Source organism: Rhinolophus sinicus, chromosome 15 (genome assembly GCF_057876585.1).
Source record: "Rhinolophus sinicus isolate RSI-liver-muscle chromosome 15, RSI-T2T, whole genome shotgun sequence".
Classification (NCBI taxonomy): Eukaryota; Metazoa; Chordata; class Mammalia; order Chiroptera; family Rhinolophidae; genus Rhinolophus; species Rhinolophus sinicus.
The window spans coordinates 108,384,233-108,445,670 of NC_142515.1; the positions used below are offsets into that span (position 1 = coordinate 108,384,233).

The 61,438-nt window shown below is 36.8% G+C and overlaps 1 protein-coding gene across 2 annotated transcripts; it reads right to left on the reverse strand.

Moving 5' to 3' along the window:
• Positions 1 to 14,877: 14,877 nt before the first annotated feature.
• Positions 14,878 to 57,604, reverse strand: GUCY1B1 (guanylate cyclase 1 soluble subunit beta 1). 2 transcript variants are annotated; one of them, XM_019733181.3, is made up of 14 exons: positions 57,447 to 57,604; positions 56,738 to 56,811; positions 40,188 to 40,288; positions 38,409 to 38,527; positions 30,716 to 30,913; positions 27,459 to 27,689; positions 26,088 to 26,204; positions 25,014 to 25,147; positions 22,341 to 22,538; positions 19,473 to 19,710; positions 18,330 to 18,470; positions 17,656 to 17,810; positions 17,193 to 17,319; positions 14,878 to 16,101 (listed from the first exon to the last, which is right to left on the reverse strand). In XM_019733181.3, the coding sequence occupies exons 1-14, from the start codon at positions 57,447 to 57,449 to the stop codon at positions 16,078 to 16,080; spliced, it is 1,860 nt and encodes a 619-aa protein (XP_019588740.1). In that variant the 5' UTR covers positions 57,450 to 57,604; the 3' UTR covers positions 14,878 to 16,077. The 2 variants fall into 2 exon arrangements, with proteins under 2 accessions (XP_019588740.1, XP_074194501.1); XM_074338400.2 differs by lacking the exon at positions 57,447 to 57,604 and adding an exon at positions 57,055 to 57,195.
• Positions 57,605 to 61,438: the final 3,834 nt, after the last annotated feature.

Sequence of the window (61,438 nt, forward strand, 5' to 3'; positions counted from 1 at the left end):
TATATTCTCGCTGGCGGCTGGGTTGGAGACACAAGCAGCAGGAGCCACACTATCCGCAATCTGCCATGCTAACTGCAATCCACTCTTGCTAGCTCAGCCACCATCTTCTTGCTAGCCCCCCATTTTCCTGCTAGCGTAGCCATGGCAGTTATATTAGTGGCCAATGGCTCACTGGTTACAGCTGATGACCAACTAGCCACAGCTGATGGCCATCCAATCACAGTTGATGGCCATTTACTACCCGAGTGAGCACCTTTCCACAGGAGGGCGAGAGCCTGGAAACTGCACTCCTGGCTCTGGCCCCCACACGCCATCCCTACAGGGTTTCGCCTCACAATCTATGTGACAAGCGTCTTCCGCGAGGGACCCTGTGCAAGGAGTCTGGAAGTGAATGCAGTATCCTGGACACAGCCAGGGTCTCTGGGCACAGCTAGGGTTTCTCAGGGCACCACCAGTCCTTCTGGGCACAGCCAGACTTCCTGGGCTTCTTAGGGTACCGCCTGTCTCCCCGGGCACAGCCAGGGCCTCTCAGGACACTGCCACTCTCTCTGGGCACAGCCAGACTTCCTGGACTCAGTTAGAGCTCTCAGGGCATTGCCACTCTCTCTGGGACTCTCAGGGTACTGTGCGGGAACAATAGCGACTCACAGTCAAGGTGCTTACACATTCTCGATGGCAGCCGGGTCAAGACACAGGAAGCAAACATCCACCGGTTCCACTATATGGTGGTACGTTCCCAAGCAGTCAAGTGGTCCATCAAATCAGGGATGGATGGCAATTCCCCATAGTCCACAGTCATTCACGAGGGCTGTGAGCCTCACAATCTGTGCCCCTTCCACAGGGCGAGGGCTCTAAGTCCTCCCCAAACTGAGGGTGAGGGCCTCAGCAAGCACTTCCCAACCCACAGGGTTGCAACGACCTTCGCTTTCTCCAGCCTATGCTGGTTGGGGAACAGTCCATATCTTCCCACCCCTCCACGGGGGTCCAGCTCTCCGGCAGCTGCTGCTCCTCCTGGTCTTCCTGAGAATGAGTGTTCATACGCACAAACTGCTCCACTGCACTTTGGAGAGCTTTGTCCGGCACTGTACCCTGCTCTCTGCGCCATGTGTCATGCAGAGTGTCATGCGGGGTCTCTGGTCCCACTCCCCACATAAGAACGCAGGACATGGTGAGGCCATAAAAGTACACCCACAGAGCCATAAATAGGGGAGTCATACCATTATATTCTCACTGGAGGATGGGTTGGAGACACAGGAAGCAGGAGCCACATTATCCGCAATCTGCCATCCACTTCTCTCTGCCAATCAACCTCACTTGCTAGCTGCAATCCGTCGTGCTAACTGTAATCCGCTCTTGCTAGCTCAGCCACTGTCTTCTTGCTAGCCCCCATCTTCTGCTAGAATAGCCATGGCAGTTATATTAGTGGCCAATGGCTCACTGGTTACAGCTGATGACCAACTAGCCACAGCTGATGGCCATCCAATCACAGTTGATGGCCATTTACTACCCGAGTGAGCACCTTTCCACAGGAGGGCGAGAGCCTGGAAACTGCACTCCTGGCTCTGTCCCCACAACATTATTTATTGCTAAATATATAAATTAGACCTGATAAATAAACTGTATATGAAGAGACAAGATATGTTTTTTATTCAAGAAATAGTGTATATAATTTGTGCATTATGAAGTTTCTGAGATTTTCATTTTCACTAAAATTCAACATAATTTTATTTACTTATTTTGGTCTGGAGAGTTCTATTATATAACTGACTTTTGGAGGTTCAGTGACTATACCTATTTCTTACCTAGATGGGTACTTAAATCTATTTGAAAATAAAGTTAAATCTGTAGTATATTGGGAGCATATAGCGTTTGTCATTTTATCCAAGTACCGCCATGTGCTTATTTAATAGACAGAGGAAATTCAAGAGTTGCACTGTTTTCATTACTCCTCAATCAACCTATTTTCAGCCTCTGAGCATATCCAATCAATGGTGAACTGTCCAGAGGTCTGCTCAAACACATTTAATAAATAATCAAGTCATAGAATTCTAATCCTACATTAATTCTGTCAATTATTGCTGGGTCTTATTTCCTTTCTGGTCACGTGAGAATAACTTTTAAAACTCTTATGTTGTTATTTTTTAATTATTAAATTTACTGGAGTGACAATGGTTGGTAAAATTACGTAGGTTTCAAGTGCACAATTCTGTAATACATCATTTATATATCACATTGTATGCTCACCACCCAGAGTCAGTTCTCCTTCCATCACCATATATATGATCCCCCTTTTCCTCTTCTACGCCCTTACCTTCTGGTAATCCCTAAACCGTTGTCTGTATCTATGAGTTTGTTTGTTTGTTTGTCTTATTACTTTGTTGCTTTCAGTTTTATATCCCACATACAAGTGAAGTTACGTGGTTCTCGACTTTTTCTGTCTGAATTATTTCACTTAATGATGTTATTTTTAAGTTTGATTGTAAGCAAGTGCTAGTGCTATAGGAAGGAGGCCAGTGTAATCTGATAGTACTCAGTCAAATTAGGAATATTTATATCTCATGACCCTGAAATGCCAATAATGGATAAATACCCTAATCCATGCCTTCATGCCTGGAATTTGACAACTGCCTCCTGGAACTCTACAATCTTCTTTTAACAATTATCTACATGATCATATTGGCAGAATGATTTCTTAAGTATTTTTTTATCATGAAATAATTTTATCCCAAATCATTTCATAGTTTCTAATTTCTTATAACCTTCTAAAAGCTAACCATCTTATATATTCGGCATTTTTTAATTTCTTTCCGAACATGCTTATGCTGGGCAGTTCTTTCTCTGTCCCACCCATTGACCATGATGATTTGTTCCTCAGTATCTCTCCTTATCTTCTCTTTTATAGCAATATCCTCATTTATGAAAATTCTGAAATATTTTCCATTCTTTAAGGTTATGCCTTCTCTATTTAGTTTGCCCCACATTCTTCAATCTTTATTTAGTTTTTTTTCTGTCTAAATATAGTGAGACATTTAATCAGTACAGTATTTTTTCTTAGAATTTCTTAAACATTGTAGTAAATCAGTAGTTAAATAAGATAATTGAACACTTTACATAGAAATTAACATTAGAAAATTAGATATATGCAATGGCTACTTTTCTTTTTTTCTTGACTATTAAATATAATCAAAAATTGGAAAATTAAAGATAAGAATAAACCAAAGAACCATGTATGTAGCATTCAGATTTAGCCAATGTTGTATTTTGCCATATTTCCCTCAGATTTACACATAGAGTCATGCTATATATATTAGTCAGAAACCTGCTTTTTCATTTCACATGTTTACTGTGTATTCATGCTAACACATGAAGATCTAGTTTATTTGACTGATATACAAAATAATGTGTATATTATGATTTATTTATTCATTCCCCTCCAACTAATGCATATTTGCATTGTTTCAATATTTTATCTATATCAAAGAAATGAATCACAATGAAACTCTGCGCACATTTTCTTTTGGTTATGTCCCTAGAAATGAAATTGCTGGAACTTTTTGGTATATGCATCTTCACCTTGACTATATATTGCCAAATTGCTCTGTGCCATAAATGTATGATTTATACAGTCAACAGTAGCATATGAGAATTTGTATTTCCCCGTTATATTACATTCCCCTTTAGATTATAATGTGAGTCTTTTAAGTATTGGGTGTTTTGTTTTGTTTTCCCCAATCTGGTGTGTATGCGTAGGTACCTTATTTTTGCTGTAAGAATTCAGTGGATACTAAGGGGCAGGATGGAAGTTGAGATGCTCTAGAGAACAAGAAATTATGGAAAAGGAAGAAGAAACTGCATCAAATATATGACCAGATATCTTTGTAGCTTTGCTTGGACTGGCAAAATAGTAAAGCTGTGAGGAGATTGTGATACCAAGAGAGTCAATAGGGTGGGCCAGAAGTCCTAGTACTTAAACTCCTCTCTTCTAACATAACAGAGCTTGTATTGTCTGGTTCTATGATAGACTGAAGTAAGCAGAGGTATTGGCCAACTTCTTGGGTGGTTTTACTGTGGTGTGAGAGGAGTCAAAGTGAATGTGATACTTAATGGGGGAAAGAGTGTTCTAAGTGAGAATCTACTCCAGAAAAAGTGTCGGTCAATGTACTATGTTCTGACCATTCTTCTGTGGGTAGCCATCCTGAAAGATTTATTGCACTTTTTCTTGTCATGAAGAAAGAAGAATGAGAAACTATGATCAGAAAAAAACAAAACAAAACAAAAACAAAACAAAAACCCAACAACAGTTATTTAACATCATTTAGAAAACTAATAAATTCATTTATTCAGCAAGAAGTGAAGGGGAAGACATCTAATGTAAGAACTGTTCCATTTTCTTTGCTATTTATTTTACTAAGTCATCTCATTACTAAAATTCTGAAACCTCACTGGAGCTTCACTCTTCATCTGCTAACAAAGCACAGTACACCATTCAATTAAATATTACTATATAGTGAAAATCAGCACGTAATTACTTTTAGATTTAAAGTGATGGAAAGTTTTCTTCTAAAACGTAACAATAGTAGTAATGATCTCATTGGAAAGCCTAGATTCAAAATAAAAATAAAAATTGAGAAATGGCAGAAACACAAGTCAGATGAAAAGGGATTTAAATCTCCTAGTCCAATTAGATTAAATTGAGACAGGTTTTTCCAGAGTTATGGGCTATGAGCAAATAAGAAGACCAAGCACTGAAAAAGTTGTTCAACAATTTCCGCAATAGCATCAGGCAGCTCCACAACAGTATCTGGCAACTTTTGTGCAAATCCATATTTCCATCAGCTCTTGCACATCAGCATTATGTAAACACCTATAGATAGAAGACTGTAAGTAAACAGAGGATTAGCTCAGATGACTCAAATGTAACTTTAAATAACCTTTAAAATTTTCTTATGCTAACAAAGCACAGTACACCATTCAATTAAATATTACTTCCATCAGTGACCTTCAAATGTCCTGAATATATTAGTACAACTTTTTAATGCACTGGCAAAGTTTCTGTACTGTTAAGAACAAATCAAAATCCCCTTTAGACTATTCTCGTCTTCTGGAGCACAAAGGGAGATTTTTGACAACAAAATGCACTATTTCATTCTCATTTATAGATAGATAAGAGAGAGAGAGAGGGAGAGAGACAGAGAGACAGACAGAGAGAGAGAGAGAGAGAGAGAGAGAGAGAGAGAGAGAGAGAAGAAAACCAATATGTGATTACGTTTCAAAATTCTTATTTTAAAAAAATACAAGTTCAGAGAAGGTGAGGAAAAATCACTCTTCACACTACTGGGTATATCAAACCAAAGTTGAATCTTGCAGACCAGATTGGGAGAACTTGGATAAAGTTCTGAGATTGTGGTTGGATATAGAAGGAAAAACAGGCTGTATAGTGCCAACTCTAGGCACAGGATGTGGGCATGATCCTGCACTGGTGATGCTCACCTTGACAGGTACAACTATTCTGGAGATCAACATGTAAGTACTTAGGCAAATTAAATAATTAGCACCTAGTAATTTTACCCCTGGAGATATAAGTATATATGATATATATACATATAATTCATATTTGATATTATGCAGTATATTATATATTTCTATTATGCATATATAACATAACAATATATATAAAATCTCCAAATATATATATATATATATTTATTTGAATTCGAAAGTAGTTATTTGTGCTTTACAAGTTCAATTCTTATTTCTTATCATATACCATCATAAACTCAATATGAATTAAGACAAATATAAGAGCACTAACCATAAAATGTATTATAAAAGACAATATAAGGAAATATGTATACAGCCTCTATATAGTTAAAAGCTTTCTACATATAAAGGCAAAGAAAAATTGCAGAGCTCAAAATGGTATGTTTACCATCATAAAAATTCTGTATGTCAAAATATGAGAAAGAGCATTCAGTAATAACAAAGAAACTGGGAAAATATTTGCCTCAAATATGATAGAGGCCAATAATTTATGAGCAAAGAGGCCATTGTAACATTATTTACAATAATGGAAAATTAGAATTAATCCAAATATCGATGAGCAGTATTATGAGTAAGTTGTGAATCAGCTATATAATGAAATAATCATTAGTCATTAAAAACCATGACCAAGAGATAGGCAACAAGCAGTGGCAAAAAGCAAAGTTTTCATGCTTGAGGGTAGCAATGCATGTTGAGTATTTTAAATATCTGTCTATTACATGGAGTTAAGGGATTCCTGTGAATTGTTTCAGATTCCCCGAGACGTACATTGTTTTGTTTTCATAGCTAAGGAAACTAGACAGTGCTACAAGGCCTAGTTGCTCCCAGGCCACTACACTTTTGGTTTCCGAAATGCGTGTCACTTGAACCTGCCATAGATCTAAGCATGGTCAGTGCCCTCCCTGGCTGTTCTTCTTTCAAATATTTGCACAATTTCCTGTCACCATTCAAATACTATTTGCTTACGTTCCTCTCTTTGAGGCCAACATCGACTTTCATTTTCAAATGGCAAGTAACCTCTCTCCCATTCTTGCCCTCCTGATCACCCTTATTCTGTTCTTTGTCTTTATCTCATAGAGTGCATCACCCTCTGTCATTTAATTTACTTTTTTTTATTAAAGTTATGGTTTATTGCCTGTCTCCCTCTGCTCCTAAAATGTAGGCTCCCAGGGGAAAAGGAACTCTATCCATTTGTCATTGATTGAACTCATGCTCTCAGACCAGAATCTAGCAAATCATGTGAGCTCAATTAATATGTGTTGAATGAACAGGTAGGTCCCACTTCATCATAGTAACTGACATACACGAGAAAAATGAACTGGATCTTGCTACTCAGTCCGTCCAGCTTCTAACTGAGTGCTGATGCCTGGCTATGCTAATCTGGTTAAGAAAATCATGGTCCATCCACAAGATGAAATTTTAAACAAACAGTATATATCCACTCTACGAAAAAATTTAAAGATGCGGAAAAATGCTTACATATGATATTGAACAAAAAGGGAAGGATACAAAACTGTGTTATTTTTAAACAAACATATATATATATATATATATATATATATATATATATATATATATATATATATATATATGGAAAAATACTAAAAACACATATACAGTGTTGTTCCCTAAGCATATTTTGAGAAAAAGAAAATTTTCTATTACACTAAGTGAAGAGTAACACAGTGAGTTATTTTTAAGTACTCAAACACTATTTTATAGCGAAGGGAATCTCCTAACTGAAATTATAGGATAGTTTAATTCCAGGTATCTGTTGAGCTGTGGGGACTAATGAGTAAATATGAGTACATATAAGTCAATTTGACAAGAAGACAAGTCATCAGAGTTAGAGTAGATAGAACAATGGCAATTGGTTATGCCCAGGTACTATGGAAACACAGACCTAATTTAGGATGAAAAATCAGGGACATTTCTTCTATATTTCTGGGAGACCTTGTTAGAAACCTTAGAAAGAAACATTTTTTAAAAACTTCCCTTGGTGAGCCACCCTCATAAATAAAATGAAAATGCTAGTCGATGGAGGCAGGGTGAAGGAGAGTGAGGTTAACCAGCTTTACAGAGGATTTCCTCCTATCCACGGAGCCAGCACTTTCAGCTGATGCCTTACGGGAAGGATACAGTCAATGACATTCTTTCCTTACTTCTATAACCCATTGGAGCTCACTATTGGAATTAATCAGTCCTGCAACCTGAAAACTCAAGAGCCAATCTGGTTTTCAGGCAGCATATCAGCCTTCTATACTTACCGTGTTTCCCCGAAAATAAGACCTAGCTGGACCATCAGCTCTAATGCATCTTTTGGAGCAAAAATCAATATAAGACCCGGTCTTATTTTACTATAATATAAGATCGGGTCATAATATAATATAATTGTAATATAATATAATAAATTAATATAATATAATATAATATAATATAATATAATATAATATAATATAATATAATATAATAGAGGGTCTTGTATTAATTTTTGCTCCAAAAGACACCTTAGAGCTGATGGTCCGGCTAGGTCTTATTTTCGGGGAAACACGGTAGATTACCAGTTTACCCAATTACTATCATGACACTTTTCCTACTCCATAGCATATGGGTTGTCTTCTTCTTGCCTTATGACTGCTGCCTGTGACCCACGTCAAGTTTTATCATGTTCCCCTTCTCTACACCTGTTTTTGCCCCTTTCCTGCACCCCAGGCCTCCAAATCCTGCTCTTCAGTGTTTGTGGCAAGATTTAGGGGCAAAACCGTATCATCTTTATACTCCTTGACCTTTTGTCCAACTTGAACTTTATTACTTCACACACAGTCATCTAATAAAACACTCACAAAAACTCACCACTTGCCAGCTACTTTGCTCTCCTAGAATCTGAGAGCTCAGACAATGCTGGTGTTGAAAGCATAGGCTCTGACATTTGTTGCGTGTATAGTTATGGGCTCTTCCACTCACACTCTGTTTGACTTTTGGCAACTTACCCAAAGTTTATGTGCTGCAGTTTACCGTTTATGTAAAATGGAGGTTATAATAAGAGTATTTACTCAAAGGGTTGCTACAAGGATTAGGCATATGCAAAATGTTTGAAAGAATGTTGGGCGTGTGGGGGCACTAGTTTATTTCGGTGATGTTCCCCTATTGCCATCTGGTGCCATAGGTTTTGCTGTGAGTTTGAGAGGCAACAGGGATTCTGATCACCCCTTATCTCAAGATTTTCATGTCCACTAAATTCCATTAGCAGTTACAATGCAGTACAACATTTAAGGAAATGCACATTTTTAAAAAGGAGTTTTGTAACTTTTATTATAGTGTTAACACTATTTTTAAAGTAAGTCCTTTTTTGAAAGGTCTTTACATGTCAACAAAGGCAATTAAAGAGTATGAAAGCATTTCAAATCTCAGAAGTTGATAAATTAAAAACAACATTTGGAAAACTCACAGAGAAGGGCATGTACTCAGTATGGTAGGAACATTTCCTCCCAGTAAAATCTGAAGAGTTCATACAGTTCTAGGACATTTTGTTAACAATAAATCAAGTAAAAATTGTTCATTTGTACACAAGTGCGCAAAACTTCTAGCAGCCATCTTTTGCATAATTCTTTTTTAGTTAATACTTTGATAATATTCCTGTCAAGTGCAAAAATAGTAGGTTGGGTCTACAAGGAAAGAACAACTTTTAGCAAGAATACAAATAAAGGAGAAATGGAATGTGGGTGGTAACTGAATGATGAGTTAGAGCTTTATAAATAGTCTTAGCTTTGTCAAAGATAATAGGTGCTGCCTAAAGCTTTATAATTACTTCTTGTGAAAAAATGCAAAAGAATAGTCAGGTGAAAATGTAAGGTCCTTTATCATCTCACAACATGAAGTTGCTAATGTTAGGAACTTATAAAAAATAGGTCTAATTCTTTTTTTCTTAAATATTTTTTCTAAAAATCCCTGAGGACTCATTTTCCTTTGTTACTCTTCTTATCACCATCTACATTATGTTTTAGTACATAGTGTTTAAGTGTAAAAGAAATGTTCTATTCAAAACTAGACATTATAAATTAAAATGAATAAACACTTTTGTTTACCCAATGGCCACTGTCACCTTCAACTATTCAGATATGTTTTTGTTTGTTTGTTTGTTTTTGGTTTGTTTGTTTTCTTTTTAGGAACAAAAAGATATGACTCAATGTGCTGACAAGGAGGAAACAAAACAATCAAAAATGTAAATGACTATTCATTATTTACGTACGATCTAATCCATTTCCTGTATATCTAACATTGAACACTGGAAAAGTGGATGATGTTAAATTAATTAAACAAGAGGGCTACTAGACTGATATGGCTCTGATGCTGTGGCAGTGTAGATAAACAACCCCAAATCTGACTGAAAATGCTTCAATGTTATGATATTGAAACCTAAGGATAAACAATCACAAACAGCCAACTAGGCTTTAAACTATAGCTAATCAATACTTTTCTTACTCTATAGAAGTCTCCTCTCCCAGCTCCTGTTGGCGGAGCTATTTCTAGTACGGTGCTGCCCGATTGGAATGGATTTCTGCTCAAATAAACTCTTAAGTGGATTTTTTTATTCAAATCAACTCTTAGTTTATCTGTTAACACTAGTCTGAATTGAGATGTACTGCAAGTATAAAATATGTACTGGGTTTCAAAGTCTTAGGATGAAATAAAGAATGCAAAATGATTTATTAATAATTTTTATATGGATTACATGTTGAAATCACAGCATTTTAGGCATATTGGGTTAAATAAAATATATTTTAAAAATCAATTTCACCTGTTTCTATGTTTTTAACTATGTCTACTAGACATTTTTAAATTTAAAATTTCACGTGTCATATGTGACTCATTTTTATGTCTGACATTATATTTCTATTCAACCATGCTAAATTTCTAAAAAGACAAAAAATAAATAAAATACTGTGCTTTAGAGGAAAACATAGTTATTCTAATACATCAAGGAATTACGACCACCTCATTATGTAATACCCTGTTGTAAAGTTAAAATTGAGGATATAAAATCATTGAAAAAATATGTACCAAAAACATCACTGCACACATAAACTGACACCCTGCAAAAGGCTTTGGACTCCAGACATACTAAACTCCCAAATCTTTCCTGCCTCTAACTCTCTGAGTTACTGGCTTCTTTTGACAGACCACGAGGCTTTCTTGTCAGATCCTAAATTTTAATTCTACTTACTTCCTGAGACTGATAACTTTCTTCAGGCCATGCCTTCACCTTGTCTCAGATTCCAGGATACAAACTCCTCACTCCTCCAGGACCACTGCCTGGTCCCACGCAGAGTCCCAGTTGCCCAGGAGAAGAGGAATCAATCGCTGGTTCAGCTTAGGCCTTACACTGCAATGATGTTTACACAAAAACAACTGAAATCCTCTTGATTATGTTATTTGTACTAATATATTCAAAACTGTGTGCTGTTACAATGTCAGGTCTTGGTGTTGCGGTTGGCCAGAACTTTATGATTGCATGGATATATATCAATTATATTCAAGTTTCTTCATGTGATGCAAAAAAAAAAACACAAATTCATTTACATATTTCTTTAAATTTATTTTTGTTATTAAAATAATTTTCCTCAGCTTTACTGTGATATAAATGACAAATAAAAATTGCACATATTTAAGAGGTGCAATATGATGTTTTGACATATATATACAATGTGAAGTGACTGCCACAATGAATCTAATTAACCTAGTTATCACTTCACACATTTTACCTTTTTGTGTGTGTGGTAAGAACATTTAAGTTCTACCCTTTTAGCAAATTTCAAGTGTATCATTATGATTAACTATCGTCATCTCGCTGTACATTAGGACTCCAGAACTCATTCATTTTATAACTGAAAGGTTGTACCCTTTAACCAACATCTCCCCATTTCCTCCAACCCTTGCCCCCTAGTAACCATGCTTCTACTCTTTATGAGTTCAACTGTCTTAGATTCTATGACTTCAACTGTCTTAGATTCTACACATAAGTGAGATCATGCAATATTTGTCTATCTGTGTCTGACTTATTTCACTTAACGTAATGCCCTCAAAGTCCATCCAGGTTGTCACAAATAGCAGCATTTCCTTCTTTTTAAAGGCCGAATAATACTCCATTATGTGTGTGTGTGTGTGTGTGTGTGTGTGTGTGTGTGTGTACCACATTTTTATCCATTCAGCCATTGATGGACACTTAGATTGTTCCCATATCTTGGCTATGGATTTCTCTTTTTAAAGGGCAGTGGTTTGTTATTACAAAATGGGCAATAAATGTCATTAGCAATAATTTTAAAAATTCTCTATGTAACACTCACTGATACTTCCTGTCTTTAATTTTTTAAGACATTATTTTCTATTCAAAAGGATGACTGTTTAAAATAGAGTTACATTTTCTCCCCTTATTATTAGAGAATCAAAAACACAACTCTTTTATTAAGGACTTTGAACTTAGGAGACATAATTAGATAAATATTATGGGGCCAATTTTTAATAGAAACACATACTTTAATACTCTTATACACTGGATTATAATCTTGATTAGTCATTCTGATTTTAGCTTGGAGTCAAAAGTCCTGACCAGGTGTTTGCCTCAGATTTGTTTATTTCTTAGAGATTAGCTTTAAAATCCCTCAGTTGATCTATGAGTATTTCAGTGTTTCTAGATTATTAAAGAGAGCACTATTAAGAGTTTAGATTGTCTTTCTAAGTATTCCCAAAAAGGACAGGCCAAAGTCATAGCATCACTATGGAATTTTTACCAAAGAAATGATGGAATTTTGGAGCAAGGATTAACTTTAGCTATCATTTTGTCTAGCTCCTTTTTTTTACAGAGTAAGAAACTGAATCCTAAGAAGGTAAATGTCAAAGCTGCAGGGCTGGCCTTGCCGGAACTGGACTCAGGTCCTTGACTCTGTCCAGTATGTTCTGTGCTGTTTTATTTTTTGTTTGTTTGTTTGTTTTTTAATCTACCCTATATTTCCTCTCTCTAATACAGGAGAAGTAGCAAGGAAGAATCATTTAAACACATGTTTTATTGATGTAAAGTAGAAGGTTCTCCAATTTTCTCCTTGTAAATAACAGTACTTTCTTATTTGTATTTGATAGCTTTTAACATGAACTAGACACAATTTAGTTTGCCTATAATAATTCTATGCAAATAGCTTCTATTACAAGTTGCCTATTTTAACAAATTTACACAACTTCCTACAGAAGTTGCAGGAAATATTTGGGTGAAATTCGGAACAAGATATGTGTAAAGAAATTCTATGTTACATAAATGGTCATAGTGAGGTACAAATAATTATTTTTATGACATACCTTTGAACCTAAGGGCTGGTGGGAGAGATGAATTCAAGGTTGAACACAGGTTGACAGTCATTTGGGAACCAAGATGGTGAAATGAACTTCTCTGAGAGACCCTGTGTTCTTCTCGGTTCTTTTCCAGACTTCGATTCTAAACAGCATTCTCTGCCACCCTCCAGAGGTTCCAAAAGCCATTAGTAAGGGCAGCAAAAAGAAAAACATACTTAGAGGTAGGCAGATAAGTAATTTTTTTCCCCTTTAAGAATTCTGCACCCACTTCAGAGGCCAATTGCAAATCCAGGTTGTCACCTGTGCTTCTGACCAAATGGTTATAGATTCAAGGTTCCCACAACCCCCTCTTTGCATTCCATTAATTTGCTAGAGGCACACAAACTCAGAGAAACATTGCACTTACTAGATTACTGTTTTATTATAAGAAAAATATAGCTCAGGAACAGCCAGATGGAAGAGATGCATAGAGCAAGGTACGGAGAAAAGATACAGAGCTTCAATGCCCTTTCCAAGAACACCACTCTCCTTGCAGCTCCACAAATTCACCAATCTGGATGCTCTCCAACCGGTCCTTTCGGGATTTTATAGAGCCTTCCTTACATTAGTATGAGTGATTAAATCACTGGCCAGTGCTAAGGAATTCCATCTCTAGCCCCTCTTCCCTCCCAGGAAGTCTGAGGCGGAGGTGGGGGGAACTGAAAGTTCCAACCCTCTGATCACACCGGAAACCAGCCCCCATCCTTAGGTGCAATCCAAAAGCCATCCATTAACATAAGAAAAGAAACCTTTGTTGTTCTCATCACTTAGGAAATTCCAGAGGTCTAAGAAGCTTATGCCAGAAACTAGGACAGAGAGAAAAATCAAATACATATTTCTTATTATAAATTATAACATCACAATATGAAATGCTCAGAATAGGCAAATCCTTAGAGACAGAAAGTAGATTAATGGTTGGTATGAGCTGAGAGAAAAGGTTAATTGGGAGTGACTGCTAATGGTTACAGATGTGTTATTGAAGTAATGAAAAATATTCTGCAATTAGATGGTTATACAACCTTTGAATATACTAAAACTACTGAATTGCACATCTTAAAAGAGTGAATTTTATAGTATCTGAATTGTATCTCAATAATAATAAAAAAGGAATCCAACAGACTCCAGAAAGCTAGAAAATAAAATTGTCAGAATACAGCAATTTTTTAATAATTGTAGAATCTAGGTAGTAGGTGTGTGGTTGTACCCTGTACAAATCTTTAATGTTTCTTTGTGTTTTACAATGCTCACCAAAAAGTGTTTGGGAAATACTTTCACAGAAACTGTAAAAAGAGAACAATAATAACCTTTTAAGGGATTCCATAAAGTAATTATCAGGGCCAATCAAATGATTAGTGTTCACTGAATTTAGAAATTAGGAAGATGACCTTAGGCAAAGCAAGCTCAATGTACAGAGAACACACTTCATCGGAGGATTAAACAGGACAGAAATGGAGGCACTGAGTGTAGATTACTGGAAGAGATACAGGTCTTTTGCCTCCATGACTTTAATTTATCTTTAAACTAGACCATCATAAAACCCAACTGGCCTCCCTACCTCCTCCTATTCCCACCCTACCCTATCCTCTCGTATCTCATTCTGTAAGTATTCTTTCTGTATCTTGAATATGTCTTATCACTACAAACACCACATTTTTATTATATGTATATGTAATCTTTCACCCTTAAAAGCTTGTGAGGACTTCAAGAGCTGATGTCATTGCATTATTTATCTGTGCACCCCCTCCCCACCCCCAGTCTAGACTTGTTTCTGTCATTTTGTTGGTATTAAAGAAAAGTAGCATTTGAGGATATGCTTATCTAAGGGGAGCCATTAAACTTTATAATAGCAGTGAATTAAAATTAACCTAAATGTTGATCAGGTTAAATCATAAAACGTATTTAGCATTAATAAAATGACAACGTATCATTTTTGTTGAAGTAAAAACTGTCTAGAGATAAGTGGAAAAAAATAATTTATTGCAGATTGTTTTACACATTAACATGGAACATTTATACATATATATTGATGTGTTGATATGAAACACTAAATTTAAAGACAAACATTTTTACACAAAAGTAGTGGCACTATATTTTATAAAGAGAGATATTAATAAATTATCAGAGACATTTAAGAGCAACAGGCCAATTATTCCAATGGGAATGCATTCTATGTCGAAATTAGTTTAAACTAAGTTTTCCAAACATGATGCCCTGGATATAATCACATTCTTCTAAGCTAAGAAAAAGCAGCTCATTTCTGGGAATAAAAGTCCACTCTGATTAACAGAATGTCCCCACAGTGCTTCCAGCTTTATTCTAGGATGTGGTTAGTCCCTATCATGGATCCCAAGCTAATGTAATAGCTAAATGGGAAACAGTGCCACTTTCTGTAACAGCTTCATGTAGTTAATGAGATTTAATAAAATACAGTAGATAAGATTTAATAAGATACAATGAGATTTAAGGGATACAATAAAAATGATAGCATTTTAGAGGAATTATAATTGCCACATGATGTGAATGAGCAACCAAATATTTTAATCACAGAAATGTGTATTCTGCATTTCTGAAGGGAAATTAGCACACTTCAAAATAGTCACTATTTTCTTAGCATGGGAGTCTGAAAATAAACCACTTTTTCCCCTAAAACTTAGAATTCACTTCTTTAGAAAATCATTTCTATAATGATATACACCAAGACGATATAAAGTTTGTTATACGTTATAGTCATTAAAATATACATATGCATACATATATATGGAACACGAAACAGATTTGGTAAACCACAGTCTGTATACACATGGCCAAATACTGTTCTGTTTCATTTAATTCAATTCAACAAATATTTATTGGGTGCCTACTACTTGCTAATTACCATGTTAGGTAATGCTTGCAGTAGATTTTAAGACACATGAAGCGCATATCATCCACATCTAAAGCCAAACTTTAGATAATATATTAAACCTTGTAAAGAATCAAAAGCAGAGTTAAAGTTGAATAATGAATAGTGAAAGATATACCTAGGAGAAAAGCTTGGGATAATTGAAACGGATGAAGCAAAATTCTGTATCCATAGGTAACAATTGCTCGCCTTGCTGTGTTGTTAGAGGATAACCAGAACCTAATCTCGGTCTCCTTCCTTCCACAGTCCAAGATTCAGTTATCATCTTGCTTTGTTTCCTTAAAAAGTAGAAGAAACAAGGGATTAATTTTCAGAGATAATAAAGCTTGTAGTACTCTCAACTTTTTATTTTTTTCTATAAGACTGTGATCTGCATTTATATCTAGTCTTTCTAAATTATTCCCACCGTAATTGCTTGAAACAGGGCCACCCAATTAAAATGACCGACACTTGACATACAGTTTATCAGAAGAACATTAGTAAGCATACCAAAACCATAAGTAAATTATTGAAAGTTAAAACAGCTGAATGAAGACAAATATTTTAAAACTTGGTGTTCCTTTCCTTTTGGGATTTGTTATACTGTGACAGCATTTTTAGGGAATGGTATGCATACAGGAAAAAAATATAATCAAGTAGTCTCACACTCTCTAAAGAATCAACACATCAATAGGGGAACAAATGTCAAAGTTGTTGTTGACGCAACACATTGTGAGTGGGAAAAGGCTGGGCATGACCTGTGTATACAAGCCCTCAGGCACTCAGCCACAGGGTTCCGGTTTGGAGCCCTGATGTTCTGAGATCTGCGGGAGCACATGGGTTCTGGCTGGAGTACGACCATCATAAGTACTAGCATGAACCTAAAGCTTCCCCACAGAATCACTTGGATTCTGGGAAATTACAAGTCACTCTTCTCTCTAGGAAAAACACACAAGGGACCAGGACTTCCAAAGATCCCCAAACACTTCACAGGAAGATAGTTTGGCCCTTCGTAGGATCTGAAGCTTCATGGTGAAGAAATGCTAATGGTGATCGCAGAACACCTTGAGGGCTGAAAGCCAGGGGAGTCCCTCACAGCCCACTCGCCTCAGCTGAGTTTGGGCCAGATGATGGAGGGAGAACAAAAACACAGACTTTCTCCAGCCAGTGTTTTTGGTTCAAATTTCATGAGTGGACAAAAGCTGGTAACCATAAAGTATCCGCTAAGAACTGGCTCATTAATTGTGCAGTATTTCTACGGCTTTACTTAAGCGTTCATTTCTGTAAGTAAGAATGCTTTTCCAATGAAACATATTTTCAACGATTATGATTTAGCTCTCATATGTATAGATTGCCTTGAAGAAAAGAAGTAGGCTCTGATTGATCATACCTCCGTTCCTGCATTTTTTCTGGATAGAAACCAAACTTGCATTGGCTCTTTCTTGCCCTTCATGGACACTGGGCCTCTGTGCTCCAGCTGGAACTGCGGGTCTGAATTTTCTGGCATCATGAGACATCTGAAAGTCAGGGGACAGGGATTGGGAGAGACGTACGGACAATGGGTGCATGGAGAAAGCGACATGTACGAAAGATAAATCAACGCAGCCCAGAGAGACACTAACATTGTATTGACAGGTAACTCAAGGTTTTAGGCACAATGGACATCTCAGGAATTCCTAAGATGCTGTGGAATCTTTTACAGTGTCACTAATGACAAAATCTTCTCAAATAAAAAATAAACAATCCTGAGGGCAGGGGTGGTTAACTGCTTCAAGGTAACAAAAATCATTGACACCACAGGCAAAAAGACATTTTCCTTGCAAATCAATAAATACCAAAACATGTTCTCTTACCGGTATGTATATTCAGACACATTTATTTTTCCTTTTTCTCCAGTGGTTTCTGTTCTGCTTGTGAGGTTGACAGTGTTTCCAAACAGACAATACCGAGGCATCCTCTGTCCAATGACACCTGTAACGACCTCACCAGTATGTATCCCTATTGTTATCTGCAGAAATCAAAGCTTTGCTTTAATAATGTCAATCCCTAGTACACTAATACAGGCTTATTTTATATTACAGAACAATGTAGAGTCGTCATATAAGAATCATAAGAATTCTCGAGAAAAACTCCCAAGTATATATTACAGACAAAATCAAAACCTTCACAAAATCTGTTTTCTAAGAGAAATATTCCTTTCCTAAAGTCTGACGATTTCAAAGATGTGAATCTGGCAACTTACATGAGACATAGGAAAGAGATTTTTTAAAAATAAACCAGAAAGGATAGGAGGTTTCATCTCATTCTCATGATTTTCAGTACGTGAAACAGACTAGCTGATGTCGATAGATGGAGAGATTTGCCATCTCCGTGAAAGAATGCAATACAACGGGCTCAATAAAATATTGCAGTGTTTCTTGTGAAGATGCCCTTCCTATACGTAGTTAATGACTGTCTGGTCAAGATATGAATCAGTTGTCCACAGAGGTCTACTACCATTATTATTATATTTACTTTATTTACTAACCTGAACAGATGCCCCATCTACTTGAACCTGACCAGCAATTTCCATCATGTCCAAGGCCAGGTGGCAAATGGATCGTGCGTGGTGGATGCATGGTTCTGGTAAACCACTCACTGTCATATACTTATCACCAACAGTCTCCACCTAACACATATTTAGAGGTTGGTTAGCATAAACAAGACTATTTCATTTGTTGCCCCTATACAAAAATATTTGTCCAAGGCTTTCAGTAACTTTAAACTATCTTCTCCCTTAATTCTCTAAAAATTTTAAGGCTTTCAACTCCAAGATGAAACCTTGTAAACATTTGAAATTTACACACATGGCTCTTGAGGTCTTTGATTACAGGCAGATACAGACATGGTATTCTTTTTCGTCTTGTAAGTTCTAGTTTCTCACCTCAGATACCCTTAGAATTCAGTAGAACAATGTATTGCCTTGTTTCACCCTAAAACAGTGATGCTTTCATGGCACAAGAGCCACTGCCTGAAGTTCAATGATTTATCATGGTCATTAACCATTTATTTTTATGATGTGCTCACCAAGTGTTACACTGTACCTCGGAAAAACGACTATAAAATAAATAGTTCTTGTGGCACTTATATTATTCCAGATGCCTGGAGATGGTTTAGTTAACATTCTTTCCTTTATGAAGCAATATTCCACTGACTTCATTTTTCCAATATTATATATATTTTTTTCTAATTGAAACCAAAGTCAGAAATGCTTTGTAAATGTTTATCTTCAAGTTGATATTATCTAAAATCCCAGCCCCTTTCTCATTCTCCACGACTTCTTTACCGTACAAAGCATTTATGTATTTCAGTAAGCATGTCTCTTACAGAGCACTAAAATGAATGCCATGTTTATATTATGTGTGATAAACAACCAGCACAGATGCGTGAATGTAAGTGCAAAAAAAGCTGCTGAACATTTCACTTCAATTAGGGCATCATCTGCTCCATTCATCTTGGTTACAAGGAAGAGAACCTTTTAGAACAAGAAGTGGATCTTTAAGATAGTGGTAAATATTGAATACATGGGGGTCTTCCTATATACCAAAGCTCCAGCCAGAGAACGCTGACCGCAGTGCCTCTGGAGGGAGGTGTCTGAACGGCACTGCATTACCTGGTGGTCAGGACTTGCCTTATAAACAAATGGATTTTTCCGGGAATCAGTCAGGGTGTCAAATCTGGTATAGAGGTCATTGAGGAGGTTTACAATCTTCATGGCCCCTTCTCCAGATGCATGCTTGCTGCAGAAAGCATTGAAGCCCACAATGCCACTGAAGAGGATGGTCACATTGTCATATCTTTTTGCAGGCACTGGACGCTTGTGTCTCAGTTCATTGGCCACGGATGGAGGAAGGACAGAGTACAGCAACCTATTTGGTGGGATTCAGAAAAAAAGGCATGGTTAGAAATGCTGGGAATAGTTGTAGTGCTTCACCTGGCCATTTCCTAGAACATCAATGTCATTCGTACTGTAAAGGCCTGGATTTTTATAGGAGGCCTTCTAAAATTAGTAGTAAATATTAGCCATACTAATAAGTAAAAAATAAGACATACAGACAATATAAATCATTTGTCTGTTTTAATCACATAAAACGTCCCCAAGGCCAAACCAATTCATAGCAAATCAAAATAAGTGAAACAAACATATAGACAAAGGACTGCCATAGGAAGTCAAAGTTTGGATTGCTAGTCCTGTAATCTGACCCTCCTATTATGATAATCACAATATGGAAGTCGTCATTACCAGCACTTAAAACACTGTATATAAATAGCACAATGTCAGGGGCATGGTTATTTCTCAGGAGTAAGAAATGTATCCCAATTGTTGCAAAGTAGTATTGAAAGAAGCAGATTTCTCTCCATCTCATGCATGCTTCACTCTTCTGTGGAAGAAACTAGTAAGACCGGGGGAAATTGGTCTAGACAAGAAAAGATTTCCTTCTATAGGCAACACTGAGACTACTACAGTGGCATCAGGGATCGTCCTGAGGGGACACATGTGGTAAACGCAACAGGAGAAGGATGGCTACTGATGGATTTACAGGGAGAGAAGCAGAAAAAGGGAGACCTAAGGGCTCTTGGCATCAGGACTTAGAGGAACAAATGATGCCTCCTCCTTTTTTCCTCTCTATAGCCAGAGAAAGTTAATGTGCAGATAAAGCCGAGCTCTCATTGTTTTTCCTAACTTTAGTGGAATTTCCCCATACTTTCATTTTTAACTTTTAAACAATGTATAAAATATTTTAAAGCTATATTTGAATTTTAAAATGTGAACAGAACTCCTGAGCACAAAAGAAAATCAATAATGAATGGTTTATAATTAAATCATCTTGGTAAACAAATATCTACAAACAAAACATAACCTCGGTGGTTTTCTAACGTAGCAGCCAGAGCAGGACACTGAGTAACTTACAAACCCATATGACTTTGAACCTGTGTCCTAAGTACTCTTACAAGCTCCAAAAATGTGATATTGTTCATGGTTAAAGTTGTAACACATCCCAACACAACATACAGTTTGAGTTGTTTTTCAAGCAGTGGGAGGAATTTCAGCGGCTTGCCCCATATATTTTCTGAAATTTGCAAAATTACCTGGATAGATTAAGGGGGTCAGTTTAGGACCATGAGGAATGTTAAGTGGTCAAAAGAAACTAAACACAGCTTTCAGCTTCAGTATACAAAGACCAAACAAGTGAATTAAAAAGCTATGGATACTTTTGGAGGCTGGAAGCAGGGGAGATCTCGGCCTCAGGGGAGATCCCAGGACATTGGATCCCATTGTTTTCCCAGCACTTCAACCTTCCCCAGAAGGTCTTCCACAAAATGGTTTGATCAAAAAATATACAGAGAGTGCCAAGAAACTGTATACACATTTTAAGAAAGGAAAAAGCTGTATTAAAATTGTAATACTCAATATATACTGATAACAAAAGATGAATACGAGTCAGGAAGTCACGTTTGACTTCTGCAATTACAAGAGGTGCTCAAAGTTTTTACCATCAGTGTAATTATAATACAGTTTTTTCCTTTCTTAAAATGTGTATCTATGCTATTAAATGGTTAACTGATGTGTTTCTGTGTGGGCACAGCATCCATCCATGGGCAACTCTGTATGTATCAGTGCAAGAAACGTATAGAGAATAATGCTATTACCACTATTCTGAGTGTTCAACTAGAGTGGAAGTAAAGCACATCCCTCTGGAAGTAAAGCAGATCAGTTCAATTCTCCAACTAGATAACTTCCTATAATATAAATGTGAAAAATGAACACACAATGGGTAAAATATCTTATGAGTGTCAGTGACTTAGTCCTTTTAATATATGCAAGCAAGGCCAAGTAGTATGCGCAGTGTGTATTTGTTTCAATGAATTACTTGAAAATGCAGCATTATCTTTAATGTTACTTGTCCAATATTTCATAATTTGATCTACCACTCATAGCAAAACAATAGTTTTATGTTTTTTGCTAATGTTTGTCTTTACAGATATAATTGTTGTCATTACAGATGACATTACCATTTGTCAGATTCATACCAGCCAAGACCTAAAATAACTCAGAGTCCAAGAAAAGAAATCTTTTCAAATATAATGGCCAATCCTAAGTTCAGTGCTCAGTGTAACCCGCAGCACTTGGCCAACCTCTGGCATACAGAGGGTGCTCGGTACATATTTCTTGTGTACAGGAATGAATGAATGAATTAATGGATAGTCAGACTTGATGCATTTGAATTATCCTAATGATTTTCAGAGAGATGTATTGACATATATTCCTTCAGCTCAGTTTGCAAAAATAGAAGACACATTCCCACTACCACTAAGACTGATTTATGTCTGTATGCATAATTTCATTTTAAGTGCTGTGGAAGAGGTAATCTACTACTCCAGAATACAATGGCATCCATAACTTTTCAGTCTGATTCTCAATCTTCACTATAGTACAGTCACAAGATACGATGCCTAACAATTGTGCCTTTCTTTAACCACAAGCTTACATACTTACGTGTCTGTCTTTTTCTTTTCATCTTCCAGGGCTCTTAACGTGAGCTGCAGCCTGTCTGTCAGGATTTCCAGTTCTTGAGTCAGTTTGTATTCCTCTCTGAATTGTTCTCCCAAAAGAACGAGATCACGCGTGGCATCGTGCAGGGGGATGTCACTTAGATACAGACCTCTCCTTGTCAAATCGTCCAGATTCATCACACTGTTTGCACAGAGAGATGAGGTAACATCAGTCCAACTTGTCCACATGACAACACCAACCTTGATTACTGTCAGGGAATATAATCCCTACCATTCCAAAGCTTCTCAGGCTAAAGAAAAAAAAAATTTGGACAATCTCGTGAAGACTGTGACTCCGTTCTTTTAGAGATTTAAAAATCTATCAAAGAACCATGAATTTAAAATGCATTTTTGCCAAATTGCGTTTTCTGATGCCATCAGCCTAAATTGAAAGATAAGGTAGAATATGAAACCTGCTCAGGTTTTTAACACAAGGCTGTGCTTCATTAGTTTTTCCTCATTATCAAGAGATGAAGAATTTATCTTTACTCTCTTTAGCAGAGACAATTGTGTTTCTTTTGAGTTCATTTCTGCCTTATGAATTCCATGACTCTTGCAACTGGTTGCTTTTCCCTCTAAACATGAAAATTAAAAGTTTACAACCAGACTTATGATCCATCTTCAATAAACATTTTGTGTCTTTAAGACTTTCTGACATATATTTGTATATTACTCTTACTTCTGGTTCTAATTTCTTCTATTTTCTTTGACAAATGTTTCTCATTTATTCGAAACAATACTTAAACTTTCTAAATTTCATGCATCTTTGCAACTTAAGCCATTTTTAGAACAATATAATAATGCTTATCGACTCAGTGAAGCTCTGATAAGTAAAAAGTTGCTTTTGAAAAATTTATACTTTGGTGAAAATGCCTGACAGCTATTTTATTGGTATGGTTTTTTAAAATGCAAAGTAATTACTTCTGGGTCTTCACAATAATCAGTTTTCTAAAATGACCTAATTGAGTTGAGATTTAATTGAAGAATTTTGGATTAATGAAATGTCTCTCTATAATATATTCTCAATAGAAAAATCCATAAATCAAAGCAAAAATTAGCATACCGATATAGAAAAATAAAATGATCAAAGAGTTTACTAATGAAGCACATTGTCACCTTACATTTTGTTAAAATGCATATGTAAGTTAAAGCTCACTTGCAGAAATAGACCCCTCTGGAAAGAGGCCAGATCGTCTGCCAACTGGTATACAAGACCTGCCCATGAGCAGAGAAAAAAAGATTATAGGCTTAAAATAAAAATGCTCATATTCAGTTAGAAAACTTAAATCATGTCTTATTCTTCTAAAAATTATTATTTTAATAAACTATTAATAGTTTTCTAAATTTAAACCAATCCTCTTGAAATTATTGTTCAAATGAAAATGCTTTTAGTTGACCTCTTTTTTTTTTTTAATGTGAGTACAAATCTTTCTATACACATGGACTGGTACATATGATAATCTGCAAATGTTTCACTATGTGACAAATTTCTGCATATAGTAATTAACAAACAGACTTCAAATTTTCTGTTTCTATTTCCGAAGAAAGCTTTATCGCCATAAACAGAAATTGTCCCTATTGAGAAGCTGTCATTATACTAAAGATCTACTTGGACAGAGGCAGAAGAAAAAAACACTTCTTGATGGCAGATGAAGATATAATTTACCAATGGAGGTTATTAACAAAAAAGTAAGTTTATGTTCCTTAATCGTGTCTCTTTTATTTTCATGATATATATTCTTAGGAAAAAAGTCATCACTAAATCTTATACTGACTTAATACTGTCTTAATAATATTAAAGGAAGTTGTTACAAAGTTCATTCGATTTTTCAGAAATTTTGATGGTAATTTTAAATGAAAAATAACCAAAGTAGACTTTAAATTAAATTTTGAGTCAATAGGCCACCAAAACATCCTTTATCGAGTATGTTATTAAATAATGTGTAAACATTTTGGTTATATAAAGTTAAAAATATACAAAATATCATTTAACAACAAGTTCCACAGTTATCTTCTATTGTTCTAAAGCAAATTTTGATACATTTTTTGTAGTCTGAATTCTCATGCATCTTTTGTTAAAATGCTTTGTCAAATTGGAACAACACCAACTTACAGTTTTACTCCCCTCTGCTGTTAATTGAAAATAACATAAATTTCAACTTAATAATGTATTTTGAATAGTGTATCCTGATTGAAATAGCTAAATATTTTTTAACACAAAATAGTTGAAATCCTGAAATAATTTGAAAAGTCATTTGGTGCCAGCTATAACCAGTGTATTTACACCACCAAATTAGATGCTTTCTGAATTGCTTTTCTACAGGATGCCTCTTTGGAAGGTACAAAGTTATAGAATTAGCTAACTGCCGATTAGGTGTAACATGATCGAATGGCATAAACACTCAGCAAATAGTTCAAGACATGGCAAATAAAATAGAATGCATGCTTTCTTCCGAGTTTATTACAAATGTTAAATGATATTAACCTTGTCATAGAGAGATATACGATGAGACTTGTAAAATCTAATTGCACTTGAGAATATATAGACACGATTGAATAAAATGTTATTGAATTCCTTCGTACCTGTAACCATGGTAATTAATCTAAAAATCATTACCTTGGTGAACACAGAAAAAGTATGCTATCGGCTTCAGGTAAGTAGATCATTTGACCCTTGAGACGTAAACAGCTGATCTCAGTCCCAGTCAGTTCATCCTCACACTCTAATTTCTCTACATCCAACAATCCTTCCTTGAAAAGGCAAGACATAGCCATTAATAACTAGCACCTCTCTTCCTACCTAACAATTCAGCAAAAAGAAGGACATGCATACTTTACTTCCCACCAAACCATAAGGGAGCATAAGTGTACCAGTTAGAACAGGGGAAGGCATTTCACCAGAATTTGGCCAGAGAATAAGCGAAGTAGCTCCCTTACAATCACTGCAGAAAAGTGACTTGACTATCTCCTTTGAACCCAGAAAGCGTAGTTGTAGTACTGTTAATATATTTATTTAAAGCATCAATGAATCCTATTTCTGATTTTCCAGTATGGCTACAACATATAACACCAAGCTTCATCAAAGAATAAACCAACTCCCCACCACTGCATTTGTAGAGCAGTAGTTAGTTCCAAATACATTAAGTATGTGTACGTAAGACCTTTGGGAGGGTTGTAGGAAGGATGTGTACTCTAGAACACATTTGCTGTATCAATCCCACAGACAGAAACTGTGAGATCTGGGTACTACATAAATTATCAACTGAATGAATATTTTATCACTTTTGCTTTCCCACAAGAATAGCACCATGAATATTGGACACTTTAAGAAAGTGAGTGAAATTTTTCTTTAAAAATAATATTTTTATCAGCTCTGATTTCTAAAATGGGACATTGTAGCTGTACAGGAAGTAAAAACTGTTGGTTTAATATGTAAAACTGGGCTGTGCCATCAAGGCATTCTCAACAGTTACTTTTATTAATTCTGATTAGATGACAGAGTTCCATTGTGCCTCAGGCAGACCAAAAATAATAATATTGCCTTTGAAATAGGACTCCTTTTGAGGTTTGGCTTTGATTTCACTATACCTCCTCCATCTTATAGAATATCACAGTAACTACTTTTTCCTTCGGAACACTTTGAATATGTAACATACCTTGTTACTCACATTTAATGAAATATCTTAATTACCTTGCTTCTCAATACGAAAACTGTATTGATGTGTGAAAGGATACCATGGAAACTAATGTCAATATGAGGACGGACCAGAGAGAAGACAGACAAGAGGCTGCAATTGCCAGGCTGGAGCTAAAATGTAGATAAAAAGAAAAGAACACTTACTTATTCAAAATGCTTTTAATGATTTGATACCATTAGATTAAACCAGCTCAATTACATATAAATGTAGTAATACATTATTTTGTAGAAAAATTACCTCAACTATGGACTCACATCTTGACCTATGCAAGTTGGTGATTAAATAGACATTAAATAGTTTCATGTACATAAAACCTAATGTGGATTCAGAAGACTAATAGTCCAATATAAGCTAAGAAATAAGAGAAGCATTTTCAAAGAAGAAAGAATGGAAAGATATATTTTAAAATGTAGCATGAGGTGTGAAATACCTATGTCTTAAAATGAAATTGAAATATCAAAACCACCAGCAAACACAGTTTATCAAGAGATCGTTAATAATAATAATAATAATAATAATAATAATAACAACGGGTTGCTTATAACAGACAAGGGACTAGGCTTCCAGTTCTTCTTGTGCTCTCTATCCTCATGCTGTATAACAAAGACAGAATAGGCAGAGAGGCGCAAAGTAACACAATTCATGTCATACAATGAGGGAGAGGCGGAGTCTGCACAGGAGCCCAGGACACCATTCTGCTTCCAGATTTATAAGTTTATGCCTGATCCTATTTGGGCTAATTCTGAATTATCAAGTCTCTTTAATTATAAGCAAAAAGTATCCTTAGATAGCTGTCATGTACAACTCCAAAAGTTAGTAACTGGCAAGCAGAAAGGAAGGGTTTTACAAATGGGTTTGAATAATGCAAATCAAATGTAACTTCTCATCATCATCCCAACTGTTGTCCTTTGATGCTTTTTCTATTAAACCCCATGATAATCTCTATCATTTTCCTCTTTGGCATTTTTTTCAATTCTCTTATTTTCCCTGAAAATGTCAAAAGTTGATTTGGAAGCTATTTTCAGACAGTAGATATCCGTTGAATATTTATTCAATGAATGAATAAGTGAAAGTTGATTGCTACTAGAATGCTATCCATTTTCTCATGTAATAAAAAGTATGGCATTCCCACTGCACTGTAAGTGAGTAAAACAGAAAAAAAACGTTAATAAATAGCTGTCCTAGGGAAAGTCAGTATGCTCAAATCCACTAATCTCATGTTTAAACAACTTCTGTGATATATGATACGCTGCACCTTACCTAATACACAGTCACAGGGTTAAAAGAATTAATAAATCAGCATAACAATTGTGTCCTTAGGGCCTTTTGTCTCAGGCTCCAAAAGAAGTGTGATGTCAGTTTACCTGGGGAAGCACTCTGTATATGGCATTGCCACACTGAGTGACCACTAGGTCCCGGTCAAATATTATGTGAAAAGGAAAAGCTTTGCAGAAGGTATATGGGCTGATGCGTGATTCCTGGGTACCATTTTCTTCAAATCTGTCAAGATCTTCATAAAAATCCTCTTCTTTAGATTCCTTTTCTTCAATTAAAAACTGAGTGTGATCACATTCTTCATTTCTTTGCTGAATGACCTGGATGTTGAGGGGGGAAATGATGTTAACTGTATGCATTTCAATTGATTTAAAATACTGAAATACCTAAGAAGCTGGTTATAGAATTGCATTTAGAGAGTTCATTCTAAATTTTTAATATATGCAAATACTACACATGCCTAAAATAGAAAACTATGTTTGGACATGTATTTATGAAATTTGCAGACTGAAAAATTACTCATAGTAAAATTGCAAATCTGGTATCAGTCCCTTAACAGCCCATATAGACTCTGGTAGAATTGGGAGCAAAGCACCCTCTAATCCTGGTGAGCTTCTCCCCCTCAGCCAGCACACTGTGAATGACCTATAAACCATTCAAAGAAGCACCACTTAACATGTGAAAAAAAAAAAAAAAGATATTTACAAACAGAGGGAAATGAAATGATAATCATATTTACAAATACATGCAATTTCACTTTTTATCCATCAATTGGCAAGTATATAAAATTACAATACCAAATTGGGTAGGATACAGAAAAAGTCATCTCAAACACCACTAGTGGGAAAGTACTTTGATTAATCTTTCTGAAGGATATATTGATAATATGTATAAAAAGTCCTTAACAATTATACATCTTTGATTTTATTCCAAATCTAGGAATTCATCCAAAGGAAGTAATCATAATTGTGAGCAAAGCTCTATATTTAAAGAAAGAATTACATTTCTAAACTTCCACTAAGTAAGCATTTCTGTAATCTCTAAATAACCACATTTCTATAGTTAAAACTATATTTAAACTGAAACTACATTTCTAAAATACTATCCACAGGCACATACATTATTAAGGCATAGAAAAGCTTTTTGTTTTTCTTTTGAGTTCAAGAAATTATAAGCAACACGTCCTCCTATAAGGGGAAAAATTCTATCTCAACTGCAGCCAGATCCAAATGGGAAATGGTTGGGGCAATATTTCTTCAGATACAGCTAAATGAAGATAAAATGTTTCTCTTTATTCACTTTTTTGTTCAGGAATTCACTGCAGCATTTTCTGAGACTTAAGAGTAAATCACAGTTAACATGGACGTTATTTGTACATATTCTTTCAGATATATTTTCCTGGTAAAAATAGGATATAATTACTATAACTGTCACACTAATCTACTACATTGGTTAAACATTTGTATTCTGACTTACAATTTAAAAATTCTGCCCCATTAAGGTTGATTTTCCTAAAGTCTCATAAAACGAACAAAACAGAGTCAATCTTAAAATTCAGGCCTAATTTTGATGTTCTGCTCTGCTTCCATTTTAGCTACAAGAACTGAATTACATGCAATCTAAATTTTCTAATTAATTCCTTAATTCTACTCTTTTGCTTGAATTAAATTGGCAAAACAAATTGCTTTTCTGACCATATTTTTAATCTATCCTTGGCATATTTCTTCATGACATGGTGTAATATTTCTACAGTCGATAAATTGTCTACTAGCTCTGGACCTGTTAAATAGAAGAATACTTCAGGAAATTAAAACGGTGCCTTTGAAAATAATTAAACATACAAAATATAATTGTCAAATGCAAATATCTCAAAAGTCTATTTGGAGTACTTAAAAAATGAAAGCCACAAGACAACCCAAATATTGAATAAAATGAACCCCACAATTAAGTAAAAACTTGAATTTTATATAAAGTATGCTAATGCTGTCACCCTCCCATACCAAAGACTCTAAATACCCCAGCAACTGAAATTTCCAATTGTGCCCTAATTCATGTTTCTTTCCCGAAGTTTTCATTACCTGCTCCCTGCTCAGCGTGGCTAAGTAAAAAACACCCAAGAGCAGACACAGTATGCATAAACACTCTGATATCAGCTCACTTAGTATAGTTGTGTTAGTTTGGTGTCAGGATCAAAGATTGTAAATAAAAGACATATAAGATTTTGATTAAATTCTAGTGAGATTCCTAATTATGGAAGAATTTCAATCGTTTACCCAAGGTTTTAATTTGTAAATCTCTGGATTTGATAATGTCATGTTACGCCTGGTCTCACTCTCTAGTTGTAGAAAAACTAAGGATGCACTTGGGAATCACCAACCAGTGTCATGTAAGAATTGACACCAACTCCTGAAGGAAAGCAAACCATGAAATCTAATGTGATATTACTAGATTAAATATATGGAATACTTTTCCAATGTAACTAATGTAAATGTTACAATTTTTGTTTGTATAGTATTGTACTTAAAATTTAAGCTTTCCATATGTTAGAACATAACTATGATATGAAGGACTGCCATAAAGAAAGAAAGCTGAAATAGACTGTCCCTCCTCCCAGTTTTCTCAAACGTGGGGCCACTGAGAAATGGCGCTTTGGGTTGAATATGCTGGGCATACAAAAAGCATCTGACTGGGTGAGACTATCTGGGTCAGAAATAGAGAAAAATTATGGTTCTCTTTATTGCATAATTGTTGTATGAATACCTTGAAATTATCACTAAAAACCGACAGTATGTATTATCAATAACAACACATTTTTCAAGTATTGAGATCTGGCTCCTTTCATCAAGTAATCTAATTTTTAAAAAAGCAAAACTTTTAGTTCACAAAATGAAATACTTCAATTACATTTCAGGGACAGACAGAAAAAAAAAATCCACCAAGAAACAATAAACAGTAAGATAATATCTAATTTCACATTATCTTATAATTTGACTGTCCACATTATGTTTTTTGTATTCTGAAGGCCACAGCCTAGCCAGTCACATATCCTGCTTCCCAGCTAGTGTGTGCTGTCAGGGATCGCAAACCAAATTTCATGTGGCCTCAAGCCACGTATAATTAGAAAGAAAAATCCTCTGCCACAAGGAAAAAAATATTCTGCATTCCTGTATATCCTTACATTTCAAGGCCAAATATAGAAGATTGCTGGGTTTGCTACTGTTAGGGCTTATATATCCCTCTGGTGAGGTCCACTAGCAGCCATAACTGAAGGTAAATTCGCAGAGGACCATTTTTAATGTTCTGCATGTCACCTGTGTTCAGGAGAGTGTCCGCTACTGATCATTACCTTCATGTCGATTTCAGTGCCATGTATTTGTTGAGCTACCGTTTTGATGATGCCAATGACAATATCCTGAAGTCCTTCTCTCTCTGAGTAGTAGTGCAGAATGAGTCCTTTGCCCTTCTCTGCATCGGTGCACCTAAATGAAGGTGCACGCATACCTGGGTAGATAGTAGCAAGGTGGTCGTGCAGAGCATCGAGGTTCTGCAATAAAGAGGAGACAATGATGAATAAATAATGCTTCCACAATGGCAGCCAGCTTCTGGAAAGCAAGATAAAGAAAGAAGGCTCAATCCAAGCTTAGAGGGCCTATCAGCCCAATAAACATTCACATAGCACATCCTTCCCGAGCTGCACAGAGACATCCCATAGAGAACTTGAAACTAAAGTAGAGTAATTAAGGAAAATATCTGTGGCTATTAATAGTTAATACATTTTAAGGAAGGATAAATAAACAAGTGGGATATGAAAAGAATGCCTGAAGCAGAAAAAAGAAACATAGTTATGGACTAAAGCAAAGATATGCATATTTACAGAAGTTTGGGGCAGTTGTATATGCATGACATTGTCATTTCATGGTAATGTAGCCAATTTACCCAACTTTTCCAAGACTTGATTTCTTCTAATAAAATGGAGATAACTAAAGAGCTTAGCACATCTCAGATATAGGAGGCAAAATAATGGGGCCCCTCAAATTTCCACGCCCTAGTCCCTTTGAATATGTTACCTCACATGGCAAAAAAGATTTTGCAGATGGGAGTAAAGTTATGGATCTTGAATTGGATTATTCTGGTGGAGCCACCCTAATCACATGAGTGACTGAGTCCTAAAAAGTCAAGTACCTTTCTTGTCTACAGGGAGAGAGAGGAGCAATGACAGGAGGTCAAAGAGATGATAACATGAGATGGAAATGACCCGCTATTGTAGGTTCTGAGATGGAGGGGATGATGTACAAGGATAGAGAGAGTCCCAGGACCTTAGGGAAGCCCCAGCTGATGGCTGGCAAGGAAACTGAGTCTTTAGCCCTATAACACACGGAACTGAACTCTGTTAACACCTGAATGAACAAGGAAATGACTATCCCTAGAGCCTATGTAAAGGAACACAGCCCTGCTGGCACCTTGATTATAGTCCAGTGAGACTTTCAACCTACAAAGCTGTAGGATAATAAATTTATGTTGTTTTGAGCATGTACACTTTTGTGTAATTTGTTATGGCAGCAGTTGAAAACAAACAAACAAACAAACAAAAAAACTAATACACCAGGCAAATAGTAATCTATTAATAACTGTTGATTTTTGCTAAAGAGAATGAGAAAAACAAAACAGTCACCAGAATATCGTGGGCCTAAAAGATGGCATCTAAAATGAAGGTTCTGGAGATGAGCCAAGCAATCTTTAGTGTTGTTCCAAATGTCTCAAAGAGACTAATGTAGGGAAGCAGAAGTATCCAGTAAGATATCAGGAAGAAACGGGAGTATGAGGCGACTCCATGGGGGCCCAAATTTGAGAAATTTCCCACCAGGGCACCTATGGCACTGTGGTTTAATTTCCTGTCACCTTCATTCAACCATTCACTCATTCTATAAAGTTACTGCATGGACATTACTTATGTGGTGCATGCTGGGGGCAGGGAAGAATGTTGGGTACAAATCTGCATGATGCGGACCCTGACTTGAAGCAGTTCATGGTTTTTACCACAAACGAATGTGCAGAGTGGTATTTGATGCATAAATAAAGAATCCAACAACTCAGACTAAAAGAATAAGGTCCAAAGATTTCAAAGTGAAGATGAGACCTGAGCTAGGTCATGAAGGCTGACATTCTGATGCGAAAAAACGTTTCAGTAGTGCCCTCAATTGGGTAAATCTGGTTTCTGTTTTAAATGCCTTTATGCATAGTGTTTTTCGTTTTCTTCCTAAAACTTACATGTGTTATGATATGATATAATTAAGTCAAAGCATTTCTTAACAAAAAACATCAATTCACCCTGATTGCCTCTAGGGGATGCTATTGCCATGCAAAAAGAATCCAATATGGCAGGCGCTAAGTATTGGACAGTTTACATAAACTACAAGCTGCTAAAGTTCTAAAACTACTGTATTTGGTTGAGTAGTACAAAGGGTTCTTCCTATGATGAGTTCTTCTCATGGGAACTCTTTCCTGGGAAGGGAAGATGTGAAGACTGCTCTTCATAACATCCTAGATCCCTTACATTTCTGCTGATATTATGAAGTGTCACATTTCCCATAAAGTCAAAATGGAGCTTGTTGCTGCATTTGGGAAATTTCCTAGTGTAGTCATGCCCAGGTACTGTGTTATGGCTCATTTTAGAGGAAAAAAATGAATCAATCAGTAACTTGAAATATACATTTTAATATTCTTTTTCAATTTTCCCTCTACAAAGTATTTAAATGTATCAGTCAATATGCCTATATCACTTTCAGACTTATCTATTTTTATCTTGTGCCATATTATATCATTAGCACATTTTTACATGTAGCTACACCATGAGTCACAAAAAGATAGGCACTTCACCCCCAACGCAGAACTATTTTAATTTAAATAGATGTATTAATATTGATAATAAAATTTTGCTTAAATTTATCACTTCAAAGCAAGTGGGAAAGCAAAACATGTGAAGTCAGAATGTTCATCTTTTATGTCTTTGTGGTAACCAACTCTCCAGAGAGTTACTGTTTTATTGAATTTACTATTAATTAAATGGACAAGTGAAGTGCTTTCCTGTAGCATGAAAGCTTTAACACCACTTAATGTAATATTGATTTCCTTGAAATAGTATCTAACATAAAAATACCCTTGGGATTTCTATAGTTACAGCTTTCCTCACTTGGTTTTACTCTTTCAAATTTAAAGTGATTACCACAGCCTGTCTATTATGAGAAATGGAATTCATGATTAATAATTAAATTATTTTCATTTGAGTACATTTATATTGCTAAAAATGTGCCTTCTTTGTAGTTATAATCGTTCTTTGTAGACTATAATCGTTTGCAGCCACATCAGAGGACACACACACACAAAAAGATTCTCAAAATAGCCAAGAGAAAACCTTGACTGCATTTTACAATACTATCTATACAAAGCTAATGATTCATCCACAAGGGCTGTAGCAATGTATCCTGGAATAAGAGTTCCATATTAAAATAGGTATTCTGTTTTATTTCTAAATATATTCATGGAAGCAGGTGTACAAAGAAAAGACCTGAGAGGTCAATTACAAAGAAATATAGACATTAAAGAAAACATGGGAAAAATGTACACATATTCCAGCACACAGCACAAGTCGGTTCCCAGAAAACAATAAAGCAAACCTCGTATATGCTTTCCCTTCATTCTTCTTAGCTTTATGAAACTACAAAATAGGAAAGGGACAGAGAGCACGTCCTCTCAACTATTTTGCCTCAGATGCCAAAAGATTACGCTGAGGTTTCAATTTCATTTCTACATCAATTTACGGGTTTTTCTACAAGCAAAATGAACGTACTTTTTCACAGGAGTTCTACTATTCATACGCAGTGCATCTTGTCACCTAGCATTTATCATTTGCAGAAGAAAAACTAGTGCTGACATCCTGGGAAACTGTATTGAAGTTCTAGATTTTGGACACTGCACAGATTTAGGAAACAAAAGAAAATTTATTATTCCTTTGAGAAATACATTGAAGTTCCATATTTTTAAAGATCTTGGAATGTTTCAAAATAAATACAAATTTTCTCTTTGTAATAAGCCTGGCTAAAGTAAGCTCACTCGTAATTACAGAGGCAAAATTTCCAGACCTTACTACTTCATGTTTCTGCTTCCAGGGCATCTAAGTAAAAATTCCTAAATGATCCACACAAGTGGATGGAGTAAGACCTTGCGTTGAAAGTTTTAGAGAGATGTTTTAGTCTCCAAGAATCTTTACCTTAGTGGATGGGGAGAAAGGAGTTTTCTGTGTTATTGCAGAACACTCCTGAGATTAGATCTGGAAAAAAAATCTTACAAATTAGTCATTGCAAACCTCTCTTTTTTTAAGGAAAGAGGTTTAGGCACAGCATGTCCTTTTTTTTTTATTCCTCACACTTCTGAAAAACAGGATCACCAATATCATTTATTTATGAGAGTCATGTAATTGGGAAAACATTATAAATTGTATAAGAAAAAAAGTCCTTTTAGAATTTAAATATGAAAAATTTAAACAAGCAAGTCCTAAATACAGTGGAAAAGCCAACCTCACATAATGGGAAGCCCGAGGGTCAGGGTGTTGAGCAGCCTGAGAGCAAGGAAGAAGTTATGATTTCATGACACTGTTCCTGCCTTTTCTCCATGGAGCTGCCGCTTGAGACATAGGCCTCCGGATGAAAAGACATAGAGAATCTTGTTTTAAAAGAAATAATGTAAGGCCGGATTTAAGAAGAAATTGTACCAGTCACTAAAATTATTCAAATGGAAATACTTTTTGAATTATATATAGTTATCACTACTATTCTCTCAAGAGAAATACTTTAAAGAAAAAAGGCAAATACTCATAGAAATACCTGCGTAAAATATTTCTATAGCTTTTAAATTCATGTTTAAAAGAAATCCCCCTTACATAATACTGTATTTAACAATCTATATTTTGTAAATTGTAAAAATATATACCAGTTATTCAAAGAGAAAAGTCTTACAATTCTATAATACTTATCTTCTTTTAAAAGTCCTCACTTGTCCATTTTAAAACTACATGTTACAGAAATTGGCATTTTGGATGTAGAAAAAACAATTCCTTTTGAAATTCTAAAGTTAAAAATAAAATGAATGGTGCATTTTTTTGAAGAAATATTATAAATAATTTAGGGAAGCATTAGAATTTCACAGCTGTTCAGGAAAATCCGCATATTTCTCAAAATAACACTTTGTACAAACATTTAAAGATTTTAGATGGGTCATCAATCCCAGATTGCTCCTGGTGGTCTGGCTAAATCAACATGTTGTGTTTTGGAAGCCCAAACCTGGGACCTTCATGAATTTAAGGGAATCCCATCACAAGCTGGACAGACACACCAACAGAGGAACTCCCATGTATATGAAGTGAGTGAATGGGTGAAATTGCCACCCTTCCAAAATTAGTTGATAGAGTGAGAGTTTCCAGCAAACTATGACAGAATATTTGTTTGATTATTCAACTGAGATTCCAAGCATATTTAAACGGGCCCATAACTTAAATCCCAACTGGTCTCTAAGTGTGCATGTACATTGCTTATTTATTTTTCAGTAGTCAACCTGGCAGCCATCAATGCTCATTTTCATTTCATTTTACTTCTGTAAAATTATTGGGGAGATAAAGAACACATAATGTAATAATAATGTAACACAACTGAAAATGAATTGGTAGCCCTGCCTGTGGATTGACTTGGTTTCCATTCCCAGAGGTCCTATATTAGCTTAGCTTATCAAATATGGCCTAGTGGAAGCTCCTGACTCAAGGAAATCCATCTAATGGGTGGCTATCTATTCTATATTTCAGTCCATGATTTATCACTAAATTAAGTTATATAGTTTCACCCAAAATGGGTTCTTGTTATCCTCAATAAAATAACTAACCTTCAGATATTGGCATATTTGCTTCTTATTTTTATACAAACAATAAACCTTAATTAAAAAAAGAGAGAGATTCATTCATCCCCAGATACACAGATTGTATCTGTGAAGATATCGTCATTAAGAGATTACACATGGTCTCTGGCTTTATGAAATTTACGTTCCAGCCCAACAAACAGGAAATGATAATACAGTGTGAGAAAGACTGTGGCTGGGAAAATAGATGTATTGTAATGACGTAAGAAATACCTACTACCCTGACTCAGAAAGAGCAGAGCTTGGAGAGATGGGTAACATCTTCCCAGAAGAGATAAATTGACCTACAGGATAAATAAGATTTCCCTAGGTGAAAAGGAACACGAACAGTGTTCCAGACAAAGGGAAGAGCAGGTACAAAACCTCAGAGGAGAGAGAGCATGAATAGGCGATGTAAGCAGTTTCAATCATTTTAATTATTTTTGGCATTTCCCAATGAGCGATGGGGAATCAATGAAGGGTTTAAGCAAGAAAATGATATGAGATGTATTTGCAGTTCCTAAAGGTCATTAGAGTTATAGAATGGACAAGAGATTGGAGGAGTCATGAAGAGAGAAGGAAAACCATCCAATCTCCAGATAACAGTAGACTCTCCCATGGAAGTGTAGGGCAAACGAAGAAAAGTGTTAGAATTCTCAAAATGCAGCCACATGGAGCTAGTGGCTATGCTATTGAATAGCACAGCTCTAGAACATGGAGAAAAAAAGCCAAGAGGCTGCCTGTTCTCTTATAGCTAGCACCACTACCAACTTAGCAGCTGGTCACAATAAGTCAAAGTTAAAAAAAAAAAAAGTAAAACTACTTGAATATTTGTTTTGTTATGTAAAGGAGCCATTGAGATAGTTAAAATTAAGACTGAGGAACTGCAAGTTGAAACTTTGTTGACAAAGTGACAGGAGTCAACAAGGTATTAAAATATGAAATATATATTGAAAAGTCCCAAATTACAAAATACTTTTGAATACCCAACTTTAACCCATTTAAAATAATTCATTTAAATACAGCCTGTTAAAGTTTAATTTACATATCTCCTGGCAGCTACTTCATTTGGAAGTGGCAGGTTTTTTTTGACATCAGTAGTTTGGTAAATCTATGGCAGGGGATTGCAAACCAGTTTCCAACTTGATTTAACGCTGTTTTAAATTTATAAGAAAAATGTCACTGTGTAAACAAGAGACATCTTGATTAAACACTAAAGTTCTTATTTTGGCTGTTAAATCAATAATGCAGCTGGATTGAAAGTCGTTTACATTCCCTCAAAACTGGGCTTCAGTTCAGCTAGTATTGCACTGACATCATTTTCCAGCAAGATCTGGCTGCTTTCAGCAGCCAGTTTAGAAATATCCTTTACAAACAACCACATAATTTTCAGTGTTAACACATTTCAAGAAGAGGGTCTCTATGCTTAAAATAGGACAGACAATCCAAAAATAGCTTCTCATCTAATGTGTATTTTACTAGTAAAAAATTGTTAAGGTAATTTTAACAAGAATAAAAGACAAAGACCTTTGGCGACATTAGCTTTTATTTCACCAGAACTGCTTTGGAAGGTCTCCTATTTCCTTTTGATAGATTAATTAATATGTAATGGTTCTCAGATGTCTTTTGGTGGCATAGCACCTTGAAAGCCATGATGCTTTCTCCTAAACAACAAGCTCTGGGTAGAACTTCATAGATACTGATATACTAGTTAATTATGTAAACTAGGAGTACCTAAAATAAGACCATTTTATAGACCCAAAACATAAAACCACAACTAGTAACACATCCAACCATTTTTAAAAAGGCAGTTAAACAGATCACAATAGGCCATGAGTCTTTCACAGAACATTAACTTACAACTTGCATATTTATTGTCAGGAACCAAAAGTTAAAGAAAAAACCTGAAACAAAAATACTAAAATGTATTCAAGACCATCTAATACCTATCATTTTACGTGAATTAGGAAAAATGGCACTATAATTCCATTTTAGCAGCAAGATACTCTCATCCAGCTGGCTGAACAATAGTATTCCAGAGGCTATGTTTAAGAATCACAAATTCAAACCTTTTAACTACAAGACCTAAAATCGCTCACCTGTAGAAATTCTCTGACATTAGATCCCAGGACACGCAAGATTGTATCATAACCAGATTCTTGACAAAAGACAAAAAACATCTTCCCAAACATTTGGAGAATTTCTCCAGCGTTGAGATCTATTTCACAGGTTTGAAAGGACAACAAAAACAAACAAACAAAAAAAACCATAATATATTATTAATGGGAAGAATGAAGACAAGTGCATAAAAAATTTTACATATCCTCAATATTTGTGGACAGTGAATATAGATCACATAAAAAATTTCTGCAAATGGCACCATTTCATCTTTTCTGATGGAAGGAGAACAGACTCTGGGTGGTGAACACACAACGTGATATATAGAAGATGTATTGCAGAATTGTACACCTGAAACCTATGTAACTTTATTAACAGTTGTCTAACAATTTCTAAAAAAAGAAAGACATTTTTCTGGCTGTGACAATACAACGAAATCTGAGAAGACATCATATTAACATGTTAACAGTGTAAATTTGTACTTGTAGGAAAGCAATCAGTTTCTCAGTTTCCATGACAAACCCACTTAGTTAATTTTGAGCTGTTTTAGATATATATTTAATGCATAACATTTTTTTCTGAAAAACACAGGAAAATCTTGAAAGTCATCAAGAATACACATGATAATATTGGTGCAAAATGTTTTTCTTTAAATATACATAATTAATAAGATTGTTGTATGTAGTATGCAGCCTAATATCTTGCTTTTTTGTCAATATGCAATTATTAATATTTCCTAAAACTTTAAGATTTTTTTTCTGTATATAAGTTTTAATCACCATATTATTCAACATAGGAATGCAACAAAAGTAACTCTGAAATGAAAGCACACATAAAGCATAATGCAAATAGATCTAATAATTTATTTCGGAAAAATTCCTAAAGGATTTGAGCATTTTTTTTAAAGGCTTTGACTGATGATGCAAAATTTTTCTCCAGGAAAGCTTTCTTTACCATTAGATTCAAAATATGCATGATTTCCTCTTTAACTTTATCCTTAACAATACTAGATATTTAATTTTTTAAAGTTCTATATTTATATGAAAAAAATTTCATATTTGTGTCAATTCTGATTACTAACAAAGCTGGATACTTCTCTTATTATTATTAACAATTTACCATTCTTTTGTTTTTCTTTTTTTAATTCTTATATTCTGCAATAGATAGTATTTGCTCTTCTGGTTATATTTGGCAAAGCCAAAAAGCTTCTTTGTAGTCTATCCAAACTATAGCCTATTTATAAACTAAGCACTACGAGAATAAGAGACACTACTTTGAGAATAATTTTTTTGCATGCAGCTTTCTTTTAACTTTGCCTTCTTTGCATGAGTTTTGTCTCATACAGATCTCAGTTTCCTGATTCTTTTACCAATAGCTAACAAAACTTATGATTGCAAAAGAGATCTGGCGATAATATTTTCTGTATACTACACTCACGCAATTATTGTGCTGTTGACACCATAACATTAAGTTATTATTACATTATTAACTTATTACATTAAGGATCAACACTATTTTTTCCTTCCCCAATACATGGCTTCCTGTGGGGAGAGGCAGAGAGCTCCTCTGTTCTCTAAAGAGCTTGTGAAAGGAAAAGTAGGACTCAGCATAGACTTAGCCTCACATTTTATGCAGATATTCTCACCACCAGGGTTGTGCAGTGCACAACCTTCATAACTGTCCAATGTGATCTTAGACCACACATTCCTTGGGCTTTTGTGTGTAACTTAACCAAAGAAGGAAAGTCACATTCAACTTACTGAGGACTTTACTTGCAGCAGCAACCAAATCATAAGTTTTAGAATCATCATATATTATTCTGACAAGAAACTGTCCTTCTTCATCTAATTGTGCTTCTTTTCTGGAAAACAAAAATGATAGACAGACAAGGGGAAAAGCTGAAATCAAAGAATAGGTACTATAGCTACAATCATTGTATAGACAACGGTTTTGTATCTGAAATAGGATTTGATTTTGGCAAATTTGTTTAAATCGATGTCATGTACCTAAAAGTCAGTGATAAGGAAGAAATTATTTCATGTTTTTTCCCCAAATTAAAATAATACAGTGAAGTATATTCTAGCAAGACCAACATTTATAAAGCACTCTAACAGCCAATACAATACCTGATATTAAATGTAATAAAGAAATAACTCGATTTAATAAACAGTTAGCAAATATTTGTTGAGTCCCTATATATACCAAGCATTGTTGAAGGTACTGGAAAGACAGTGTTTAGTAAAATAAACAAAAATATCTGACCTCTTGGAACAAATGTTTTCTAGGAGGGAAGACAGATGGGGCATAAAACTAGTAAGTAACATATATAATGTTAAGTAGTTTGGAGAAAACTTAGTCCAGGTAGAGGGGTAGAAAGCTCAATTACAATAGCTGGGAGCCTCGCTGAGTAGCTAGTAATTGAGTAGTCTGAAAGAGTTTTGGAAGTGAGCCATGAGCAACCTGGAAGTGTGTTCTGGGAAGAGGGACGAGCACCTGCAAAGGGCTAGACGGGAGCAACCTGGGGTGTTGGAGGATCAGCAGAGGCAAGTGTGGCTGGAACAGAGGCCGGGCTGAGGTGCTGTAAGGGAATGGATCAGAGAGGTAATGTGGCATGGACATTGGGTGACTGGCATTTACTTGAAAGAGATGGAAGGGCCTGCCACTTGCGACATGATTACTGAGATGAACTGACCTGGTTAAAGGGATGCATCAGCTACTGCATTAAGAATACAGTCTAGGACACAAGGAGACCAGTTAGGGGACTACTGCCAACATTCAGGAGGAAAAGGCTGGTAACTTGATTGGGAGTGGAAGCAGCAGAGGAAGTGAGAAGTGGTCCAAATTTGGATATATTCTGAAGGCAAATTCAGCATGATTTGCTGATGGATTGGATACAGGGTGTGAGAGAAAGGAAGGACACAAGGATGACACTGAGGGTTTGGCCTGAGCAACCGGACAGATGTCACCAGTAGTTAAATTGGGAAAGACGGTTGGAAGTAGACTGACGGTAAGACCAAGAATTGTGTTTTAAACATATTAAAGTTTGAGGTGCCAAGTGGACTGATAAAATCTTCTAACATATCCTTCGCTTACTAAATACAGTAGCTCAAAATATACTCAGTATTAATGAAAGGACGTAAAAGTTATTTTTAACAGTTGTCACAATTATATAACTACATTTATTTGATAGGATTTGGATTATCTTTCTCAAACAAGTGGCCAAAGGAGAGGAGAAATCCATCATTCAAAATATTACCAGCTGTAGAAGAGAAATGACAAGTTTCCAGGTATTTTTTCCAATGTTAAACTTACAAAAATACATGGAGCTTGGATATCAGTCCCTGACTTGCAGTCTAATTCATCGCCTTTGTATGCTGCCAGGAGAATACAAGAGAAACTAGCCACTATCATTAGGTGAACTTTCAACCTAGTAGCTCAAATCACTCCTTCAGTGCAGCCACGGCCGGCCACACTTGCTTTCTCTCCCTGGGAAGCTGTGCTGTCACAGCTGCTGCTCATGGCAATGCCACCAGTGTCTGCTCAAGGGAACAGTGCCAAATGGTGGCATGTCTTAGGTCCAGGTGGGATGGAGACAGTCTCTACAAACCCTGTGTTCTTCAGAGTATACCACTGACTTGCCTGCAGTTATTCATAACAATGCATAGAGGGGGGGGAAGTACATGATTTAGTAGGCATGGAAATCTTAATTTCAGAGCCCATAATTACTAGCTGAATGAACTGGGACAAACCACATAAAGCATATGAGCATCAAACACCTTCATTTCTAGAATGGGAGCAGTAATATAACCCACCGCGGTTGTAAAGAGAAAAGTGTGCAGAAGGATGTTCTAAGCTGTGGAAGCACTATAAATATTACTGATGATCACAGCACTTCCCATGTCTACATATTCAAAAAATTAAAGACCTATATACGAGGTGTAAAATTCTCCTCCCTGTTGCTGAATATACACAGCTATTAAGTGAAAGGAACACATCTTCAAAACTTCAGGTCTTTTTGATACCAAAAGCCATTGAAATACCCCCAAATTATGACAATATAATGTATAAACACCAGTTTACCTTTGAACATTCTAATTTCTAATTGTATAAAACTACGAAGTACAGATGCTCCTTGACTTATGATGGGGTTATGTCCCAACAAACTCATCATTAAGTCGAAAATATTGTAAGTTGAAAATGCATTTAATAAACCTAACCTAGCCTACGTTGAATGTGCTCAGAACACTGACCTTAGCCCACAGTTAGACAAAATCATCTAACACAAAGCCCATTTTGTAATAAAGTGTTGAATGTCTCGTGTAATTTATTGACTACAGTATCCAAAACATGTTGGCAACAAAGTGCACTGCAGAGTATCGGTGGCTTATCCTTGCGATGACGTGTCTGACTGGGAGCTGTGCTCACGGCCACGGCCCAGCATCACGAGAGAGCATCGTACCGCATGTCACTCACCCAAGAAAAGATCAAAATCCAAAATTTGAAGTCTGGTTGCTACTAAATGCATAGTGCTTTCAAACCATCATAAAGTTGAAAAATCTTAAATCAAACCATCCTAAGTCAAGGACTGTTTATATAGGAAAGAGAAAAAAACTTAAAAAATTCTCTACTATCCTGAGATACCCACTGCTAATATTACATTCAAGTTGTTCATGCTTGAATATACTTTTATAGATAACACACACTAGATCATACTACTTTAAAATCTCCTTTTGACTTACTATTTGATGGACATCTTTTTGTGTTATTAAATATATTGTATAGACATGTTAAAGTTTTAGTAGATATTTATATTACTTTTATTTTTTCACAAGTATAAACAATGTTCTTATGAATATATTTGTAGTTAATAATTATATTTCTGTGTAAAAGTAGAATAGGATCTGGAAGATAGAACTGCTGATTTGAAGGATATGGGTTGTCTAATTTTTCTCATTTTGTCACTACCATTTTATAATGAAACTGCATTGATTTACAGATTGGAATTTTGAAGCCCCTAATTTCGGGTATTCTAATAAAACATAATTACATTTTAATTAAATATATAATAAAGTATAAATTAATTCATGCTCTCACTGTGACTTATTTTGTTTTCCTCCAAATGGGATAAATTAAATGACATAAATTTCTGTAATAAACTAAATTTCTCGGAAACACTCGCCAATCCATAACAATCATTAAATGAATGAGGTACAAACAGAATACAAGGTTCCTCTAAATAAAACAGAGGAATGGCCATTTCCGTAGAATTCCCCTAACTATGAGTCAATCCATTTCTTCTCTCCTTTCTCTTTTTGTAATAAAATAAGCTTTCTTATCTTTTAGGCTTTACTTCCTGAACTGATCAGCCCAACGTGCTCCTTGGAGGGAGGCTGAAAAAGAAATGTAACAGTAGTATGCGGAAGGAAATAATAATCTTCCCTTCAGAATTTCATACTGAATTCCAGTGAATTATTCCAAATACTTAGGATTCCTTATTTACACTTATCTTAGAAATCTTTGGGAACTTTGGGTCACCCTTTAGTTATTTCTTTTTCCACCACCATGCCCCACCCTCACCCTGGGAATAGGAGTTTTACCACAAATATTTGAGCACCTATTATGCCCAGGCACTTTTCTAAGCATTTTTAGTAAGTCAATGAACAAAATAGATAAATTCCCCTGCCCTCATAGAGCTTACATTTTAGCTGGCAGAAACAATCAATAAGCAATAAATGTAACATATATTCAAATTTTATCATCTATAATGAAGTGCTACAAAAGAAAGTAGATCCAGATGAAGGGATCAGAGTAGAGATCTAGGAGCAAAGAGCAGGTTGCAATGTTACATATAATCATCATGGAGAAGTTAACATCTGAGCAAAGACTTCAGGAGGCAAAGAATATCTTTATGACCTAATATTTCTGGATTCATTTTCCTTATTTTTGTAACCCATTCTTCATCTTCCTTTTTCACAGGAAAAGCTACTTGGAGATATTACAAACATTTTAGTGAGAATTTAGTGAGAATTAGTTTAGTGAGAATTAGTTTAGTGAGAATTAGTTCAACTGAGCAGGAGAATTTACAGTGCAAAAGGAGTAATACCCAAAAGAATTAATTTCAGGCAATATTGGTTATTGAAAGTGGTAGAAATTTTAAGTTAATAATGTTTTTTCAGTGTCTCAATTCTCCATTCTTTTCTTCTAAATGCTAAATAAATTTTATTTGTTCAGACTTTATGTTGTCAACTGTTTTAGCCTCCAGAGAACACAGAGATGTGGTAATACCAATATATATATATATATATATATATATATATATATATATATATATATATATATATATATATATATATATATATAAAAGTTTGTTTAAATTGTTGCATTACACAAAGCAATTATGTAATTTCCAACTACTTAAATTATATTTAGTTTATATGTGAGACGAAAACTACAGGCTAATGTGAGAAACATAATTTAAAACTTTCCCCCAGTAAATATCATATGAAGTCATAGATAAATTGGACTAAAATGAATTCAATAGTGCTCATCCACCATATGGCAACTGTTAGGACTGTTATCGTCATATACCCTAGTTTGTGTTATTACATTCTGTTGCTTTCTATTATTATTTTAAAAATCTCTTGGATAACTCAAAAATAATCTCTCACTATTTCCAAATAGTATGACTTGCAGTAGCCCATGTTATCTATGCACTCAATTACTCTGCTTTGGTTAAGCATTACATTTTTCTACTTGGTGCATTACTCAATGATAAAGTCAGCAGACAGTAAAAATTTTTAGACAGGGTTTATTTTTAAATTGGCCTAAATGAGGTTGGGTGTGGCGAAAAGGCATTCTTTGGCTAACAAGTAAACCTAGGTAAACAAACACACTTGGTTTCATCCATATCATGCATAAGACATAGTCTCTCCTCAAACAGTGTACAACACGAGCAACTAAGCTAATCCCCAATGCAGTTGCAATAAACTTGGACGTGTACCTGTCTGTGTTTCAGTTCCCTCATCTGTAAAACAGAGGAACAGCAGTGCTTACCTAGAGTCATGCTGGCTGACAGGATTAATCTATGTAAGGGCTTAAAATAGTGCTTCCACACAGTTAATGGCCAATCCATCTAACTGGCAATAGTTTCATAGCTGAAGAAGAAGATGATAGAGGAAAGAGAAGAGGAAGAGAAAATGGAAAGTGGAAGAAAAAGGGAGAGGAATGATAACAAAATCTTGGAAGTTTTTATTCAGCATCAAAATAAGTCCACTAAAAGTGCATTTAGTTTGTTCATTAGCTGGTAGAATGTATTAATTCAAAGAGCGAAAACAAACAAGTTTTGTCTCCCCCCAAGAGCTTTAAAAATAAAGACAAATTCTCACCTGGGACAAAGTAACAAATAATCAGATTCTACACATTTGTACATAGACAAAATCCATGTTTAAAAGTTAAGTATGTATAAATGAAAAATTTTCCCAGTAGCAATTAATTTCCTACTTACTTTTAGAGATAGTTATTTGTTGGAATTTAAACTGTTAATTTATTTACATGAATTACCCTTCCCCAAAAGGATAGTAAGTATTTTTATTATGGTGGGGTTTTGTGGTTTTGGATTTTGGATTTTGGTTTTTTAATCTCTGGTGCCTAACTGAATTGCCTGGAACAGAGCATGCATTCCATAACTGTGTGCATGTTTACGGCTGGTTAGCTCAGTTGGTTAGAGTGCGGTGCTCTTAACAACAAGGTTGCTGGTTCGATCCCCACATGGGCCACTGTGAGATGTGCCCTCCACAACTAGATTGAAACAATTACGTGACTTGGAGCTGAAGGGTCCTGGAAAAACACACTTAAAATAAATAAAAATTTAAAACAAAAAAAAGTGAAGAAGTTAAATATATTTCCCCCATGTGTTTCCAAAGTCTGTACCAAAAAATCAGTAATATTACTGGCAAAAGTCCATAGTTTGTTTTCAAACTTAGGAATTGCCATATATATATATACTTTTTTTTTTTAAACTAGGTATACAACTTGTCAGAAATATCCAGGCAGCATTTTCTCATAACTCTATACTTAAGGAAATAATCCGTAACTACAAAATGTGAATGTACAAAAACTGAATTCATTCTGACCGCGAGCTCCTGCTATGACACACTTCTCAAGTAAGTTTACTATAGGACAAGGACTGCTGGCTTTTGGGAAAAGTTTCCCATGGAAGTATGGAACGGGTGTTCTGAAATAGGAGAGCCTGAAGACAGGCCTCTTGAAAAAGGAGCCTTAAACCGAGGTCTGGTGTCAGGCAGAAAAGGTCAGCATGCATCAAACCATCAGCCTGACCAGTGACAGCTCAAAGGGGAACTGAGACTTTAAAAACCATTATCAAAAGCACATGCTGTACAAAAGACAGTCTGCAGGTGTCGTCTTGACAGTAAATCCTAGGATGGTCCCTCCCATGACTTGTAAGAACATCATAAATGCTGGGTGGTATACAACCATTAGGAAGGTTAAAATCTGCTCTAAAACACAGATAAGACTATGTATGACATATAAAATATTAAAAATGTATACGACTTTTGCGGAGTGGGTGTGAAGCATTCATGGCCTCTCAATTTTCAACAGCCCAATGCAATGATCCTTACTAAGCCCTGAATCCCGAAGGAGAGGCTCCATCTAGTTCGAGGGAGCTGCCAAGGAGAAAGGAGGCCCTTTAAGTGCAGGGACAGATTCCTGCTTGGACCCTCTTGCAGTTGGTAAAGGTCAGTCCTTTCAAATCAATGGGTTCACTCTTCCAAGGACTGTAAATAGTAATAGTAAATATTCTCATGAATGACAAGGATTCAGGCAAAGTAACATTACTCTTAATATACAATTGCATTTTTTTCTGACTGTGTCCAGGTGTCACGTGAGTCTCATTAGCACTTGCTGAAATTTGCAAAACACATCCACAAACATTTCAAATGGGCCCTTTTCAAGTACCTTCATCAGACAAATGAATTCGCTTTGACCCTTGTGTGTGTATACTTCATCCTTAACTCACCTTATGGGCACATCGGGTCACAGCTCTTCTAGAAATCAATAAACTGCTCAAAATTTCTGAGGTTCCCATTTTCTGTAGTAGATGTGCTGGTTCGTGAATAAAAACCACCTTTAAAAATGTTATAGACAAATCACAAGTACTTGAAAAGTCCAGGGAGACAAAAACAAAAATGGGAAGTACTCACACACATATGTGTGGTCTATCGCCATGCTAAACTGGTTGGCGTTGGAAAGGAGGTCATAGGCCCTTTTATTTTGGAAGGAGGTATATAGTATGAACATTTCCAAGCCTATCTGTGTCCAAGTCCCAGCTGAGTGGTTCGAGGCAGGGTTTTAAAGTATGGAAGCCTCAGTTGCCTTATATATAAAATGAGAATAATGAAGAAATCTACAGAGGGTGCCAAGAAAATGTATATATTTTTTAAGAAAAGAAAAAAAACCTGTATTAAAACTGTAATAGTATATACCGATAACAAAAGACGAATACAAGTCACATTTGACTTCTGCAATTACATGAGGTTCTCAAAGTTACCATCAGGGCAATTTTAATAGTTTTCTTCCTTTCTTAAAATGTGTATATATTTTTTTGTTGGCACCCTCTGTGTCTCTCTCTCTGTGTGTGTGTGTGTGTGTGTGTGTGTGTGTGTGTACTAGGGGAGAGAGAGAGAGGCTTTCCCCTGAGCAATAGTTATAATAGTTATAGCTAGATTCTAGTTAGACAGATATTAATCAAATAGTAGAAATATATCATCATGAACTGCTGTATGTACTATGAAGCAAAAGTACAATTTTGGAGGTGAAAGAAGGCTTTCCTTAAGATGTAACCATTGTTTTGTCATGTCAAAGCTGAGACATATTGACATTTACGGGAAGGGATGGAGAGAGTGAAGAAAAGAAGAGCCTTCTGAGCAGAGGCATCATCCTAACACATGTAAAAGCTCAGTGTGCTTCAGGAACGGAAAACTGGCCCGTGAGGCTGGAGTGCTGAGAGCAACTGGGACATTTGGACTGCAAGGTCCCCATGTTTGGGTGATTCGAAGATTGACCACAAAGACCTTCAATAAAGCACCAATTTAATATTTCATGATTCAATAATGAAGGACAAGTAGATAAAAATATGCAATAAAAGGAAAGCCCCAGTAATAAACAGGTACAGTAAATACTTCAGAATGTGTACCTTTTACCTGGAGTAGAAACATCTTTAGTGGCATCTTCTGATATAGAAAAAGGTGCTCCATTTGGCTAGACATAAACAAAGACACCACCCCCACTCCCTCCGCAACCACTGTTTCCTCTTTTATGAACAAAGAGGCAAAGTAGTGAATGAAAAGCTGCAAGTACTCATGTCTGTTGAGATGTCACCCTCTGAAATGGGCCAGTTATAGTTTTCTTTAACTGTGTTTTCCTGTTGTTGTCTGCACAGTATCCACCCCAACTATCACTTTCCAACACACTGAGGAGAAACATTTGCTATTGAAAGTCGACAGGACAGTGTTCCTTGTGAACAGCGCCAATGTCTAGTGAATGTTGGACATAACTAGGTCTTGATGTGTGAAGAGGAAGAATACAGATTTTCTGATTTATCCTTTTGTGCTCATTTTAATATGCACAGTTGCTTCTTGACCCAGCTAAGAAAAGAATATGTTTCTATGATTTTTCAATTCTCAAAAATTGCAGAGGGTGAGGAAAACAAAGACCTAGTTTGATTTTTTTTTTGGGGGGGTGAGGGGGAATACCTCAGGTCATCAAAGAAAAACCCTGAGATACGGATATTACCTGGTTTATCACCTAGGTGTCATGCTGCTCACCAAACATGGTACAGGTGTGGGTGAGCCCTGTATAAGAATTCACTGGCAGGTATGTGAAGGGGTTTACACCTGGACATCTACTTGTACCTGGAAGAATACTTCAAATGCTAATAAGCTTATTAACTAATGTACTGTGCCTTCCTCCATCTTTCAGGCTAACTGGCTGATCTTTCCACAGAAAAAGGTCCTGATCCTAAAAATTACTTAGTTTACTTATTTTAAAACCTGTATATTAATTTGTTTATTTGTATTGAGAAAGTTTCTGGGTATAAAACTTAATATGGCTTCATTTGTTTATGTGTAGTATATTAGCTCCTATTTTTATCTTTAAAGCAGCAACAAACCTGGCATCAGAAGAGTTGGGTTGGAGTTGGAGTGTTCTGCCCCTTCAGCTTCCTGTGTATAATTCCCCAGGACAGTCATTTACCCACTTGAAAGCTCAGCTTTATCATTAAAAAATTAAATAGAATAAAATAAAAAATTAAATTAAAAAGCACTGAGTTCACTTGTATGTGGAATCTAATAAAGACAAACTCAGAGAAAAAGAGTGTAGAGTGATGGTGACCAGGGATTGGGGGTGGGGGAGATGGGGAACTATTATTCAAAGGGTACAGACAACCAGTTATAAGATTAACAAGTTGATTATAGCTAATAATATTGTATCATATACTTGAATATTGCTGAGAGTAGATCCTAAATGTTCTCAAAACAAAAAGGAAGTGGTAACAATGTGACAGGAGGGAGGTGATAGCTAATGCTATTTACAAATGTATTAACAAATTAACACTTGTCCACCTTAAACTTACACAATGTTATGTGTCAATATCTTAATAAAGCTGGGGAAATATTGAGCTAGAAAGACCCTTCCTATTTCAAAAGGGCATTGTAACACTCAACCGAAATGGCAGAGAAAAGGACTTCAGAAATATCAAACAGCATTTATAATATAAACAACCATTAATATATTAACATCTACTTGAGCAAGGGTACAGAAAGGTATAGAAATTATATAGCCTCATGATTATGAAAACCTGGTTAAAACATGGCAAAACATGGGACATTATTTTGTTTTGTTTTGATAAAATGACTATTAAGAACATACATTGCTTTTTCAAACAACAAACAGGGATTTAGGGAGGGGGATTTGAAAGATACAATGTAAGACTGATTCCAAAGCAGAACTTGAAGGAGAGATCCAAGATGGTGGAGGAGATAAACACTACTCCTGTGTCCTTCCATGAACACACTAAAATTACAACTAAATTACAGAACTATCAACTTAGAGAACCATCTGAAGTCTAGCCAAACAGAAGTCCTATAACTAAAAATATACCGAAGAAGCCATGTTGAGACTAGTAAGCGGGGCAGAGACACAGAATGGGCTGGCTACAAACCTCCATGTGGTTGAAAATCAGGAGGGATATCTCGGCTGCAGAGGTTCCCCCAGAGGAGTGAGGGACCCCAGCCCAGAGTACTGGTACTAGGAAAAGAAGCCCCCATAACATCTGGCAATGAGTAACAGTGGGGATTCTGACCACCCAGGTGGGTCAGAAGGCTGTGGGAAACCCAGACATCCTCTTAAAAGGCCTGCACACACTCACTCGCTCCCAGGCCCTCACCCTCGGCCCCAGGGGACGGACGGTGAGTGTGTGTGTGTGTGTGTGGGGGGGTGTTGGAGGCATAGGTGGGAGCAGACTGAGGTATGTGACTTCAGGGCAAGGGCTGGAGGACACTCATCATTTCCCCTGAGTGGAATCCTGTTGCTGTGCAGCCAGCAGGCAGCCGCCATCTTTACTCTGTTGAGCCCTCCCCCAAACAGCCAAATCTGAATCTGATTGGCCTGGTGAGTTCTGCTGCTCCACCCTGCTGACCCTGCTGACTCGCTTGGACCCAGCCCCACCCAACTCCCCCAACACCTGAAGCACTTTCTCCCCAAGCAGCCAGCCCCGCCCAAATTTCACTCTTTATTGGAAAACTATAGGAATGCAGCAAGCACCAGGTAGGCAGCAACTGGCCTCAGCGTGCTCTGAGACTTTTTCTAAGTAGTTCCAGGCTCAGCTTTGGCACCAAACCACAATTTACATTAAGACCACAATCCTCCCACTCTAGTGACTCCCTGAGACCCCGTCTCACCCAACTTGCATACTGCAGGAGGCTCTATCAGCAGCTGAACCTTAAGGGAGCTGACAGTGGCAGCAGGCCTTACAGTGTTCTGGCCTCTCCCACGTACCTCCAGGTTTAGCAAAGGAAGTGAACAACTGTGAATTGCTTTGTAGCGGCTATCAGGTACTCCCTGGCCAGTCACAAGCAGTGGGTGGCCTGGGCCTGCACAGAAGACTCTCCCCGAGGTCCCTCCCCAGAGGTTGCTTCAGACCACAGCAGAGAACCACCCAATTAACCCCACAAGCAGCATAAACAAAGGGTGGTCTCAACAGGCACCAGACTCTGCTGGGGCAAATCCTACTCAGTGGGGTAAGCCCCTGGACAGCAACCCATAAACTGTTGATGTGACCAAACCCCACAGCCAATCAGTCTGAGGGTCAATCCCACCTACTGAAATGCCAATAGCAACCAAGGCTCAACTATAATGAGGGCACACACAACCCCCACAAGGGACACTCCTGGAGCACCTAGGGCATATGACCAGAGATACTATGTCAGGGCTGCAAAGGGCACCTACTACATAAGGCCACCTGGCCAAGACTGGGAGACATAGCAGATCTACCTCATACATAGAAACAAACACAGAGAGGCAGCAAAATGAGGAAACACAGAAATGCATCCCAAATAAAAGAACAGAAGAAAACTCCAGAAAAAGAACTAAATGAAATGGAGGAACACAAAATAGAACTTGAGCAGAAAAAACAGCAAATGGAAGTAATATTCTTCCTATAATCTGAAGAATGGAGAGGAGTGGGACAAGTCAGACACAGAGAAGCCAGCTATGAGGCTATTATAGTAGTAAAGGGGAAAGTGGTCTGGGCCAGAATAAAAGGAGAAAAGCAGCTAAGAGGCATTTTAGATTCAAAGAACTGGTACCAGCTGCATGGAATGAATAAAAGAGAAAGTCAGTGAAAATAACAATGAAGCAGTTTCTACAGAATCCTAGACTGATGAAGGAACATTTACACTAGCATAGTATATAAACTTCAATGAACTACTGTTATTTAAAGGAGAGCTTGATATCTTTCAGGTGAGCTAGGGAAGGGAAAAGTTGAAATATTTTTGTTCTAGGGTAAAATAAAAATAATAGCTACCATTTATGAAAGTTATTTTTCAGGAACTGTGTTAAGCACTATATAGATATTATTCAACATGTGACAACCTTATATGATAGGTATTATTTTATTCCTTATGCAGTTGAGGCTTGGAACTTTGAGGCAACTTCGAAAGTCAGGTTATGAGCTGACAGCTAAGCACTTGCTGATTTGAGCCATAATGATTATTTTGTTATTAGTAAATTCAGCTAGATACACTGATGTCAAACCTGGAAGAGCAGCATATGCTCAATTGTTTTCCATATTTGAGTTGTAGGCAGGAAAAATCAAGAAAAAATAAGACTATACATACTCTGATATCTCTAGACTTTATTTGAAGGCAAGAATTATATCATTCACTTTTCTATCCTCAGTGCTTAAAACACTAGACTATGCTCATTTAAAATAAGCTTAACTAGAGAATGAAAGAATGAATAAATCAATTAAAGAACGAATGAATAACTAAATCAATGAATACCTGCCCTGCTATAGGTAAATCAGATAAAACAATACTAAACAGATATATATTCTTAACATAAGATGATTGACAGCCTTCTAGAAGAACTTACTCCAGTATTTATCCACTAACAGTGTCAATGCATTATTTTCAAATCTCAAACTAAAATTGCAATCCCAATGTTTAGCTCAGATCTTTTAGGAAAACTGAGAAAGGCTAATCAAAATATTGTGTTGCACTTAGGTATTTCAATCTATTTTAAATTTGTTCCTTGGCCTGCTCAACTCTAGGCAAAATAAGTTGTTTTCAGGAAGGTGTTTTTGTTTGTTTTAATAGACTTAATCGTCTTAGATATTTTCAGTTTTTTGAATCCAAATTTATGTTCCAGTAAAGTTAAAAAAATCTGAAATCAAACCCAGTAATTTGATGCAATGATTACTTTTTCCAGGGCTGATGGGAGAGGTAATAGAGATAATTAAATCAAGTATTCAGGTACTTATCTAATATGTACATGACTTCTTGGTTTTTGTTGTTGTTGTTTTGTTTTGTTTTTCTTGAAATTATAATTGTTTTTTTTTCTCACCCTTTAGGAACTATGACTTCTAGAAAGGACCATCTGAAAACTCAAAGGAAGGGAAACCAACAAAAGATTTGAGGTAGATTCAGAGGTCTCGTGTTTTTTCACGTGTGTTAGCTCTAGATCAGAGGTTGGCAAACTGCAGCCCATGGGTCAAATCCAGCCCACCATCTGTTTTTGTCTGGTCCAGGAGCAAAGAATGGTTTTTACACTTTTAAATGGTTAAATTTTAATAATTATATAGGCACATACATAATAACCGCAATGTTGACTTCTGGCTTATAGCACCTAAAATATTTACTATCTGACCTTTTAAGAGAAAGTTTATCTACCCTTGGTAGAGACAATATTTCTTTTTCTTAAAAAGAGGAATTTAAATCTCTTATGAAATGGTTATAGTGTTGGTAAGAGTGTAAGTAGATACTGAGTTTACAATGAAGCATTTTTGGCTCTTATCCACTTAGAACTTTCTGTCTGGAATCTGTTACTTAGGGTTTTATTTGTCATTAAATGTTTGGCATCCTTTCTCATGAAGGATGGATGACCATTGCCTACTAAACCAAAAAAAGTATCATAGAAATTTTTATAAACATCAATTTGCATAGTTTCTCACAGACCAAAAATGAAGATAGAGGAGTTTGTTACTTACTGAGACAATTTTTTCTCATATATTCAGTGTTTCATCAAAAGTTAAAACTAAAAGTATCTTGGACCATTGACTGCAGTGACCCTCCCTGGAGTAGAGGGTGAGTTCAGGAAAAGGGATCAGAATCTTCCAGGGAACATTTTAAAATTAAGCTCTACCAACTCCTCCTCACCTGCCCCCAGGCAATGAGAATCTCTCTGTTGAGATAACAAATGCTTATCCAGGGAGCTCTTAGTAATAATCCCTTGGGGTTACTAACTGGGTTAGAAACTGCTGACCTGCTTTAATCCCCTCAATACAGAAAGCTGAACAATTAGCCCAGGTACCAAACTGTACCCAGGACAAGATGGGCACCACCAAAAGCTTAGGAAAAAAAATCAAAATGAACACCTGGATTGCAAACGCTAGTTTAACTAATAGTATTTTCTTTGCAGGGGCACATAATCCTTGAGATAATTGTATTAAAAAACAAACAAAAAACCCAACACCCATATGAATTGTTTCATCTTACCAGAAGAAAATGTATTGAATGATTTAAATTATTAGCACTTGAACAGATTAAGAAAACTGTTCGAAACTACTTAAAGATAAATCAGTGAGTTAAAAGATATCGATGTTTAATAAAAAATTGTTTTTTAAAAAGTAAAATGTAACAATATTCTTAGTAGGATTGGGCAGAGTTAAATTCTCACATCAGTGGAATTTGTATATTTTTAGGTATTTTGATCTTCTCTGGGGAAAATATGGCCAATACAAACAAATCACAATAATCTAATTTTTAAAAAATTCTGACACATTTTTCTAGTACAATTTTCATTTCTGTATGTAACAGTGACCTAAATTGATAATAGATAGGATATACATTGTCAATCTGGTTAAAATACTTGACTGTTTAACCATAATAGTCATCTTTTATTGTGCTCTCAAGATTCTAAACATAGTCATTGCCATAGCATTCACCGGAAAATTTGAGAAGTCCTATCTTACAGAGGAGAAAACATCATGTGAGGGATATGCATGTTGCTTTCATAAATTCATAACGAAGGTGACTTAAAAATAATCCGATACTTAAGGTACATTGTTTAAAATCTTGCTCTCGATGTCTGCTTTCTAAATAACTGTCTACTAAGCAAAATAAAAACTATGAAGGTATTAGTAAGGTGCATGGAACATTCAAGTCTCATGGTAAGCTTTCTCATTTGATTCAACCACGTAATTGCCAAATCTCCCTTTCCCTTTATAAATATAGATGTGTCCTGTGGGTTACATAAATATTGATTATGGGTCATGAGCCAGTGTTCATTGATACAGACCCAAGGAAGGCAAAGTTGCAATCTAGGGCTCAATATTTAACCCGTCATTTCCATGGAAACAGATATTTGTAAGAAATCACTATCATGTAACTGCATAAATCCAGCTAGAATTGATTGCTAATAATTGTGATATATTTAGGGAAAACGTAGCATGAAAACATCACGTACTTGTTACAACAAAATGAAATCAGTGAGTACAGGCAATGCGAGTATGTAATAACAATGTGTTCTCCTCTGCCCACCCAGGTAACCACGCCTTCCGCCTTTCTTTGAATGTGATTGACTGTTATTCTAATAATAAAAATACATAAATAAGGTTTTGGTGTAGCTAGTAGGTTGTGGTCATCTATACAGTAAGTTAAATGCAAATTTCACCAGAATACGAGAGAAAAAGAGAAAGGCCTCTGTTAAATTGAAATACTTAATGTGGTAGCAGAAATGACCCATCATCCCAACAGGTTTAAACTCTCAGGTGCCTGGGGTATTTCCCTCACATCCACAGTACCGAGCTCAGAGCTCTAGACTGACATTAGCAGACTGAAACTAGGATGTCCGCCTACAATTGGCAGCCTCCACCACAGCAGAAACAAAAAAAAGGGGGGGGGGCGGAATTTGGGGAAATGAAATAGAAAACATTCCAATTTCACTTTATTTCAGAATGAATAAATGCACATGCTTCACAGTTGCTCAAGAACAGTCTCATTAGAAGCGAGTTTTAGCGCACTGAAAAGGGTTAACTATTTTTTTGTGTCTGCAAGGTGTGGAAATTTTAAACGAGGCAAGGTCTTCCGTTTGTTTCTAAGGCCTCTGGGAGCTTGAACGTCGCGGAGGCCTTTGTGGTCCCCCGGGCCCTTCTCTGCGTGGGAGCCGCCGGTCGTGAAAAGCCTGGGAGCTGCCGGGCGCTGGCAGCGCGTTCCCACGCTCCGGCCGGGTCCGGAGGCCGCAGTGACCCCAGGGGTCCCTTCCCTGGCTCTCGCCCTCCCAGCTCCGCCCCGCCCGGGCCACCCCTCCTCTCCAGGTCCCGCTCCGGAGCGTGGGAGCGCAGCTGCAGCAGGGAGCGGCAGGAGGAGGCATCTCCGAAATAGGCGCCCGCGACCGGAGCAGGAAGCGAAGGATAAAGCGAGGAGCAGGCGACAGCGCCGGGGGCCGCCTGGGGACCTCCTCCCTCTCCCACATGCGCCTCTAGCGCCTAGCCCGAGCTCGGGGACCCACTTACTTGATGTCTTCCCACACCTCCAGGCCATAATTGCGGATCACCAGCAGCTCCAGAGCGTGGTTCACAAATCCATACTGCGGGAACAGGGGGAAACCTGAGCGTCAGGAACCAGCTGTAGGTGGTAAGGGGCTTGAGGGTGAGGCTGCTGCATTTCCTGCCAGTGCGCTGCTTTAACCTTGTACCCCGCCCTCTGGGTCCAATATATTCGCGGTATTCGCTGCTAAAGAGACATTAAGGGCGCAGCCACCCCCGTAAGAGGCAGATACTCTCCATCACCGACCTCCCCACCCCCATGCCACCTCCTTACCCCCGCTTACCTGTCACCGCTCGGAGGCAGGCTGGGCATGGGGAAAACGTGGGAGAGGGGAGGCGAAGCCTGCGCCTCCCTCCACTCTGGCGCTCAGCCTCCCACACCCGCGGGGCCGGCCTGAGCTGCAAAGCCCCGGTGCCTTGGGCGTCTCTCCCCTTTCCGAGCTCAGGAAGCCGGACCCTCTACGGAGCAAAGGCACCTAACTCCTCCGCTGAGAACTCGGGCGTTCCCACCTCCCAAGTCCCGGGCGCAGGCAACAGCGAGCCTGCTCCGGCGACCTGCGGTGCGCTCCTTGAGCCCCCGCGCCAAGCTTCGGCGGTGCGGCCGGGTCCCTGGGGCAGCCAGGCCCTGTCCAGCCGCAGCTTGAGGATCCGGCCTGACCTGGCTGAGAATACTCACCATGATGACTGCGCGCGGAGCCGGGGAGGCAGCCCCCACGTTGCAGCACCGCCGAAGGGACCCAGGCGGCGGCTGCAGTGGCTACAGCGTAACAGGACCGCGGCGGCAGCCTAGAGCTGGAACGAGCGCAGCAGTCTCAGCCGCCCTGATTGCCACCCCTTCGAAGCCAATGGCGAGTCGAGCCGCAGGGGGCTGGTCGCTGCCTCCTAATTTTCAACCAATCAACGGTAGAGGAGGGAATTCAGATGCTCTCAATACTGCTGCGCTCCAGAGCCTACCCGCCCCCGCCCCAGTGACAAGGCTTTCATTTGAGGCCATAACAATGACGACTGAGAAGACCCAGCTTTGCTCGTTGCATGAATTTTGGGGCAGGGGAGAATACAGCTATTCTAGTCCCACCAAATATACTCTTATGTGAGGGTCTACTCTCAGAGATAGCAAAAACTGACTAGGTGTGTGTAGGGGTGTGTGTGTGTGTGTGTGTGTGTGTGTGTGTGTGTGTGTGTGTGTGTGTGTATTTTGCAACGCACAAACCTTAAAAGGAATTTTCCCTCCCGGTCAGCATCCTCTAGTTTATTGTCTTGCAGATAAACATTTCCTTTGTGGTTTGGTCCCTCAACGGTTTATGACAAACTGAAAACTAATAATATTGAGTTTCACATATTTTACTTTCAGTCAATGAGACTAGTTGAGTGAGCCAGCTAAAATTTTCAGTAATATAGTTTGTTGAGCGTCCTGTCAAAACCAGTTCTGCCCATTACCAAACTTCCCTACAAGATCCAGTCATGTTCTGTGCTTGGTCCTGGTGGGACACCTAGTCCGACATCATGGCCAGGAACCATGAAGTTTTTGTCCAGAATTTGGCCTCTGTTGTTTCTGGGAGGTAACATGAACTGGCAAATGTCCAGTAGAAAATGAGCAGAAGTTTAATTAATCTATCCTGCAGCCTATGATCTACCAGTCTGTAATCTAATTCCCGGAGGCCCACCACAGGGAGAAGATAAGAGGGGCAGGAACTGTCGATTAAAACTCTGTGGCTGAGGTGCATGGACATGGTTGACTAGGGTGAGGTCAAAAGTGAGGAAGAGAATACAAGCATTGTTTCTCGATCACCAGTGTGAAGTGGAACTGAGAATATAGTTAGAGAAATGTCAAAACAATAACACTACTGGCACTCATACTCAGACTTATCTTGAAACATAACTGGTACAAATAATTATATATAAAATGAACAAAACAACAAATGACTTATAAAATATTAATTTCTATCAATATTGGATTAAATACGACCTCTGACAATTAAGTTTGTGAACTTGTTACAAGGATGTTGCTAACCTTTTTCGATATCAGAGGGATTATTCATTATGGATTTGTACCAACTGGACAAACAGTTGAGCAAGTTCACTATTTGGAAGTGCTGAAAAGGCTGCATGAAAAAGTAAGACAACTTGAACTTTTTGCCAACAATCCATGGCTGTTGCATCACGACAACAGGGGATGTCTGTGAGTGAGTTTTTAGCCAGTAAACAAATAACTGTATTGGAACACCCTCTCTGCTCATCTGGCCCCCAATTACTTCTTTCTTTACCTGAAGACAAAGGAAGTATTGAAAGGACAACATTTTGATGACATTCAGGACATCAAGGGTAATACGATGAGCTCTGATGGCTATTCCAGAAAAAGAGTTCCATAATTGCTTTGAAGGGTGTACTAGATGCAGGCGTCCATGCATAGTTTCCCAAGGGGAGTACTTTGAAGGTGACTGTAGTGATATTCAGCAATGAGGTATGTGTCACCTTTTCTAAGATGAGTTCACAGACTTAATTGTCTGACCTCGTATACATGTAAGAAAGTTAGGAGATGTCTATTGTCTGTTACTAAAACCAGTGGCTGGAGGGACGAAGACATTTTTTATTATGACTTTCTGTACCTTTTGATTTTTTTTGTATACAGATATAATTTTTCAGCTTGTTAAAAAGACTTTTCTCTCAAATGTTGGCCTGTTTTTCTTTGAACAGCAGTAGACCCATGCTACATCTGTCTAAATTGGGCTGTGGAGTCCTGTACCTTAGATTTTCTATCGGTAAGAGATTTGGGAGGAAATTCCTCTCTAGTGATAAAAAATGAGGAAAGTTCACCTAAAAAAGATGTCAGAGAAAATGAAGAATGAGCATCCCTGCCAAATTGTTTTCTCTCTCTGAAATTCAAACTTCTGCCCTCATTGTTCTTTTTGTCCAATATTTTTTTGCAGTTATCGTCATTCTGTCCAACACCGATTGGCATTTGTGAATACATTACACTGTTTTGTTTTCTGATTATCTTTTATTCACTCTGAATCTAAAGGAAGTTCTGTTCACTAAAACTTTGCCAGCTTTTCTTGGGCCACAAGATTCTACAATGGATGTGATATTCAGGGAGAAGAGAGAGCCCTTCAGCCATGGAGGAACCCAATAGAGATCACCATGCTTCTGTAAGCCCCTACTCATAGTCACCACTGCTGACAAAAGAGCCTAGAAATCAGGTCACAAGTAGATTATGCTGTATTCTCAGAAACAATATATTGCACGCTCCTCTGTATGGCAGGAGCTGAGGAGAATCAGTTAGGAAGAAAAGCTTAGGGAGTGTCTGAGCCAGTCTATTTTTTTTTTTTTTTTTTTAATTTTTATTGGGGAACAGTGTGTTTTTCCAGGATCCATCAGCTCCGTGTCAAGTTGTTGTTTTTCAATCTAGTTGTTTTTTTTTTTCTGTTCTTTTTTTTTTTTGGGGGGGGGGCGCAGCTCAGCTTCAGGTCAAATCATAGTTTTCAGTCTCGTGGAGGGCACAGCTCACTGGTCCATGTGGGAATCGAACAAGCGACCTTGGTATTATGAGCACGGTGCTCTAACCCCTGAGCTAACCAGCTGCCCCTGAGCCAGTCTTAAAGTCAACACAATTTGAAGATCAGGCCAATACATAGTAAATAAATAAATACATACATACATACATACATACATACATACATACATACATACATAAATACATAAATAAATAAGAAGGCAGTATGTGGCTTTCCAAAATGTCAGATGAATGACTCACATTTTCAGCCGATAAAAATAAATTAGTTGGGTAAGTTAACTCTTAAATGTATCGTAACTGTTGTTTTCAAAGCTTTTCCAGTGATGTGAAAATATCAAACTTTAGGTTGGGGGGATGTTCTTAGGTCTGTGTATGTGTTTTTCAAAGCTTTGGTGTTTTGCCAGTATTTTCTACCGTGGAACCAGGGCTTCTATTTTTGGATCATTTCATGGAGCAGGGTGTTCTTTAATTTCAACAATTCTTATACAATGATTTGCTTTATATTCATACACTTCTTTTATCTGCATAGCTCAGAGCCAGATTATTGTTTCTTTGTGAATCTTCTGTGCCAACGCTAGTTGAGCACACCATAATGATACCTCTTGTGACTTTCGCTAATATAATCACTCAATACTTAAAGCAAGGAATTCAGATTGCTTACGAGCAAAAAGAAAATTGTGTTCTTAATGACACATTAATGATGTGGTTTTGGATTAATGGGGAAAAAAGGGGATTTCATAATTCAGATTCCTAAGGAGGTGACATTCAGATATTATTTTAATTTGCAAATTTAGCCACGTGAAAGGGTACTGAATATTAAAAGAGGGACTTTTTAAATTTACTTTTTCTATGCCAAGTTCTTTTAAGTGTTTATCCTGCCATTATAATTTATAAACAAATAAAATGCAGTCAGAGAGATAGAGAGAGAGAGGGAGAGCCAAAAATAAGGTATACACATTTTAAGAAAGGAAAAAACTGTATTAAAATTGTAATACTCAATATATACCAACAACAAAAAATGAATACAAGTCATGTGTATACATTTTTTGGCACCCCCAGTATGTATATATAATGTTTTAACTCTAAGTAAATGGAAATCAATTAAAGAGAGTTAGGGATGATGGTTAGTATTGATGTTATAATAACTAAAAACATTA

Coding starts and splice junctions, on each gene's coding strand:
- GUCY1B1 (XM_019733181.3), bottom strand. Junction 27,690..30,715: donor GCACTGAAATCGACATGAAG/GTAATGATCAGT, acceptor CTCAACATCCAG/GTCATTCAGCAAAGAAATGA. Junction 22,539..25,013: donor CTTTTTCTGTGTTCACCAAG/GTAATGATTTTT, acceptor CTGTGCAAACAG/TGTGATGAATCTGGACGATT.